Source organism: Pteropus medius, unplaced genomic scaffold (genome assembly GCF_902729225.1).
Source record: "Pteropus medius unplaced genomic scaffold, Ma_sr-lr_union100, whole genome shotgun sequence".
Classification (NCBI taxonomy): Eukaryota; Metazoa; Chordata; class Mammalia; order Chiroptera; family Pteropodidae; genus Pteropus; species Pteropus medius.
The window spans coordinates 458,820-530,908 of NW_024350325.1; positions in this window are offsets into that span (position 1 = coordinate 458,820).

Sequence of the window (72,089 nt, forward strand, 5' to 3'; positions counted from 1 at the left end):
CATCGTATCTTTCTTAAATATAAAAGGGAGAGGTTGCACTACATAATCTTTATAATTAATTTCACCTCCTTAGAGTTTTAAGTTTTTTGGATTAGAAAAAAGAAATATTTTTTATACTTAAAAAATATGCATGTTACGTGTTTGTTGTACTTTAACAAAATATGCAAAATAAAAGGTTTTCTACCGTTTTGGTAAATTGTGTGATGTCAATTCTTTAACAAAAAGCATTTCTAACAATTTAAGCCTCTAACAACCATGATCCAGAGCCCAAAAGGAACCTTGAGGTGCTCCATTCTGAGCACGTGGCACTTTGGTGTGGTCATTCTGTCATGCCTACCCTGACATGGCTGTGCTCACTCAAGGGTTGTTTGGACAGTGCATTTTCTGATGGTGTACATAATTTGATATTCATACTGATTTCACGGTCAAAAATAATACATCATTAAACTTTTCATTAGAAAATATCACCGATTTCTGACTCTCGGGAACCTCAGCTACAACCCTTCCCTGAGAGATACTCTATTCTATAGAATCAAAATACCTATGGCTAGAAGCATATCTGACAAATAGTGGACACTAAATTGGTAACTTTTAAAGGTTTGAATGGGAGATGATTAGAATCTTACATTTAATACTAACTTCCCACACCCACTCTTGAAGGCAGGACTTTTTTCTTTTTTTAAAAAAAATATGGTGTCTCTAGTGCTTAGAAACAGATCTATGCCCTAGAGGATGGATTAATAAAGTAATTATTGCAGTTGTTAAAGTGAATGACCAAGGCTGTTCAATCTAACATAAGCATTTATTAAATACACACAAAATGTTATCGTATGACGTAGGTATGCATTTTAAGTAAAACATGTAAATATGTATAATACAAAGGATAAAAGCAATTGAGGAATTGGGCAAAAGGGAAGTATGCATATGAAAATTTTAAAACTTATAGTGTTTAAGATGGCCCCAATGCCCTCACCTCTTGGTAAGCTAGATCTGGTGATCTCCTTCTACTGAACAGAATATACCATAGTGATGGGATATCAATTCTGAGGTTAAGTTACAAAATGACAGAGACTCACGTCTTGTTCCCTCTCTTTTGCTTTCTCACTTGCTTATTCAATCTGCCATACTGTGAGTTGCCCTATAGAAAGACCTCCTGGGCAAGGAACTAAGGAAGGCCTCTAACCAACAACTCAAAGCTGAGGACTTCAGTCCAACGACTTGTGAAGTGCCAGATCCTGTCAGCAACTACATGACTAAGGTTGGAAGCAGATCCCCCTTTTGTCAAGTCTTTTCTTGAAAATACAGACCTGACCAAAATTTGATCACAAACTTATGAGAGATCTTGGGGGAGAGGCACCCAGCTAAGATGCACCCACAGAGACTGTGAGATCATGGATGTTTGTTGCTTTTAGCCTTAATGTTTGGGTGATTTGTTATTCAGCAATAGGAAACTAAAACATTCGGGAATAAAATAAATATGCAATTTCTAGAAGGAAGCCAAGATCTTGTCTCTAAGTTAATGGAGAGCCAAAGCAAAGACGGATCCCTTCATTTACAAGAAATATAATGTCCAGACAAGAGATGTTTCCCATTATTTCTCTTAAGGTGATCCCTGCTGATGGACCAAGTGATGTCTTTAATATCCTCACCTCAATAAATAAATAGTGCAATCCATAGGCTTACTCTCAATATACAATGTCTCTCAGTGTACATCAATGGCAGAGTGCTGATGCTTTATTTGTGTTTTTACAAAAGGCCATGAAAACACTGTAAACACATTATTCTGATGATCGGTTTTGACCTTAGGATAAAATTTATAATATGCAGATATATGGATGAATGAATTCTAGCTCTATCTTTAATAAGAATGGAAAGAGTATAAACTTCCAGTTTGCAATCAATGACAAGAACCAAAAAGTTAAGATATTTTGTGTTACAATGTAAAACGAAGTCCATAAAGTTAAAAAAAAAATCAATAGAGGATAAAATAGATATCCTTTTACTAAAATTTAGTACATTATTTGATGCTTTAGTAGTACCAATGTAGAGCAACAACCACATTAAGAAGTAATTTTTGAAAGTGGGAAAAGCTGGGTCATCTCGTCTTGCCGCAGTTGTTCCAGTCAATGGTGATAGTTATGACGTATCATTTTGTCTGTGAATACAACTGACCTTGCATGGTACTGAAGTTTCCCTTTCCCCATGGTTTCTGTTACAACTGCTCATTTCATCTTGAACTGAAAGGCATCTATGCAATGCGTTCAAAAATAAATAGCACCTCTTTACCTCTACTCACTAGTAGTGCACATATGTATCTTCGGAAGGATGATTTTTGCTTTCTTTAAATAGAAGTAACCTTAAAGTAGGAACCCTTATTTCATGTGCTATTAATAACAAGGTGATATTTTTCAATTAAAAAGTTATATTAAGTCATCTCTCTTTTCCTTTTAATCCTCTTTAATTTTCTGCAAATATAATTTTTTTCTGTCATATCTATCTCCTTGATACATGTGATCTGGAGTACTTCAAAAACAAACTTTCTGTTTATGTAGCCTATTAGCAGAACAAAACCTCATTTTCTGCTCTGCCTTCCCCTAATATGACCAAAGGGAACATGAAATCGTGGGGATTTATGGAAGGAAACTTGTCAGTCTTTTCTTATTTACTAGGACTGTGAGATATAAATTGAATTTAGGGCCCTCTCTTCAAGAAGAAGTTGTTTGTTATCAAATAAGTTCAAGTTAGTGAATCAGACATGGATAAGGTGTTCCTATTACAATCTTGTTAGGTATGTTAGAGTGCTCTGAGTTCTAGAATAATGGTTTGCTTTCTTGCACAAACTTGGCTTTCCTTTCTGACTAACTCATTTGAACATCTTTGGTCTACTGGATAGTAAATGACTTTTCATATAAAACAGAATAGTCTGAAGAAAACTAAACTACTTATTGCAGCCATTTTAACAGGCACAGTGGATTATCACTTGATTGCCTCAGCTATTGTGATCATTATTGATTGAAAATAGAGTCTGCAAGAACCAATTAATAATATTTTGGTGCTCTGGGGCTTATTGAACACATGTGGACTTATTCAGTGGTAACTGTGGCACTCTGATATTCAAGGAATAATCAAAACTGAAAAGAAAAATGAAAAGATAATGAAAACTATTTTAAAATATGAATGTGGCATATGTTAATATAAACCAGTCATCCAAATTCCTTAGTTGACTTGTTCAATATTTAGATAATGATTCCAGTCAAATATGGAAATGGTGAGCCCATCTGATATTACTTAAAACGTGTTGAAGAACATTGACATATGTGTAATAAAAGATTATCCAAAATAATTAAAATTCAGCTGCAATTACAGAATGAACATATTGCCTCCTATATCTCAGCACTGTTATGTTTCTTTTTTTCATAGGACTTATTTATTTAGTGACTAATCTGGGATGTTCAGTAATTTACAGTGGGGCTGCTCATCATTAGTGTGAATTAACAAAATGGTTCAGTTGTCCTTAGTAATTAATTTGAGTAGGAAATGAGGAAAAGACGACACACTTTGAGGGCTGCTCAATACTACTTTCATCTTTCTTTAATGTCTGTTAGCTAAATATGGAATTTTAATTTCCTCCCTAATTATCTAGGAGTCTTTGCTAAATGGGCGTATCTCCCAGGCACAATTGCTTATTTTCTCTCTATTTATTTCCACCTCAATTTTTTTGAAATGTGTTATTTATAAACTTGCACAGCAGTTCACAAGCATTTCTATGGAAGAAAGGAAAAACTAACCAATATTAAATAGCAGCTGAGGTTATTAAGCATTTCACTGGGCATCTGGAGTGATGCTGTCTCATTTGGTCCTCCCAATAGCCCTTTAAAACCGAATATGAGGGACTGTGTTTTGCAAAGAGAAAACAGGCTTGTTAATGCTACTTCCTCAGCATCCCATATCTAGGTGGGCAAAGTGAGATTCAAACTTTGGTATAGTTCTAGAGTCCACAGTCATTGTGACAAAGTAGCACATTCTTTTATTTATCTTGACTTGGCTTAGATTTGATCATCTCATCATCTCATCATCTCATTTCCTCTCAGTTGCCACTTGGAATGTGATGCTTAATAGTTTTCTTACCTTTATCTTGTCATGGAAGAGCAGAGATATTCAAGCTCATATGCTTCTATCTCCCCTGGAGTCTATGAAAACTAGTTTTGGAGTAATCAAAATTCTTCCTATGTTCATATTAATGAGCATGTTTCAGCCTAAGTTGAATATCTGAAATTTGAGTTAAAACTGTTTCTACAGTGTATATTTGCAATACAAATGATTCTAACAAGCTAGGTAAAGACTTGTCATTTTAGTCAAAATCTACATTGCCAACATAATAACAATGCTGATGGTAATAATGACAACTATATTTTGTTGATTGTGAAGTATATTCTGGGCTTTCATTCACACAGAAACATTGCCTGGTAGGTTATGATTATCTAAGGTTTTCAAATGAGAAAAATGTGGTATGGCATGGTTAAGAAATTCACCCCCGTCTTACAACTAGCACGTAGCAGTGTTAACCTAATATTTTTATACTTGCTCATCATTGGTTAATATAGTTAATATAGTATTCTTGGTATTAGTTAATATAGTATTTTATATCTAGTATTGTATTTATTGTGTTAAGATTTTTTTCTAAGCATTATAATATTATAATAGTGACTGCAAAAATGATTTTTAAATCAGCAACAATTCTCAGTCTTGCTATTCACACAATGGGAAAACGGACCCTTATGCTTTGTAATGTATTTTTTTCTCACGTGGATTCCACTATAAACCTTGAAAGAGTTATCTCTGGATTCTCAGACAAGTATTGTTCAAAAAATGCTTTTCTGAGTACTGCTGTGTCCTCCACAAATCCTACAGACTAAAATGTATGGTGACACTCAAGTGGATAACCAGTAATGAGGAGAATAACATGAACTTAGCATAAAACAAATGAAAATGCAATCTGCTTTGTGGTTATATTATTAATTTCTCTATGATCAACAGTCACATATGAAGATCTATCTATAATTTTCAGAGGAAGACTCTGATTAAGCCCAAGTATTAATGATGGCAAGTCTGCAAATAGCTTAAGTTTACCCCAAATTGCCAATTACCATTCAAAAATCTTGAAAAAAAATCACCAGAGGACTTATTTAATATGGCTAAAAATACTATTTTAGGTACAAAAGATACTCTTATCTAGTGGTCCTCTAAAACTCCAATTGCCCAATGCTAATTTATACATATATTTATATGTTTTATCATCTCTGTATATTAAATACATTATTAAACATAAACAAAGATAGGAAGTCAAAATTATGAAGTAAAATATAATCTTCCTGCACTCCTAATAGATTGTTTTAAGACCTCTCTCCCCTTGAATTTTTCAATTCCAACATGGAAACCATTGTTTAATCTAAACTTTTGCCTTCACAAATTCATTCATACAGCTTAAATATAAAAGCTATAACTTGGTATTTTTAGTCCCAATCTCACCATGTTAGGTAAATTGTGGGTTTTCCCTGAGAAAATAACAAGTAAAAAATAAGTCTCTCATTTTACAAATTCTCCAACCTGTAATATAAACTTGATTGGAGCAAAAATGTTCCTACTAATACTATTCAACATTCATACAACTTCCGTTGAATGTGTATTGTTCATTCTTCAAAGTTGATCCAGTCAGAAGTTGGGGGGAAAAAAAGCATTTGAATGGCATTTGTTTGCCAATTCATATTTACTACTTCTAAATCAAATTATTTTATCTTCTGCTGCCAGAATAAAAGGGGAGAGATAAATACAGGAAGCAAGGAAACTACAAAAATAGGAGGAAAAGAACAGAGAAAGAGAGAGAAATAAGAACAGACGAGGACATTGTGAAGGTGAGGACTCGAGCAGGGCAAAGTGGAAGCCAGTTAGGCTACCAAAGACCCAGGAAGCCCCTTCCCTTTCACGACAACCCTCAATGAGCTGGTGGCCTGTTCTCAGCTGAGTGGGGAAGCTGGTTGCATCCACTGCCTAAAGTGCTATTGAAATCTATCTCCTGAAGGATTCTGGAACATGTCTGTATTCGAAGGGCCTCGTAACTATGACAATTACAAATGTTCCTTGCAAGACATTGAGAGATGGTGGAAATATGTAGAAATACAAAGTTTTGTGATTTGTGTAATGCAGAATGTATGCCTATTGATTTTTCTTTCTTTCTTTTTTTCCTAAGAAGATGTCCCTTTAATACATTATGGCTGCAAAACTGGAAAATGCAGCTTGTTTTGTTTTGTTTTGTTTTGTTTTGTTCTGAATTGATTTGATTTTCCCAAAGGAGAAATAATTCATGGATTCCACTGGGGATGGATAGTTGTCACGCCAGGTGTGACGTTTCTACTAGTTATCTGGGCCTTAAGACTATTGACATCTCTGACACGAGTGATATAAACATTCCAAGGAAAATTTACTCTTTTCTTACCTTGAAGTTTCAGAGGGACAAAAATTACCAAGTGACAGGATTTGCAATAAAAATCTTCATTACGTTTTTAAGATAACTTTTTATTTTTCTTAGATGAAAATAAAGCTCATGAAAATAATTCACATGTCGACAATAGGCACTTTTTTATCATCATAATTATCACATAGCTATTTTTTGAGGCAAATTGATTTATCTTTCTAACATCTATCATCTATCTATCAACTATCTAATTATCTATCATCTCTATATCTCTCTATGTCTATATTTGTTATTCTTCCTTATTTTTTAATGATCTAAAAAAACCCCACAATAGTCACTTTTTGTTTTTAAATGCAGTTTTTAATACAACTTTTTAATACTACTTTTATATATGTGGTTTATAGTATACGAAAATCATCTTTTGCTAGCTATTTTTAAATGTCTGTTTCTTGATGCTAATTAAAATTTAAATGAGAAAATAAATGAAAAAGTTGAGAATAGTTATCTTAAGACAAGTATTTACAGCTCTTTAAATCATTATCTACATGATGAATTGCACAGAAAGGAGCAGCAGCTACTGAATGTAAATTAACAGGTTTCTGCAATAGTTATATTTTATAATTCCCCTTTGACACCTAATTCCTAGTGTGAAATAACTTTTGCCTCTTTATTAGCTAACTTGAATATCTTGTGGTCTATATGAAGCAAATTCTCTCAGGAGTTTATAAATCCAGAAAGTATTCTTAGTGCTTTGAAACCTCTTTGGAGTGATGTGTGGTTATTTCATCTAGGACTACACTCTTTCAAGGGAAATTATTACCAAGTTAACTGTTCTATGAGTGCCAGAGAGAGACTGAAAGCTAAATCAGTGAAGTGACAAGAAACTTGGAATAAGTGATATTATTTTTATCTTAAGTCTTCTTAAATAATTTTTAGAACAATCTTGGAAAAATCATTTAACATCCTTTCCCATTTATGAAATAGAGTAAGACTGTACTTAATTTACAGCACAAGAATTGTTTTTTTTTTTTAATTTTTATTTTTCAATTAGAGTTGACATTCAATATTACTTTATATTAGTTTCAGGTGTATGGCATAGTGGTTAGACATTTCTATGCAGCACAAGAATTTTGTGAGACCCAAAATTACTGATAATATAAATTAGGATGAAAATAGAAACTTACACCTTAAAATGTTAGACTTTGTTAAAAACTAAGGAGAAAATTAATTTTTTAGCTTTCTCCCTTTTGTTTGTGTTACATGGGGATTTGTGGTTACAAAAGAATCATAAACTTTTATGACTGGAAATGCCTTAGAAATAATCTACTTTACAAATGAGGAAATTAAAATCAAAATAAATAAAATGGCATACTTGAGTCCATATAGATAGTTGAAATGTACTCTATAAAAGGTTTTTGTCTTCCTGAATTTATCCTCTTTAGCATTCAAATAAGATTGAAAATCATAATCATGCATCATCATGGCTTTTTTGAGCAAATGCCATGCCAACCTTATGATCTGAAGTTTGGCATGGCAGAAGCTTCCATGTTCTTATGTGATGATGTTTTCCTGGCAGTAATCGGTTGGTCTAGGGGTTCTGATAATGATAATGATGCTGATGATGATACAAAAATAGGCATCACTTGTTTAGTGCTTACCACAAACTGTACACTTTTTGAAACCCCTAAAATACATAAGTTTGTTTAGTCCTTACAATGCTTTCAGACAGCTGCTATATTATCTACATTTTCCAAATGGAGAGACTGAAATAGAGAGGTTAAGTATTTTATCAAAGAACGCACATCTAGTAAAGGGCAGAGCTGTATGTAATTCACTGTGGCTCCAGAGTTTGTGTACTGTATGAAAGCACTAAGTTAAGGCAGCCACAGTACAAACTCCTTAGAGGACAGGCCTTAAAGCAGTATTGAGAAAAAATATGTAATTTTCTGATGTGCTTAGCACTTTATTATTTTTTCTTGCTTTCACTCATTTAAGCAGTATTCACAAACACCACCTCTGTCCCAGACTCTAGGATCAGGGGCTACAAGAAAAGAATAAAGAATAAACACAGAACCCATTCCAACAGAACTTACATTCTTGTTGAGAGAAACGGAAAATAAAAATATGAATAGACAAGTAAGTATACAATAGTTATAAGTGCTCTGATGGAAAGTGTGGTATGCAGTGCCAGGGAGGAGACACAGAGGCTGAAGCTTGAATAGTGAGACAAGCCAGCCATGCGCAGATCTAGAACAGAAGTGTTCTTGGCTCATTAAACAGCTATGGCAAAGGAACAGTGGTAGAAAAGCACTTGTTACCTTGAGGAATGGGAAACAGGACTATAACTGTGGATAAATGACCTAGTCGAGGGGAAAGAGGATTAGGGGGATGAGGATGGCAAAATAGGCTGGGCCAATAAATTTGGATTTTATTGTGATTGAAAGTCACTGGAGGGTTTGAAGTAGAAATCAGTGTGACTTGATTTATTTCTAACACAGAGATAGGCAAACATTTTCTGTAAAGGGCTACAGAGTAGACATTTTAGACTTTGTGAATTCTATTCTACAGACTTCATCACGACTACTCAGCTCTGCAGCTGTGGTTTGAGCGTAGCCACAGGTGATATGTATGCAGATGGGTATGGCTGTGTTCCAGTAAAACTTTATGCACAAAGTAGTATGCTGACCCCTCTTCTAAAAAATCATCCTGGCTGCTATGTAGGTTTGATAAAGATCTGATAATTAAAAAGAATCAGAATCCTCTATGTTCAGGCAGGCATATTCTCAGTGTGGGATTATGTTTGAAGAAATGCCAATCCCACTTCAAAACATACTTATGAATCTTTGCAGAAGTGCCTCAAAAATGCCAAGAAAGAGTTCCACTCATAACAAACGAACCCTCCTAAGATCCTTGTTTATCATTGTTTTTCACATATCTCACATATAGAGCTGTCACCTAGATGTTTCCTTCTCTCTCCAAACTCATCCAGACTCACCAAATCTGGCCCACACTAACTGATCTTTTCTCTCACTAATTCTTCAGAATCTATTGCTTCCTTTTATGCCAACCGTGTTCATTGACTCTACTATTTTTAAATTTATCCATAATCCCCAACATGTCTAATTTACATTGACTATAAATCTATTAGTCCCTTGCAAACAACCTTAAATTTCTTGCCAGTCTTTGCCAACATTTTTAATACCAGCAAAACCCCAAACATGGTTAAACGCAGCTATTTGTGTACTAAAAGTTGCTAGAGAATGATACACATACTGGTTTCCTGAGCTCGGTCTAAATCCATGCCCATAAATCTCACCTGACAATCTTCATGTCCCTAATCCTAGCACTTTTCCCTGTACAGTTTGCTGTTCATACTTTGAAACAACAATTTTATGCCTTTTCATCTCTCTGATACCTCCAATATCCCCTCACAGTTTAATACTTCATCTAATGACATTATCACATATTTTATTGAGAAAATAGAAGTTCTCAGAAGGGAACTTTCTGTTTTTTTTTTCCCCCCCACTGTGAAATCCACCTAAACACTTCTATCTCTGTCCACACACTCTACTTCTCTTCCCTCCTTTGATAGTGGATAAAAGGCTCCAGCTCCCATCAAAGGCAATTCCTTCACTGGTGTTCTGGATCTCATCCTTCCTAGAATTTTAAGCAGCAAATAATGCTCCCAATCTTTTGCATTTCATTTTCATATTCTCTTCTGAATTATTATCATCTGCTTGCTTTACTATTTCATGGCTTAAGAAAACTCTCCTTTGAGCCCACTGACCCATAGCTCACTAGGCTACTGTCTTATTTCTTCCATTGTCTATTCCACATTTACTTATAATCATGCTATTTGGGATTTCATTAACATCAATCTACAGAAACTATTCTTGTCCAGGTAAGCAATGACCTTCACATTGTATAATCCAATGGTCACTTTTCTGACATTGTCAAACATTCTCGCTAAGAAGCATTTGACATCATTCATCACTCTCTTCTTGAAAGGTTCTCTATGATATCAGATTTTTATGGTTTCCTTTTCTTGTTTCACTGACACCTTTGTTCTTTCATATCTAAATTGTTGTCTTTTCTTTCTGTGCTTGACACCTTAATATCTGACTTTAGTGCTCTATTCCACATCACCACCATCACAGCATGGAATGCAAAACTTTCTAGTTGGTGTTCCTGTTTCCAATTTTGCCTCAATAGTCATTTAAAAAGATAATATAGCAAGATTTTTTAGTACCCTAAAGCAGATCACATTTTATTTCTGCTCAAAGTCTTTCAATGGCTTCTATTACCCTTAGATTCAAATGAAATCCTTCATCATAACCTACAAAGTCTTCACCTCTATTGCTCTCTCTCTCTCCCACTATATTCTAGCTAATAGGTATTGACTATTTCATATTATTGTGTTTATCACCTTCTTGTCTTGGCAAGTATGGTGATAAGACAATGATCTTCAGATAACTCAATCTAAAATAGTTTTTTTCTAGGTAAATTTTAACAGTATTACTCTTTGTTACTTTTCTAGTAACCTTTGATTACGTCTGAATCATTTTGTTTATACATGTGCACAAGAGTGGTACCTCATCTATTTAGTTTCACCATTGTATCTCAGCACCTAGCACGAAGTAGGGACTCAAAAAATATTTGTTCAATATATGATCCCTATTACTTCCTTGATTCTCCAAAGCTGAATCTCTTGTCTTTGTCTTTAACCTGCACAATAAAGGCCCAGGAATTGATCTGGCAGAAACAGACTTCTCCACTGCAGGCAGAATGTAGGAATAGTCCATGAGTATATTAATATTTTATTCCAATAATTAATAATAAAGCCATTTTTACTGAGTTTTCTGATGTCTTTTATTTTCTTTATGTATCATGTAATTTGCCCTTCCAACCACCTTGGAATGTATATTATTATAACGGAAAACTTTTTGTCTTTGCCTGTTATCCCCTCCTTAAGGGAGCACCCCTTCCTTATCTGCAGTAATTTTGCTGCAACCTTGTGGTCAAGTAGAATTGATCTTGCCTTCCTGGATCAAAAGATGGGCCCGTGACCTGAACATCAGAGTTCTCTTTCTTCTTGGAAACCAGCATTGATTGGTTCAGGACTGGTAACATGATTGAAGCATGATTAATCATTCATCTCGAGTAGGAAACTTGCTGTATTTTCTATTTTTCTCTGGTCCAAAATTATGTAGAACACTACAACTCATAGTATCCCTCCCTGCCCTCCCAAAAAAGAAGAAGAAAAAATAAATAAACTAGCAACTTTCCCACCATGTGTTTAAGCCCTGACCTCTGACTTGGAATGAAGCCAACGTGAGAACACAGTCCTGAGTGATGAAAAGAGAAAGAGAAAGAGCCATTGTTTGAACACATGGATACTGCTTGAATAAGTTAGTTAGCAATTACATCTTTAGCACTTTTCAACAACCGAAAATAATAAATTCTTTTTTGTACTTATACTAATTTAAATTGCATTTCTGAAACTTGTATCATATAAAGTAACCAATTCAATTATTTTTCTCATTTTACAATGTGAGAAAATGAAGTTCAGAAAAATTAAGAAACTTTCTAGAAAGGAAATATTTGAGTAAGCCTTTCTTACTTCAGATCCTGTGCTCTTACTTATTATACTATATTTCATTATATCAATATACTTAGGAAATCTTCATTAGTCAATGTAATCACACTCTGAAATTTCATCTTCATGAAATACTTTTTTGAAAATTTGATTCTAATGGCAAATAGAATCAGTCAAGTAGGGACTAGCATTTCAATTGTTTTGATGAATTTTGAGATATTTTCCACTTTATATAAAATGTTTTACTAGATTTTTTTTTTCCCTTTGCTGTATATCCAAGTTTCCACACAGGAAAAAACATTACATTAACATAATTCTTTAAATTTTATATTTGTTTGTTATTCTCATTTTCTCAAAATCCATTGTTTAATCACTGGAATGAAGGTCAACTAAATGATGGAATTTAAAGAAATTGGAAATTATGTAGAATTATATGAACATCAAGAGTAGGGTTCATAAAATTGAAAAATCAATACTCACAATTGAAGTAAATGTGCAAAATTGATTACTTTTCTAAAAAAGTATACTATTTTTTAGGTAAAGCAAATGTAAAATATTATCCTCTCTTCTATTGGTTACATTCCAAATTACATAGAATAAACATGAAAGACTTATAGGTAAAAAAAATGAAAGGTACTTAAATTCTCATTTCACAAGATTAATAATTATTCCAGAATGCACAAATAAGCAAAATCAACATTAGCTGGTGCAGGAATGAGAATGCACAGACTAAAATATTCTTTGACTTAAAGGAAAGTTTACTAAAATTCAAAGGTCATAAATACTGAATTTCACCACATTAGGAGCCCCATCATATCTCATTTTGCTTTTTGTAAATGAATATACTGTCTGCTTAGTTAATCAAATCAGAAAACATGGCCATCTTAGGATCCTTCCTTTCTGCTTCACTTTCTCTTTCACTACAATTTCAACTTGGCTTTCTCCTATCTTATTGATTTTTTTTTTTTTAGCTATTTTGAAGTATAACTCACAATTTTTTAAACTTTTAAAAATGTACTATGTAATGATTTGATAAACATATATATTATGAAAGGATTTCCCCCATTGAATTATTTAACACACCCATTACCTCACATGCGTACCCCCTCCTCTTTATTTTGTGGTGAGAACATTTAAATTCTCTCTCAACAAATTTCAATTATACCATATATGCTATCAACCAAAGTTTTCATTTATATATTAGATACTCAGACCTTATTCAACTGAAAGTTTATATCTTTTTACCAACTTGTCCCTATTTCCCCCACTCCTTACTGGTTCTTAATGTGATTAACTAACCACTGCCCTAGTTCAGCATCTCTTGCTTGCTCCATTGTAGTCTCATTTTCTTATTAGACTTTAATAAACTCTACCTATTAATCCAGCTGATAAGTGATTGTTTAAAAACATGGAATTGACAATGTCACTTTCATGTTTAATGCTTTTGAAATCCCTATTACCTGAAAGATAAAGTTCAAAAATAAGGTCATTCAAGAAGTATCTATTTGTTAGTCACCTTACTTAGAGATGAGATACAATGTGGAATAAGATATGAGCCTTCCCTTAAAAGAATGTGAATATGGATATGTAACTGGGGAGGTGGAAAGTCACTTATAAACAGATCATTCCAATATAACATGGAAAGTGTGATTTCATAAGGAACCCAGAGTGTAATGCAGCTCAGTGGAAGTAGACTTTGCCTAGCCTAGATTTTCAGGAAGTTTTCTTGGAGACGCGATACCTTAGATGAGGCCTAATAAGTCATCCAGGCTCAGAAGGAAGGGAAGCAAAGATGAATATCCAGGCAGATATAGGAACAGTAAAAAAAGTATCAAAGAATATAGCATAGTTTCTCAACTGCTGCAAACAATTCAGTATTATAAAAACATAAAATATGAGGTAGGAAGTAAAGTTTCAGAAGGATGGAGAAGAAATAGAGATGACATATGAAGATCACATATACCACACAGTCATTTCACAACTATTGATTGAAGGCTTAATTTATTCCAGGCACTCCGCTGAGGATACAGAGAGAAACTATAAAAAAAGAGCTCTCCCAGCTCTCTTGGAGCTCACTATCTACAAGGTAAGAATCAAATACGTAAAATCTGTGTAAGTACTGAGTGCTATGAAGGAAAACACAAATGACTGATATAGAAAGTGAGAGAATGGATATACTTGAGATGTGCTGTCCTTTCTGAGCAGATCTCATTTAAATATGAGAAGAAACTAACGCATGCAAAGTTGGAGAAAAGAGTTCCATTGCAAAGGCCCTGAGGTAGGAAAGAGCTTGGTTTCTTTGAAGAACTGAAAGCAAGTAAGCAAGGTGGCAGAGTAGCTAAAAGTGAGATTGATGAGATAAGGAGGAACCTCCCTTGCAAGATCTTGAAGGTCTAGGTAAATTATATGGATTTTAAGTCCATTGAAAAACCTTTAGATTGTATTAAACAAGCAAGTATATACCACAATGTGGAATTTGGTGTTATCTCTTGAGTAATTGGAAACCAAAAATAGGTTTTAATTAGAGAAATTTATAGCTATATTTAAGATAGTTCACTCTAGTGTAGGGATCCCTAACCCTCAGGCCATGGACTGATACTGGTCCGTGGCCTGTTAGGAACTGGGCTGTATAGCCGGAGGTGGGCGGGCAAGTGAGCAAAGCTTCATCTATATTTGCAGCTACTCCCCAGCACTCGCAGCACCGCCTCAGCTCCACCTCAGATCATCAGGGATTAGATTCTCATAGGAGCACTGGTCCTTGGTGTGAAAAGGTTGGAGACTACTGCTCTAGTGGTTGGATGAAGAGCAGAGAAAAATGTGAAATAAGACTTGGGGCAAAGATATTGATTGGAAGGATATTGCAGTTAGCAAGCAACGTGTGATGAGGCTGGTATTTGTATAGCGTAAAGAATAAAATTAAAAATTTTTAGGGATAAAATCACCAGAATTTTGTCATTAATTTTCTGAGGGAGAGCATAATAAGGAAGATAAAGCAGTCTAGCATAATGACAGGTTTTGTTATGACATGACAAATAGTGTTGCCATGAGCTGATATTAGAGAATATGTGCAAAAGAACACGGCTGGAGGAAATCATATTATTTCTTGAATTTTTGGAGTTTGAAATATTATGTTATATCCAAGTAGATGTGTATAAATGGAAGTTTGGTGGAGAAATCTAAATCTCAGAGAAGACCAAGTCAGAAAGACAGATTTCAGAGTCATCTGTCTGTCTGTCTGCTCTGCTTTTTCTTTCTTTCTTTCTTTCTTTCTTTCTTTCTTTCTTTTCTTTCTTTCTTTCTTTCTTTCTTTCTTTCTTTCTTTCTTTCTTTCTTTCTTTCTTTCTTTCTCTATCTTTCTATCTATCTATCTATCTATCTATCTATCTATCTATCTATCATTATCTATCTATCCATCTAGCTACCTTCTATCTACCATATATCTATCTACCTACCTACCTACCTATCTACCTACTTACCTATCATCTATCATCTATCTACCATTAGTTCAAACCATGAGTAAATGTCAAATTACTTATAGAAAGTGTATAAAATGAGAAGATAAATAGAACCAGGACTGACTCCTGAAGAATGTCAACATTAAATAGTAGATAGAGGAATATTCTACTTTTGAAACTGAAAATAAATGATAAAAAAGGTAAGTAAATTTGAATGATACTAAAGTAGTAGAAAGTATAAAGGACATTTGTGACACTAACAAACACAACACAAGACCCCACTGAGGTAAGAATGTAAAAGTATCCCTTAGAATTGGCAACAACAGGTTCAGTGATGATGTGTGTCCGAGCAGAGAAGGTGGAATGGTGGAACAGAATCTCAATTGCAGTGAATTTAGGAATAAAGAGAGGAGAAGAAGCAATTAAATTAAACATAGATTAATCTTCATGAGGTGAAGGGTAGGAAAGAGAGAGTATGATGATTGGTGAGGGTCACCCAAATGTTTTAATTTTTTTTTAACTTTACAAGATATTGGCTGTTTAAACACTAATGAGAAAACACAAGGAGAAAAAGAAAGATTAATGATAAAGGAGATAACTCATTAAGCATGATCCCAGAGAAGAAGCAAAAGGTTGGGAACAAGATTCTTGGGGAGAATGACAAAGAACATTGATCTGGAAGTAGAAATTAATCAGAGAGTAGCATTGAAGAGTCAGCAGTCCAAACTCCTCAACATGGCAGCTAACAACGTTCACACTCCCCTGAGTTACCTTAAGGTTTCACTTTCCACCACTCTGTTCTCTGCAGATTTTTGTCTTTCCTTATCTGCACAATCTGCTTTAACCACCAGAGAATGAAGTCTTTAGGAAACACCACATACTTCTCTGCTTCCGTTATGCTATGTTCTTTACCTTGTTTCCCCGTAACTGCCCTCACACCTATTTATACACTTACCTAGCTTTGCCTAATATCCATCCCTCTCCCAACCAAAAGTCACATGGAGAAATATCCTGATCATCCTTCAGTTATTATAAAAATGCTCCCTCAAATTGCTCATCTAGATGCACATTCTCATAGACTTGTAGACTGTTCTCTCTGATGTCTGTACACCTTGCTAAAATGGAATTTTCTTGAGGCCAAGAGGCATACTTTCTTTATCTTTCAACTTTTGTGTCCAGTACCATACCTGGAACATAGTGCTCTATGTTTTGTTGAATGACTGAGTGAATTTCTGCAGCATCCATGTTAACAGTGGAAACCTTGATGTTTCCTCTTAAAATTATTCTTCTAACTGTTTAGACTTATCCTATAGCTTGGAAACTTGAAAAGAAATCTTAATATTCAGATCCCTTTGGGATTCTACTTGATGGATATTCTTCTTTTGCATCTTCTCAGATTACTTCATGATATTGAGTTGAATAACAGGCATGTATGGGTAATTAATGAAATATGCAAATAGTTGGGTCATATTTCAGTAACAAATCAGAATGATTATTGTGTTTAATGTGTTTTGTTGTATATCTTTCTTCAAATGACTTTTACTTCAAAAACTAATTGTATACCTCACTGTTCCATTCACTTATCAAACATTTATTGACAGGCATACAGGTATCAGTAAGAATAGACCTTCCTTGTCATACATTAGATCTTCAGACTTCATTCTTTTTATAGCTAAAAGTTTATACCCTTTTCCAACCTCTTATTATTTTCCCTATTCTCTTGCCCCTGGAAACCAGTTTTCTACTCTCTGTTTCTATGACTTTGAGTTCTTGTTTTTTGTTTTTTTGTTTTTTAGATTCCACATATAAATGATATTATGTAGTATTTGTCTTTCTCTATCTGGCTTATTAATTTTACTTACCATAATGTCCTCATGATCCATCCATGTTGTCACAGATGTCGGGATTTCATTCTTTCTCATGGCTGAATAATATTCCATTATATAGATGTACCACATCTTTCTCTATTTATGTGTTGATGGATACATAACGACTATAATTATAATGTCATGTAATTAAAATTTGCTAAGAGAATGGGACTTAAATGTTCTCACCAAAAAATAAAAAATAAAAAGATAAATATGTGAGGTGATGGATAAGATAATTAACTGGATGAGGGAATCCTTTTGCAATATATACATATATCAAATCATCATGGTGTATTCTTTAAATATCTTATAATTTTATTTGTCAATTATATTTCAATAAAGCTGAAAAAAAGATCTGAAAAAAACAGACCCTTTTTTAAGAAGCATGTTGCCCAGTGGACAACACTGGGAAATAATGTTTAAGTTGTTTAATTTATTAGAACTTCTGCCTACAGGGCAAAGGATTCCAGCTCTATATCGTTGCCCTGGAGATTCTTTGTTGGGGAGATTACCCAGGTGGGTGGGAGTCCTTGTCTGGAGTTTTCTGATTTCCCCTTTAGTTGTTGCAAAGAAGACATGGGAAACTTGGGCTGTGGCAGGATACCCGGGAGGGGAGCTGGTGCCTCCATCTGTCCTACAATACTCTGTAGTCCTGCAAGGGAAGAGGTGAGGTTCCTGCCCTTCTATCCACTAATTTCTTTGTTCAACAAGTGGATAGAACACTAGCCTGATTGACTCAGATTTAGGACACACCTGATTGGCCACATTTACTTATTGAATAAGTGTGTCTCATTAGGTTCCTACTCTGTGGAGCTTGCTGGATAAAAAAGCCAGCACATAGCTATCTTTTTTCTTTTTTTTTTTTTTCTTCACATGTGAACACTGGCTGCTTTAGTTTCTTGTGGCCATCTGGTGAGAGAAGAATAGATTCTACTTGAATTTAGTTTAAGCCACCTGCTCAGTTCACTTTACCAAGTAAACTGGGCTTTGTGGTTTAGCGTAGTTAACAATAAAACGGCATCTTGACTTCTCTTTCATTTGTACCACTTTGGTATCCCATTTGAGAAGGAATAGCCAGGCCATGACAAGATTCAGGTGTCCATTAGAACTCTGAGCAAAATAAAATCTTATTGCCCTTGAAAGCTTTAAATGCTCTCTTTAAAGCTTTACATGCTCCCCTGCCAATAGGAAGTAATAAAAAGATATTTGGTTATAGTTCTATGTACATTGGTATAATTATATTGGTATCGGCATAACTAGAAAATAAACAGACCGTTTTTCATCTGTAAAATTGTCTCATGTTACATGTGACTGATTTGATCACAATTAGCAATTTATATAGGATTCTTCTCCCCTCCCCACTGCAACAGACAATAACAAACAGTCCATTTGAACTGCATGGAGAGCAGGCCATGGTCATAGATTATTCTCACACTTGTCATAAGACAGAAATACTTGCCTGAAAGCCTTTTAAGGCATTAAAAAAATAAGAATCAATTTTTCTCTTCTGGGAAAAACTAGTAAAAACTGGAGTAATTATTTTATCACATAAAACAAAAGCTCTTGAAGAGCTATTGTTAGACTTTAGGGATAATTATCAAGGGAAATGTTAAGTTTCTGTCACTAAAGACTTGTAGGAATTATCTTAGACAGAGTTCTTTCTGAAATAAACAGCCTTACTTTATGAAATTCTGTGTTTCCTTCCAATAGCAAATTACTATGTCATATTAATATTTTTATGATTATATTCAATACTATATATTCTGTTGAACAAATATAATCTAAAAAACCTGTTTTTTTCTCAAATATATACAGTAATGGGAATCTGTAATCTATGTACTCTTTCTTCAGTACAGTTAACGATGGCTCCATTCCCCGAAGTGCTCAGTAAACCAACTGTTTCATTATGTGATGTCTTGATTAGCAAAACTGCTAACTTCATAAAATGTGAAGGTTTACATATAAATGGATGGAAACTATGGATTCTAGATGTTTAAATTTCTTTAAATAAATTAAGAAAAGTCCTCACAGCTCTATGCATTTTCTGAAGAAATGTGTGTGTGTGTGTGTGTGTGTGTGTGTGTGTGTGCGTGAGTTTGAGGGGACAGGAAGATGATAGTCACTAACTTCCACAAGCTATTTCATTATTTCAGAAAATAAGAAGTCAGTTCAATTCTACAATACAAATATATAAAACAGACTTCAGTTTTATCTTTGTTTTCTTGGAAAAGAACATACCTGCCTTAGTTTGTCCTTTAATCTTTGAAGTACTTATTTTCAGATAGTTAACACATTTTATGATTGTGTAGTAGCTTTGCAAATTTGCAGGTGGTTGTTAAAAATTGTGCATTCCATTTCAATTCCAAACCTCAAATAATATGTAATTTCTTGGGTTATTATTATTCAGAAACTTAACATTTTCCAAAGACTTGCTGCTTTACAACTCTGTGAAACTTAATATCATGATAAAACATTTTTAATGTTAGATAAGAATATAAGTAGCTTTAATATAACCTTTTGCCCTATGAACCTCTGTTGATTTTAATGAAATCCTTTGGTGTACCTATCAAAGATTGACTTGATTTTTTCTACATTCTCTTTAGCAAAAAAATGAAACACTAGAGTATATAACTTTTCATACTTAATGTGATATTGCCCAAATATAAAATTTTAAACTTCAAATATTATATTACAACAATCACTATGGCTGATAGTAAATATAGATAATTCATTTGCATGCATATATATGTATACATGTGATAAAGTTATAAATTTATAAAATGATATGAAAAATATGGAGATTCTTTGTGCCAGTCTAATGAGTAGGCATACAGACAATTGATAAGATATTATCTTTCCTAACATAATAAAAATCCAAAAATTTACTCAAATTCAGATGAAATATTTAGAATGTTGAAAAAATGGCCATTTATGTTTTTATACTTGTACACTATCCAATTCAAGATTAGAAGCAAAAATTATAAGCTACCAAGAAATTGCTATTTTGGGTCATGAAGTCAAACCCCAAATTGTAGACTGTCTTTATCCTGATCATCATCCTCTATTTACTCACTAAATTACTTCCAGAAGCCAAATCATTCTTCAGTAGTAAACTAGGGACTTAAGATACACACATTGTTTAAAATCCCTGAAAGAATCTCATGTCTTATGTTGAGAATGTTTTACATGGTGGACATCGGAAGCAAACCCTCAGAGATCCCTCACTGCTCCGTTTTGCTCCAGATCCTCTCCAGACATCCTGCATCTGTTGACTCAACTTGAGGAGCTGTCATGATGCCATGCCTCATGGATATGATACACCCAACAGTATAGTTTCTCTAGTTTTTCACCCTGCAACGCTGAGAGAATCTTATTCATCTTATTCGTATAGCCTCAACATTGTGCTTTGCACCAAAACCTGGGTGTAGTAACAAGGCTATATCTTGATAAGCTTTTCTGAGTCATGATCATAAACCAGTTCTGCAGCCTGTGTCTCTAAAAATAAAGAACAAGATAACATATCTTCCAAAGAGGAAATATGCTGTGTATGCTGCAGAGTTTTTGTCAGTGTACACTTTTAGATGACTACACGATGTTGTGTATAAGGATTAAAATAAGAAATATTTGTTTAATCACCGGATTCCAGATGTTTGTATATTTGCTGTCATTTAGTCTTCTCTAAAAGTGGGATTTTTAAAAAGGAAGATAGTTCTTAGGTAGCAACTTCATTTTTCTACATTATTTTTCTCCATACATTAAAGTTTTATGTGTTTTGGAATAGAGGTATGTGCAGGGGTCTACAAAGATTTTGATAGTGGTATCACATGATAACATATTTTAGCTTTTAAATATTATGTTTTACTTTGATTGAGAAATTACAGTCTGGCATTTTTATGGTCTCTGCTTTTCTTCCTGTTTCCTTCAACCTTCCATTCTCCCTCAACCTGGGACCTCTCCAAAGTATAGTAAATTGACATTAAAGATTTTATTTGGTTCAAAGAATTCCTTCCTTCCCCGTCCCCTCTCTCTTTAGTTATTTTAATGTTCACAGGAGTGGAAAACACATTCTCTTACTGTATAAGAAATTCAAATTTTCAAATGTGCTTGGGAAATAAATTGAACTTTTAAGGGTTAAATGAGGTTTAATTTGACCATTTAACATGTGTGAAAATGAAGAGTGCTAATTAATTCTATTCAGATGTGTGTGTGTGTGTGTGTGTGTGTGTGTGTGAAACATGTTATTTTAGTATCCAATATAAGACTATTTGCTGTTTTTTTATGTGTTTGTGTGTGTGTTTTTTCTTGCACATCAGGGGGGTGGTTTCAATAGCTTTTTTGAACCAATCAGTAACAGGCCACAACAGACAAATAAATCTTTTGTCTCCCTCATCTGAATCTGCCCCATTCGCAGCTCTCCCTCAGATCCCATCAACACGAAAAACAAAACACAGCCAACACTGGATCAAAACATACAGAATTGTTCCTGTATCAGAGAGAGCCATTCCGGTACCCAGTCTGATCCCTCTGACTTCTCACTTCTCTGGATCCATGCTAACATTCTCTAGTAATAAAAGGCAGTTTTCATTATGTTCTTATCAGTGATGCCTGCAGAGTTAAGAGAGGAGAAAGAGAACTGCATTTTGTCTGCCTCCTAAGCAATGCAGTCTTGGAATAAGTCCGCAGGTTACCAAGAGCCTGAGTTCTACACCTTGTTTTACCCGCCTCAAAAAATGCTTTCTTTATGTAGCTTAACTGCTTGGCCCTCAGGGCAGCCAGCTGTTGCACACTGGTTGAGCAAAGGTCATGAAAGGGTGAGTGGAGCATAGGGAAGCCTTTTAATACATTTTATATACCTCAGATCAGCAATGAGAGCTACAACAAATATATCAATTTGAATATCTACCCCCCGGGGCTATATTTCTGTTATGAGTTTTCTGGTAAGAGCAGGGATCCAAAAAAAACCTAGACTGTTCGATTAAACACACCTGACTGAAAAAATGCATAAGTATTTTGCAGATTTTGTTAGACAAAAAGAAAAATTGACCTTGGTTCCACGTATGTCATCAAAAGAGTAAAAAAAAAATTTAAACAACAGAAAAAAATTTAAAGGGAAAGAAATGCCATTTATAAAGACCATCTGCCATTAACTTTATTTTTGTAGAGCGTGTATCTTCTTATTTTGAAATCATTCAGTCAAAGCTGCCATATTTATATGTAAAATTTTTTTAACATGGCCACTTTATAAAAAGCTTAATAATATTCTGATACTTCAATAAAATCTTCAAATTTTAATATGTCCCCCATATTTTACCTGCGTTATTTTATGCACTCCTCATTTTACATGAGAAAAAACTAGCTCAGAGAGGTTTCAGCATTTGATCCTGATCACAGTGTTAGTAAATAGTAGGACTGGGGAGCTTCTATTCCTATCACTGAGGCACTTTTGTATGTTGGGAAGTTATTGATAAATTAAACTGTTCTTTTTTCTTCTTTTATATAACATTGCCATGGTGACCACAAACAAAGAAAAACGTATGGACTCAGACTGATTTCTTCTAAGACTTTCTGCTTGGACTTGATCATGAACTCTGAGCTATCTTCACACTAAGACTGAGTGAGCCCCAAGAAGCTCATGAAATTGAAAGGACTATAAAGTGTTATATCAGAAAGGGAGCAAGAAATCCTAAAAGCATTTATTAGCTGCTTTTTGAAGAGGAATCCAGTCCTTGTCTGACTCTGCCAGCATCTGCAGCCTCACATGCCCACAGAGGTTGATTAGCACTCGAATTTGGCTCAGCCTTGCTACTCGGTTAGAAGCAAACTGTAAGAGAGACACGAACTGTAAGAAATATGACTCCCTACAACAAGATGGTAAAGGTAAAAGGAGGGAAGTACTCTAGGCAGCTCGTGATTTTCGAATGAGAAAGTGCCCACATGTAGTAACTTCTTTAAAAATAGGAGCGTAAGGGTATACAACCATATGAGAAAAATAACACAACACAAAACAAAACTTAAGAATCCTTAAATTCAATTCAAATTTACCCACTACCCATTGCCATGTTGAATTGGTAATGGAGTTGAAATTAAAAGTCATTACTTGTGTTTTGTGCATTTTTAGTTCACCAAACATCAGTGACTCTCTGGGTTGAACCATTAATCCCTCTGTCTCAAATTCTTGAATTAGAAAAATTCTTGTATTTCTGTGTTTTTTTTTTTTTAGTACTATGTAGCCATACTAGAAATAGTAAAAGACAACATGAAAGAAAATGAAAATAATTACAAGTACAAATGTATCTTCAAGAGAAATTCCAAAGAGTAGAAGCAACAGAGAAATTTCCATTGTGTTCACATGTGCGCATAATATTCTAATTAAACTTATTAAAACTGACATATACGATTTTTAAGAAGAATAATACAGAAATGCCAATGTGAATGGTTAAAAATGAACTTGTTCTCTAGGAAAACCACACTTACTTGAGAGGTAAATGTTATAATGCAAGCAGCAAGACTTATGATCTAAGCCACAGGATCTGTTAGCTCTGTCTCTTTCTAAATGGCTTGGAGCAAGTCATAAACTTCTTTGAGCCTTGTTCACAATATACATTAAAAAGGGGGAAATAATACGTGTGAGCGTATAGACTAAGGCACGACTTATGTGTAGTTCTATGGTTATTGCTTATCAGTAGATATTCAAAGTCCCATATTGCAATAACCAGAAAAATCTAAAGAAAGTAAATCACCAGTGTCATGGTTAGCAGCATTTTTAAACAACTAATTACAGCATTCTTGCACCATGATGATGCAAGTTCTTGCTTCATTCTTATAGCTCAGAGAAAGAAGTTGAGTGTTATTCTTGGCATATCCTTGGAGGTGTTACCCAAAAGTCACTGAGTGGAAAGTGCTCTAAGGAAACTGCCCACCTTTACTCCATACCCCTTTGTCAGCAAAACAGCAGATGCCTACGGCTCTGTCATATTCACATTCTCTCCGCCCACACCCACTTCACCTGTGTGGTCACTGGAACAGGCTTTGCTTCCTGGGCCATCTGAGATTCCCTGACACATTATTTACTTCACTGTCTTGTATAATAATAGCTCCTTTTCCACAATCCAGACTCTAGATATTTTCCAGGAGCTACTCAGCTTAGCTCCTACTGCAGTGCATATTCTAAATGAAAATGTAATTTCAGTGCAAATATTAGACATTCTTGTAGTGTGTGTGTGTATGTGTGTGTGTGTGTGTGTGTGTGTGTAGCAGATTAGAAATGCAAGACATTAACGGTCGTATTTTTTTAAAAAGCAACTAAAATAAGAAAACAATATTAACAACTGGTTAGCATTATGAACTAGACCTACAGAGGGAATTCTAATTTAATGGGCTACCAGCTCCACCTTAGAGCCCTGGAAATAATGCTTCTGAATGTGCCACTCTGCCCATCTGATTGAGCTTGATGGGTAGCTGCTGACTCAACCCTACACTGGTTACTCATGGGTAGAGGAGTGTTAATCATTGCCTGTAATTGACACAGTATCCTGGAGAAAATAACAAAGGTAACAGCTCTCATCTGAGAAAGATAGACATTTAGAGATGTAAGTGCCACACTCAAGGATATGGGCGTTCCACGGGCACAAATTGTGCAGAAGTGTAGACCCTCCCATCTAATTCCATCAGGAAGGCACCTGTAACAGAATCACCCAGCCAGTGAATGTAACTGCTGATGCTCTAATGCTGAAGGGACATTATTGAGCATCAAATCTTTCACAGGTAAGAAATGTGAGGCTTGAAGAGACTGAAGTCATTTGCTTAGTTTAACAGAGACAGTAAAAATTTAATGGAGGAGCAAAAAAAAAAAAAAGTTCTGAATTTTTACTTTAAAGAGAGTTATTTCTTAAAAATTTTAATTCATTTTCTTATTTTGTTGACGTTAAAATATATTCATCCTTTCCTTCTGTTTCATTGGAATTTGCAACATATATAAAATTCTCTCTTCTGTATCTTGTAGATACTGAAATAGAGTGTACCTTCTCCACTTTCAGAGGATGGCTGGTTCTATCCTTGCCATTCTTAACTTTTTAGCTTTCTTCAAAAAATGACAAATTAGGGAACAAAAGGAACTCCTTCTGCATGACAGCAGCATTTTTGGGAGGCCGAACATATATCTCTGACTCAAGGCTGTTATTATGAGAAAAACAGGGAAGGAAGGAAGGTTTTAACTTTCCACTGTTGAAGACAGTTTTGTCAGGACAAGAGACAGACACACAGAACGTGCACAGACTCGCACTTCTATTCAGCGATGAGTAAAGTAAAGGTTTCCCCCATGTTGTCTTCAAAACATTGCCTGGAATACAAAATGACATGATGTTTCTGGAATACAATTCTGTTTGAAAAGCCAAGAAAAGATGATAAATTTTTAATGCATATTTGGGCATCTTCAAGCTCTTCATCTACAATGAGAATGGAGGTGTTTTCGAAAAGCTGTATATAAAGGAAAAAGCAATCTAGTTAAAATTCCATTATGTTTTTCTTTGGCCCGCATTGGATAATTGAAGATGTTTCCAAAACGGAAACAGACCATTGCTTTGTGTGTGGGGAAAAGGTATTCATGAGACTGCAGAGAAACAGAGAGAAAAAGAAGAGTATTGCCACTCTCTAGTTAAGACGTAAGTCACTTTCACCTACAAAGTTTCTGCTGCCTGAGTCTTCTTCATAAAATCAATCTTTTTCTTTCTCTACCACCAGAGACACCTTCCTAAATTGATCTGATCTTGTTACTATCTCAAAATCCTTTCGTGCTTCTTCATAATAAAAAAATTCAAAATCAGTCTTAGTCTTTCTTTGATTGCCAAGTCGCTTCGCTCCAATGTTTCACTTAAAAATAATTTTAAAATTTCTTTAAGGGGGTTTGCCACAAGTTTTCTCTTTTGTTTGAACTGTTCTAACCATTCTTTTCAAAGTTCTTTTCATCTTTTAAGATCTAATTCAGCTTCTAGATCTTCCAACAGTAAAAATTCTCCAATTTTCTTGCATGAAATTAATATGCCCATCCGGTTAGGACCAGCTGCATGAGTGTGTGACCTACGAAGTTATAGCAGGCCCCATGATCAGAAATGACCCGTGCTTGGTTTTCTGCTCTGTTGTTGTCATCTTGAAGTTTGAACAAGAAACTCCGCATTCTCATTCTACACCGGACCTGCAAATTATACGTCTCAGTCTTCCTCTTAAAGTTAACAATTTCATATTTCTGCTCTAACAATGATCATCCGCACTGCTGTTTTAAAGATATTTTTTTGTGCACATCTACCCCTACTAGAGAGAAAGCTCTAGGAATCATAGATCTCATTTGTTGGGTTTTCACAAGAATCTGAAAGAGCAGTTTGCACAGAGTAAAGGTGTTGATGTGAAGGTAAGAATACTCCTCAGAGTTCTTCAGGAAACTGAATAAAACCAATATCTACTGAGAATAATAGTAAAAAACAAACAAAAAAATATTTGTGCATTGAATATGCACCAATTATGGTGCTTTGTACTGGACAAATCTAATCTAATTCTTGCAACGTGAGGAACAGGTACAAGGACAACTTTGTTTTACAGATAAGAAGACTTGGACTTAGAGGGAAAGGTGTCAGAGGTCACAAAGAAAGTGGCAGAGTCAAGCCTGGGTCATATAAAATCAATGACTCTATGTTCATAACTCTTAGAAAATTGAAATTTTCAAGCAAGAAAATACCTAAGTATATTCTTACTGTAACCAAGGCTAAGAGCAACAAAATAGGCCTCTCTAGCAGTCCCAATGCCAAGTTTGTAAAATCTGCCTACATGCACCCAGACTTTTAAGTTATCAATCCACTTTCAAAAAAGAATTTTTTTTTTTTGGTTTATGTAAACGTTTTGCTAAGTCGGCCTGTTGCACCTCCCAAGACATTCCTTCAAAAACCATACTATCTTTGTATTTAAAGTTATTTTTTAGTCATAATATTTTATAGGTAAGAGAAGAAGTGTTTCAGACCAATAAAGACAGAAAATCTATGGAGAAAGGAATACATGGAATCAGCTGAGCAAGCAAATCTAGTGGGAAATCAAACACATGCCAGCTCGCCGTGACAGGGTTATCTATGGATCCATAAGGAAGGCCACGGTCTTCTACTCCCTTCCAGGCACCTACAAACACCCCCCATTCAGGAAGACTGACCACTAAGGATTGGTGTAAAAGGAAATTTTACTGAGTTGGGTCCATTAGTAGTTTTTATTCATTTTTTATTAAAATTATGTTTCATATAATGAACAAAGCAGGCTTTCTGTTTTACTGCTTAATCCAAACAGATGCCATGAATGAGATGTATATAATGCTTTGAATATCTTTTACTTTAAGAATTTGCATTAAACACATCGGAATATCTTCAAACTTAACATATGTATGCCATGGCCTTGAATATGGATCATTTTCTTTAACACGTGAGAGATTTTTTTTTGGATAAAAACATCTATGGGTCTGTCTTTCATATTTTTAAGCTAATTAAATGTACAGAAGCGTGAGTCTTTTTACAACTATTATCCATCTTAATAGTTTTCAGTAAAATATTCAATTGTTTTTCCCTTAGAGAGACTGTTATTACCACATTTCTTGAGCTTTCTGGAGCTTTGAGTTTTTCCACATTATTTTTTTAATTCTTAAACGAATTGCTTCTCCTCCTCCCATCCCCCCAAAAACCTAATATGAAGAAATATTAGGTTTGTTTTTTTACTTGGAGAAAAAAGTATACTAACACTGCATATACACACTTTTGCAATGTTGCTCTAAGCTATTTAGATGTCTACTTATTCTCAACCCATGAAAATCAAAGTTCCCTTTGACTTGTAAATAACTCCAAGTACAAACTAACTTCATACGTCATGTTCCTGTTGGTCCTTGTTGAGTAGCTTTTAAACCTTAACTTTTGAAACTTAAAACCATGTATATAATGATGGATAATGTCTAACACCAAGACATGATTCTTATATTACATAAATGTTGGTTTTGTTTGGAATAGGGAATTTAAAAGAAGCATCCAATCATTTTCTTACTCAAGTCTTGCGTTAGATGGTTTATAGTTTTTTTCTGTCTAACCAATCATTTTGGCAATAAAGACTTTTTTTACTACAAAATAAAATTTACCTGCACTCCTACCTGAGATATTAACAGTTCACAAAGCACACAGAAAAGACTACCATATAAAGAACAGCTATAAATGTTGTATATGTTTTTATTAATGTTGAACTAGTTGTAATATAATTTATATCTATATTTTAAGATGACAATAAGAAGTTTGAGATATAGTTTCCAACCAGACCTTGAGTAACTCATTTTCCACCTTGCTAATGCATTATTCAAAAGAAATCTGTTGTAGCAAATGACAATTAAAACCTGGGATTCTTTAGACCTGGAAATGAAAAAAACAGACAAACTGTGTTTGTTGTAAGAACAATTCAGATAAAGAGAGAAGAGAACATACATTGTATTCAATATCTACCTAATATTCTAGGTCTTGCAGATGTTAAACTTCACAGAACGGAAGTGTAGGGATTTCTAGTTCTTTTCGTAGACAGAGTAACTGAGGCTGAAATTAAGTTACTTGCCCAAGACAGGACAGTAAATCTGGTTTATCTAATTCTAAACTTAAGTTTTTTTCACCACACATTGGCAAGAATCATTTTGATCTTAAAATTGCTTCAGATTTTTTTACCATATTAATCTTTACTTTTTTAAATAAATAAGAAATCTGATAGTCTGTATGTATTAATTTCTACATGGCAGATAAGGTTTTATTTATTTACCTATGAATTACTTAATGGCAAAATTTGTAATAAGTATTTGGACATAATGAGGGATAACTCCTTTTAGTTTTCCCTGAAAACATTCAGAAAACAACTTCTCTTTCATTTCTACATTCTTTGTGTATAGGTGATATTTAAATTTAAGTTATCAGTGGATCATGATGGGAATCAGTTTGTGCCACAAGACAAAATAAATCGTTCATATTAGAAGAAAGGTTAATAGTCACTTTCACTAGCCTCAGCTTTTCATTAGGTTTATTGTCACCCTTGAAATAGCACCTGCACGATCAATTCAAAATATCGGAGCATAACATACATTCTACAGGGAACCCATAAAAGAAAGCAGAGGAGGCAATAGCTCTACTGTTAGGAAAAAACACAATTTTGATCGTGCGTGGAAACCATCAAATTAAACAAGGTGGTTGGTATTGACTCATTCTACCAGCTTCTCCTAACATTCTGGCTGAAGTTTAATCTCCTGCTAACTTCCTGGAGTGAGGCCTTTACTCCTGTGGCATCTGTGCTAGTGGTACAGAATTGAACAGGTGCCATCTTCAGGGGAAGCTTATAATTGGTTTCTTCAAATGTGCAAAATAATGCTTATAGGAAAGTGCTTCATAAAAGCTTATAATTTAAAAAGATTCAAGAGGAATGAGGTTTGATAAAATTCCTTTTTATATTTTTTTCTATGATCCCACCTTGGTTTTTAGTCTTATGTCAAAGACTTATTCTCATCTGTTTCCTTATCTATTTTATTTGCACACACTTCTGTATTAGCCACACTCAAGGTGTTTTCATTGTGTGCCACCTGGATGGTCTGTAGCACACTGCTTCCGCTACACCCAAGATGAGGGATGATAGATTTCTCTCTGTGAGAAAGAAGATTGGAGGCATAGAAGATGACATTGAAAAGGTCAATCTTATCAGAGCGGGTTGGAGAAGGTGGTCAACTTACCACTGACAGACACTAGGTGTACTCTGTAAATCCAGGAGATAGTATCATTGCACAGATGCCAAGAAATAACTCATTCTGACACCACAGGGTAGGACAGAATCTGGGAGTCGTCATTTTACCACGTGTTTAGTGTCAAGAAGTTATGTTTTTAAGTGGATAAGGCTATCATAGTTCCACAGTATCTAGAGCAGCAGACATAAATGAATGAATAAATGAGAAAGAGAAATGAGTTCCATAGATAAACACAGACTACTACAGAGAGCACTGAGGGATAATATTCTATCATTACGAAGAAAGCTCAGCAAAGCCTGAGCAACCAAGTAAGCTGACATGTTCTCATTGCCTACCATGTGCTTGGCACCATACCAGGTACTTTGCATATAGATTTATTTAAATACCAACAACCATCTTACTAAGTATCTTCTTGTAGCCAACTGAAGATAACAATCCCGGTGATTCTCACCTCCTGGTATTTGTGCCTTTGTGTCTCCTCTCACAGTGAATAGGGCTGACCCGTGTAACTAGTAGATATTATAGAAATGATGAGTGTGACTTCCAAGGCTAGATTATAAAAGCCGCATGGCTTCTGCCTTGAGGGAAGCTAGGTGCCATGTTTATTAGGACACTCAGGCAGTTCTATGAAAAGAACCACATATGGAAGAACTGATGCCTCTTGTCAACAACCTGCACTAATGCGCTAAGCAGGTGAGTGAGTCACCCAGGAGGCAATCCTTCAGCCCCCAATTAAGCCTTCAGATGACAGCAGGTCTAGCCATTTCCTGGCTGCAGCCTCATGAGAAACCTTGACTAGTAGACTCTGGTTCTAGTAACCCAGCTAAATCACTCCCAGATTCCTGACCCAGAAAAATCATGTGAAATAATACATTTTTACTGTTTTATTTTTTATTGTTTAAGCCACTAAATTTTGGTGTAACTTATTACACAGCAGTAGATAAATAATAAAATTTTTATTATCCTTGTTTTACAGAAGATGAAATTAAAGCTATGAGAGGCAAAGGGACAAAATACTAATACTTCCCTTTATTGAGCAGCTGCCAGTAAAGACTTAGACTAAGAGACTGGCTAATGCATGACATAGGAGCCCAGGAAGAGAGCAGCCAGTAGCGGCTGAAGCGGCAGTGTTCGTTTGTTCATTCACTCAATAAATAATTTTAGAGAATCTGCTATGTTCCAGGCACTTCTAAGCCATGAGGATGCAGCGGTGACCAACACAGATAAAATTTCCTGCCTTCTTAGAGCTTACATTCTAGTGATGGATGATTGATCATTTAAATACTTACACACACACACACACACACACACACACACGGTAAATTATAAAATGTAACAGAAGTTGAAAAAGAAGCAGGTATAAGAAAGAGCAAGACCATGGGAAAGACAACTTGCTATTGTCTCTTTCCTGCACAACGCATTCTTTAATGAAGTCTTTCACCTGAGGTTGCCTGAATGCATAGCTCTGCCCTGAAACATAAAACATGTTAGACAAAGATTATTTTCCTCTTTTGTACATTGAGATGTTCCATGTGCCTAGAGCTAAGTCTGGCACATAATAAGTGTTCAGTAAATATTTATTGCAGTAACTTACATTCTCAGAACATTAGAATTTTTAGTGAATTTAGCTGCCTAAAAAATTCAGCATGCTTCAGCTGTTTTAGGGTGACCATATTATTTAGACAGAGTGAATTCTGCCAGTGTAACTCCTTTTCCATTACCGATAGAATGAAACTCACTTTGAAATAAATATGATATTTTCTCAACAGCCATGCTAGAAATTAATTTGAATATATAAGATACTACGTTCTAAAATTAATGTACTAAACATGCAGTAAGATTCCTAGAATATTCCTAGAATCAATATATGAGGTAACATTATAAGATTCAGAAACAGATGTCCACGAGCCAAAGAAGAAATCAGCCTTGTCAGCCACACATACATAAATATAGATATCATTAGTCTGGTTAGTTCTACCAAGGATGTATGGAAGCTACAAAAAGAACACATCCAACGCAATACTGAGATGATTAGAGGCTTATTACTTCATGATCACAGCTACTCTGAGGACATCTTAGATTCTCAAAAAAAAACCAAAACTGCATTTATAAAAGAAAGAAATTAAGCACTGATTATTTGTTGAGCAAAGAGATTTAACACATTATAAGATAGTAATACTCAAGAGAACTTCAAATATCACAGTTCAATCCCTATGCCCTCAAAGCGAAGCCCAGTGAGGTGAAATGACTGTCTCCAGCCACACTCGCATGAAGTAGTGCTCATGCCCGGGCTTGAGATGAACACTTTTAAGGCTCTTTCTTTTACACATAGTGTTTCTCTGAATAGTCAAGATAGTGTCACATATTATGACTCATGGGAGTTTTCTGGTTAATCCCCTTGGGACTGTAATTTAGGTGGTACAGAAAGCAGTATTGCATAGCAATTTAGAACTTGGGTTCCAGAATTTAATGATCAAGTCTCAATACTCTATCATTGGCCAGGAAAAATTAATTGGAGAATTTGTGTAAATTACATGATCTTTCTAAATCTCTGTTTATTTATCTGCAATATACAGATAAAAATAGCACATATGGGGTTTGTAAGGATTAAACAAGACATTATAAGTCAAGTGTTAAGATAGCTTCTTAGTACACATAAAACTCTTTGCATTATAAATTATTATTGTCATAATCAAGTTTCTCAATATGAATAAGATTAACAAAATAGATATTGACTATACTTATTGTGGTGGTCATTTCATAATATATACAAATATTGAATTATTATGCTGTATATCTGAAACTAATATAGTATTATATGTCAATTATATCTCAATTAAAAACAATTCCCAATATTGTTAGAATGTTCTGAAATCTTAGAGATAAAGTGCTCACATGAATTTTTAATGGAACAAAGATACGAAGGACACTTTAAATCCAATTGTTGGCACCAGGGGTTTATGATGGTGTAACAAGACAGATAAGAATGGGAACATGGGCTTTCTGAGGTCTTTGGCTTCTTTTCAAAGCCACTCCAAATAATATGAATAAACATAATGTGATTACTAGACAAATTCGGCATCAAAGTATGTTCCTACATCCCCTTTCCTATCAGTCTGCCATTTCTAACCCCCTTCTAGGTAGAAATTTAGACCTACAGCCCTGAGAAAGGAGGCCAGGAAAAGTGACCAAGTGTCTCCTTGGTGATATTTTATGGTTCAAACCAGTCTTTGTATTTATGGGGAATAGAGACCCAGTTTCTGAGTTCAGGGTCAGGAGTGCATGAGTTTAGTTCCCAGAAAGAGAAGTAAGAAACCTCCAAGCCCAGAAGAGTCCATCATTTCCCACTGCACAGAGGCCGATGGAGGGATGAGATTCTCAGAATGTAAACGTGAAGTTGGATATGAACCAGCATGCATGGCGTATGCCCATATTTAGAGGGAGATAGGGTACTCAGACTTTGAAATGCAGGTTTAACCACACCTGCTTATCAGAATTAGGCATTGGGATTAGAATGGCTCCAGTCCAGGGAACAATGTGGGAGTAGATTTAGCAACAACTAAAAGTGGCACCCCTGGAAATAAGGATGAAAAAGCTTTCCTTCCCTCAGACAAGATGAATTCAGAAACTTGATTAGATATGTGGGTAAATGGGTTTGTGTTTGCGCAAATGTAAGAGTACATCTTTGTTTTTTGGAAGAGAGGTTGCCGGCCAACCCTTCATTAGAAAAACTAAGTTGATGTAAGGCAAAAACCAGGGCACTTGGGTTGAAAGGCTTATGTTTGTTCTTGTACTTAGTCATGACTTGCTTTATAAAAGCTATTTATATCTTCATACATTAATTATAAAAGTGAGATTCATTTGTATACCATATGTCATATATGTACTCAAATATGCATTATTTATAGACCTTTAAATATGTCTACATCTATGAGTGAGCAAAAATGTTTGATTACTAAATAGTTGCATTTCTAATTGTATTAGAATGGGGTATATCAGTATGAGTGTGTGGTTGTCAGAACAATGGCCTCTAAAAAATGTCCACTGTTCTAATCTCTGCAACTTCTGCATATGTGAAATTGCACAGAAAATGGGGACTAAGGTTACAGATGAAATTAAATTTGAGTTTACTGATTTTAAGATTGAAAGACTACTTGGGTCTAATGTGATCACCAAGTTCCTTAAGTGCAGAAGACAAAGACAGAAGGGTCAGCGTCAGAGTGATAGGATTTGAAGAAGATTTGCCTGGCCATTGCTGTCTTTGAAGATGGAAGGCAGCTATGTGCCAAGGAATAAGGGCAGCTTCTGGAAGCTGGAAAAAGAAAAAAAGAAGATTCCCCCCTAAAACCTCCAGGAAAGAAAAAAATCCTGATACCTTAACTTTAGCCCAGAGACCCACTTCAGACTTCTGATCTCTAGAAGTTAATAAATTCATATTGTATAAACCACTAAGTTTGTGGTAATTGTTTACAGCAGCAATAGAAAACCAACGCAATGTTATATGCATTTTTAAATTTTATAACATAATTTCAAAATGAAAAATTCAGGAGACACTTTAGCTCATAGTCTGAGAAGTTGTGCCTTGAAGTCAGATCACAGCAACAGCCCTTTTCACTCCATTTAACATCATAATAAATAATACTTATCTTGTGCATAGTCTTTGACACCTTGCAAAGCTGCACACCATGCCATATATTTCCCAAACAGAACATTTAGAGCAATCGTTTCCATTTAAATGCTACTTTCTACCACCATTTGTTTCTTTTTTTTTTCTTTCTTTAATGCATTTTAATTAAAGGTAAGATGAGAATAAAAAAAGAGATAGAGGAAATAAGGCAGCTGTAATGTGTGGGTGTAAAATATTGCAGACTGAAGCCTTATGCTCATTTTGAAGGTAGAAAAACAGTGATTATAGATATATCTCTAAATGAAATTCTACATAAATCCTAGCTTTGAATCTGAGACTTTATGGAAGTAAAACAGGACATGGGCATTTTTTGTTTTGTTTTGTTTTGATGTTTAATTAATTCTAATGATGGAAAATGATGTCATAAGTGCTCATTCAACAGAGAGACATCTTATTTAAAAAAAATAAATAATTGCACAAGTAATGGTTAGGTAAATGCTTTCAGTTATTAATAGCAGTGACAATTTTGAACATAATATTTTAATGTACCACATTACTTGCCCTCGCCGAGCAGTAAGAAAAATGGCAAAATCAAACGGTTAATGTGAGAATTTAAAATTATACAAAGGAGAATCAATTCAATAATGGCTTCCTTCAGGGACTCTCTCCTGTATTTTGACATTAGCAAAAGCAAAACAATTCTACCTCAAAAACAATCTACTGTAAAATATCTCTGAATTATCCACTGCTTTAGGTGTATGTTGGTGTCTTCTAGTTATCAGGAGTGATCATAAAACCTGTCAGACACATTACCAGTGAAATGGAGAAGTCAATAGCGAAACTAGAATAAATAATATTTTGTTTCCTACATCATTAGGCTAACAGAAAAAAGAAGACTATTTGTGAGAATTGCAATAACTGCTGGTGTATTATTGTCATTTGTTATTAATAGTAATAATTTTCTTGCCATATAACTAGTATATAGCCTTGTATTTTAAAATACTATAAGTCCTACTGCTCCCTATCTACCCTATATACAATTCTACTATTTTTTGATATTCTATTTCTCTTTCCATTGTAAATTCTACATCTTTTCAATATCTTTATGAAAATTTATATCCTATTGAATAGAGCTGAGGGAGTTATTTTCTTAATTTATACAATAAATATGTATACATATGAAGCTGAAGCAAACATATCCACTTCGGTTTAATTATTTAGCAGTCAATAAGGGAAATAATATGTGAACTTAATACAAAGACTGAAACATTATAGAGAGAGAAACTTGAATTTCAGTCTCGCTCTACTCCTCTCTAGTTGTATGGTCTACGGCAAGTTACTTAATGCACTTGAAACTCAGTTTTTTCTTTGTCACAACGCTGAAATCATTGCTTGCTTCATAGGAATGTTGTATTATGTATGTCCATCTAAATAAGGTACAATACATTGCCTACCCAAAGAATCTTACCCCTGACCTGCCACTAAATTTCTAATTTGGTCCAGATACTTTGATCCTAGGGTAAGTGGACCCAGCGCCTGTACTAAAGGTATGTTCTAGAAGTAGGCATGACCTCCACTGGACAAGAAGCTATAAGGAGAAGACTGTTAAGGCCTCCCAATAAGGAGGAAAGGGGACAAGGAGACTTTTTCTTTTGTGCTGTCACCTGCTTCCTGCTTTTGCACACTGTTGCATGAAAACATAGTGCTTAAGTTCACTTCCACCCACACATCTAGTGACTGAGAAGGCAAGGTCAGGAGAGTTCCCAGCAACTGCTTATTGCCAGAATTAAATCTGGTGAGGAGAAGCCCCTCTCATTTAGAAGGTTCTGGTATTTTCAGCTGAACTCCGCACCTGGTAGGGATTCACAAATTGTTAATGCATCATACATGGTTAATATTGTTTTAATATGGTATAAAATATGTCACAAGAGGTACTGATAATATGTTTTGATAAATCCCCACATGAAATAGAGAATTCCAATTGAGAAAATCTTAAAAGACTTCATCGAAAAGATTAATCTCATTGGACTCTGATAGGTTTCAGCCTTTGAACCTGGAGAAGTTAGAAAGGTATGTGACAGAATTCCATTTAGAGGGAGCAGAGTCTTTCCTGCAGGTGCTAGTGATGCTTCAAACCTTTGTGTAACTAGGAGAAGAAAGAAGGAGATATGTGAACATTTGGAGTTTCTCATGCAAGCTTGAGACTGCAGGCTTGCCTTCTCTCCCAAAACTCCTCCAAGTATATTATCATTGGTTTATCTAGGGACTTCAACCAAATAAAGCATAAGTTTAGTTTAGCTTTACTTTTTGTTTTTTTTTTTTTATTTATTTTTTTAATTTAGCTTTACTTTGAATAATTTTGATAAATGATTTTAATAGTTTTAGAACATATGTAGTTTTGCTTCTGCTAAATTGATAAAACACATATATTGGTTAGGGCTTATTTTTTGTCAGTCAAGGTATTTAGAGTATTCTGGTTTGTGCCAATGTGCACATCCAGCTTTGAAAAATTCTTGATTCTTAGGGCTTACACAACTTGATTTCGATACCATCAGTAAGCAACACATGGTGTAAATGTAACAGAGGGAAGTGAGCAAAGAACAAATGGGATATGCACAGTCCCATCGCTGATTATTCCACAGCATAGGCTGGCCATGGCTGCTGTCATACATCCTGGCCTAGGCTCTGGCACAGAGTGTCTTCCATGGCTGATAGGCTGACATTATAAGCCAGAGCACCTCCCCACATCATGTTACAGGCTAGCGTAAAATTGACTAGGGCACATCTATTTTCTCTAAGTAACAAGAGACATATCAAAGGGTCTTCAGACCTAGCAATAGAGCTATAGTGTATAATCATGTTAGTTTTTGATTTTCTTATATTCTCCGGCTGAATAAAACCAGAAATAGAAAAAATGGGACTTGCTCACTGTTGCATAGTATCTCATCAATGTGTCATCTATTTTAGAACATTTCAAGTCTTTTTCAACCTTTTAAAAAATGTTTACATTTGTAGGTTTTTCCAATGAATATTTTTAGAATTTTCCTATTTTTTGTGGAAGTCTATTTTTGAAAAACACATCTTTGATTACCTTGAATAATTAGAAGTAAAAATAATGTTGAAAAGACATTACAGACTACTTAAGAATAGACAAGACTGTGGTAGTTATTAAATATTATTATGTTAGGTAGTATTATGATTTTGTTAAGTGGTGTTATGAGGTGATAATATATGCCATGTTCTTTTGCAAATGAGTAATTTGCTCAGAGTTACATGTTAATAAGAGATAAAGTTAAGATATAACTTGGTTCTGCCATTTTCTATGTATCATGCAATTCTACCGTAGCTCAGTGTTCACTACATTGGGTGGAGGTAGAGACCTTAAGAGCAGAGAAAGAAAAAAAAAAGGACTACAGCTTGAATTTAAACACATATCTGATTTTTAATCAAAGGGAGTCATAAAAAGGTGAAGTACAGAGGAATCATTTGATAGTTGTAAAAATAATGGATAATTTTTGTTTGTTTTTCTTAAGGCCATGCATTTTAGATACTTAGTAAAAAAGAAGTTTAATGATACATTGGCATGAAAACAGAAAATGTTCCCAATCTAATATGTTTACTTTTAAACAGAAAACACATGCAATGTTTCTCTGTTGCACATCTACTGTGATCCAGGCTCATCGTTACACATGAGGACAAAGATGTAGTGCTTGCCTTCACTTGAATATATTATGCCTCTATGTTGTAAAGTATAATTTTTCACAATGTTTTGAAATAGGTATTAATTTAAGACCAGAAAATATATCTTTGAGATCAATTCTCACTTTGTAACACTGACAATTAAGGCATGAGATAATTAATGACTTTAGAAGAATAATCGATGTTTGATTTAAGAGGAATTTCAAATAAAGACTATTTTAGGCTTTAAAAATTACCATTTAAATTTTTAAAAATTAGATGAATAGGACATTTAAAAACTGCCATTTTTCCTTTTAGTTTTAAATTGTATTATTTTTGTATGTCATCAATCAAAAATCAATTTTAATTGATCTCAAATATTTGCCATAAATTTAAGAGCATTCTATAAAATGGAAGTCATCAGTTTTTTAATGGCATTGCTTTAGTGATGCAGTGCACAGCTAAATTGTATTCACCCATGATTTACTACATAAGTTTGTTAACTTAAATGAGTAGTAAGTTCTTTCTTGTTAATATAAATGGAACAAATTAGTTCTAAATAGAAGGGGAAATGGAATTAGAGGAAGTAACACAGATATCTTAAGTATCAGGGCTGTTTTTAAATGCTTTGTTTCTTCTCTCTAATTAAGTGAAAACTCCTTTCTACAACTGAATAAAAATAGCTGTACCGGAATAATTAAATTAATTTCCCTCAGTATATATGTTTTGTTGGTAATACATAAATGTTACCTTATAATATATACAATTAGAGAGTGATATGAAAGTCTTTAGAACAAGCAGAATTTTATGATTTAATTTCTTTCCTCACCCGCATCAGATTTATAACAACGTGAAACTAGAATTTCAGATTACTCTTTTTTACACTGTGCCTTTCCCAAGATTATATTTCTCTTCTGTTTTTTTCATTCCATGAACTTTTTAAACATCAAAATATACACATCCCTTATAATAAAAAAAAATAAAGCTCTTTAATTTAGAAAACAATTATTTTATTATTAAAACTTCAGAATGAGAGAGAATCCTTACCCTTTTTAATGTGTAAACACATTATTCATTGAGAATGACTTGTTAGAGAAAATTAAGTCCACCATCCTCTGGGATTAACCACAGTATTATGCTGGATGGGTTATGGATAAGCTCAGAGGACCTGGTATGTGAGTGCTGGAGTTTAGGCCCTTGGTCTGGTGCTTTTTATATGTTTTACCGCGGACAAAAGAGATACTCCACAGCTTTTCTCCTCAGCTTCCTCTTCTATAAATGGTTATAAAAATAGTAGCTACTTTATAGGTTTGATGTGAGGATTCAATGCATTGATCCATACAAAGCCCTTAGAACAATGCCTGATACACTGTAAGCACTCTAATTAGGTATTATTATGAGTCATCTAGTAGGGAACACTCTAGAAAAATTAAATTTAAATAAAAGGAATTATAAAAATATTAAAAATAACTCAAAACACCCAGTACCCCTTTCCCTAGGCCCTTCTCTGTGTGAGATTGCACTGTTTCAGGCTAGTGGGCAATTGAGCGCTTGTGCTGTGGACAGAGAAGGATGATGCTGTGGACAGAGACGGATGATGCTGCCGTGAGCATCTTCACTCACAGATAATTTAGAGAAAAGGGAATGCAAATGGCCAATTAGCAATGAAAAGTTTTCAACCTTATTTATAATCAAGGGATTGAAAATAAAGTAAGTGTAAGATGTGATTCACTTATCAAATTAGTGAAATTATCAAATAAAGGCTGACATCCAAGACTTCAAGGGTCAGAAGCACATTTTTATACATTGCTGAGGGTAGCAGAAATTAGTCAAACATTTTGAAAGCAATTTAGCAATATACAGAGAAAACATTTACATGTTCATGACCTTTGAGTTAGTAACTCTGTTTTGGGGGAGTTATGCTAAGGAAATAAAAAGACATTTATGGCAGCAATATTTATAATACTAAAATTTGAAATAATCTAAATTTCTAATAAGAGGTGATTAGTTTAATAAATTAGAGTACAACCACATGATGGATATGGTATAACCATTACGGCGATATTCACAGGTAGTTTGTAATGATTCAAATTAGACAGGGAGTACTACTTAACCACTAGTGATTTAGTTTACTTTAGGTGCAGAGATCTTCACATGTGTGGCCTCCCAAGCTTACTCTCTGCCCCTTTACTCATACTGTCCCTGGCATGACTGGTAAATTTGAAATGGAAAACTTGACTTGATTGCTCTGTCCTTTTTTTTCTTTGGAAATGTTAGCTGTTTGCAGGGAGCTTCTGCTTTGTGTTTCTCCCCAGAGACTGAATCTTTCTCTAGAGGCACGTTCTTTCCAGCCACATGAGAATGCCTGTTCCATCCAGCGCTGCCCAAGATAGGGTCTAAGTCTGCCTACTTCTGAGATTCAGTTAGAACGATTATTTGGCTGTTACACTAAGCCACTCACGGGAGCTTAGCTTTTATCAGTAAAAGTGATATATTGACTTCCCATCTCCTAGTCTCGTTTTATCACTTTTTCAAAAAAAAAAAAAAAATGAGAAAGAAAAGTGCTATATTTTAGAACAATCTACTCTAACATTTGAAACTGCCCATTAATAAAAACTACTCCAAAATGCAGAGTCATTTTAAATCAACAAACATTTACTATCTCGCCGTTGCTGTGGGTCAGGCATCCGGTCATGGCTGAGCCAACTGCCACTGTCCTAAGGTCTCTCACAAGACTGCAATTCATTGTAGGCCAAGGATGTGGTTTCATCTGATGGTTTGATGGAGGAGAATTCATTTCCAAGATCATTCATATTGTTATAATTCAGTTTCTTGCTGGCTGTTGGCTGGATGATCCTTCAGATCTTTGGCACCTGAGCCTCTTTCTAGGATAGCTCAGAACACGAAAGCTGGTTTCCTTCAGAGGAAGCAAGAGAGTAAGACTGGGTGTGTAAGACAGAAGCTACAGTCTCTTTGAAACCAGTTCTCAGAAGAACATCTATATCACTTTTGCCACATTTTGTCCTCTCGCAGTGAGTCACCAGATCCAATCCATACTGAAGGGGGGAATGACTGCACTGCATGGTTCACTGAGGGGCAGAAAGCCTATGGATGACAGAAATAAAGATTTCCAGTTGATGAGAGGGCAACAGTGTTGAATGAAGTGGAGAGGTCAGGTGAGTTGAGGAGTGAAAATGATCATTGGTGTTTAGTGAAAAGGGTATTAATAAACAGACGGACAGCCTTTACTGATTGGTGTGGATTGACAAGTTAATGGAAAAGGCAGAGGAAACAGAGATCACATATATAAGTACATTTTAAAGGTATTTAATTGTAAAAGAGAAAGAAAAAATAATAGGTTGGTAGCTGAAGAGAAGAGTGAAGCCAAAGAAGGATTTTCGATGACTTTTATTTTTTAATGGGAGAAACTACAACTGTTGATGTTATAATGATTTTGATCTCTATAGAGGAAGGAGGTGGGCCAAAAATCGGGGGCATTAGGAAAATAGTGGCCTTGTGTCTGAAAAGGAGGTTGGGGAAAGAGTCCACAGAAATCAAGAGGAGGCTGAGCTTCCTTTAAGTTAAGGTCCTGTTGAAAATCCTACTCTTGTAGCTCTCCTTTCTTTCAAAGAAGCAAAGAGAACATTAAAAATGTTTAAAAATGTAGATGCTTGGAATATGGGAGCCATGAAATGCAAACATCACACCTAAAGATATTTTCATTACTCATCTCACTTTTTAAACACTTTTATATGAATTTATAATTTTTATCTCTACAACAGCCTGGTGAGGCTGCCAGGACATACACCAATCATTCACGTGACTTATCTATGGCAACACAATGTCAGTCTTGCTATTTATAAAGTATCGAGAGAGCCAGATCTCTTGACTGTCATGCCAGTGCATTTTTTTTGAACCTCATTACATCTCTCTAGTCTCCCAAATCCATTAAGTACAATTATAAAGTTTATAGCTTGAAAATACAAGTTGAAGACAGTGAAGGAAAGACCGGAGAAGAAGGTTTGGCTCGTTGACATCTTGAGATCCAGTTAAATGTTTTCTTTGCTCTCATCTGAAGGAAATTACTTTAAATACATATACAAAATAGGCTCATGAAACCTACATACAATGTTTTCCACATGAATTGAAGCATATTGTAAATAACTGTCTACTTTTTATTTTTTTCCAAGGTCTGCCTTCTCAGAACAGTTCATGTAAAACAAGCCTGAGAGACAGAAGCTCCTGGTGAGCCAATTCCCTCAGGCTCTGAATAAACCTCTTAGCCCCCTTGTGCATCTTTTTTATTAATATAAATAACACAGAGTTTAGACAGCCTTTGTGGTTTCATAAAATTATATATTTATTCCACTAGATTTGTGTGTATGTGTGTGGGAATATTCTGAAGAAAAAAGAAAAAAAGCTGAGCTATAAGAAGGTAAGTAAATAACATGAATAAAAGTAAATCAATAATATTAACACTTACCGGGTACCTACTACTTCCTCTTTTCAACAGTTTGAGACAATCTTATTATTTTATTTTTAATGCTTAATCAAGAACACAGCATAAATCTTGTTATCAAACAAATACCATGGCTGGTCTAGGAATGTAGACTGGGATTTTCTTGGAAGCACAGGTATTGTAGAATACAGCCAACTATTTGGAGACAGGCTATAGCTTTTTCCAACACATGATAAGGATCCTAGAAAACAAATGAACTATTTTCAGTCCATTGTTTTGCCCTAAGACACATTCAAAAGTGCAATCAATTCTTTCCCACCCTCTTCTCCAGATATATTGAATTATGCCGTGTTCACTTTTAACTCCTGGCATCGGTGAATCCTGTTTCTACTCCTTAGAATCCTCTTCATCCCTTCTCTCACCTCCAAACCCCATCTTGACCTCCCTTAGTCTGGCTAGTTCTAATTCACCCATCAGGTCTTTTTCTGGAAGGTTTTCTCTGGTCACCTCTTATCCCAACCCCAAGGCTGCATGAAAAGTTTCTGATGCCTTTCTACAGCACTCTGTCTCCATACCACTCCTCAGCCAGATGCCAAAGGGCTAGAAGCTTCTTGAAGACAAAAATTATATCTTGGTCACTGTTGAATGTTTGTAGCCTAGCACAGTGCAGGTACATTTAGCATCTGAATTTAGAATTGTTGTTGGGCCTTGGTTCATTGTTAGCTTCTTTTTACACTAATTCTGTTTCCCTTTAAGATGAAGTAGTATCTACTTTGCAAAGCACTGTAAAAAATGTTCTTTGAGTGGCGATTTGTCATTGTTTCATGGGAAAATTAGTTTACTTTAGGTCAGTGGTTCTCAACCAAGACATGGGCCATTTGGCCATGCCTGGAGACATTTTTGATTGTATAATCGGAGGCTACTAGTATCTAGTGAGTGAAGGCCACTCATTAAATATCCTACAATGCAGAGGACAACTTGACCACAAGAACAATTATCTGACCCGAGATGTTAATATTGTCGAGACTGAGAAACTCTGCTTTAAGACTGTTCTCAGTCTTTTTATGTGAGCCCATCATTTCTTCCTTGCCAAAACTCACCAACTCTTTGTAGCATGCACTGTCCTTATTTCACAATGCACCTACCCGCCTTGCTAGGTTAACATATCAAGTGTGGTTGGCAATGGGATTTAGTGCCTAAGAATAATCTTTTCAAAACTTTGAACTGAGGCTGTAGAATCAGCTATTTATTATGGATGGAGTAATTGCTAAACTCTAATATTCTAAAATAATCACATACAAAATGTTCTGGAAACTTATTGAAATGAATTGATTATTCTTAAAGGTTAAATTACTTTATTTCTTTTTGGTTACTCTGGATAATGTAGCAAACAGAAATAGCAGAAGTAATGAGATATGGTTCATTCTTTGCTATGCCATTTGTAGGGCTAGGATTTACTTCTGAATGCTGCTGCTATGTTAAATTTTACAAACAAGCCTGAAAATATGTGTTCAAACTTCTCAAAGCACGTGTAAATATATTTTATTTGAACTCAAGTCATGTAAGTAGTTTAGCTAAACCTCATGCACTTGAGGATAGGCTACTCTGTAGCAGATATGTTTGAATCCTGTCAAAATGATTCGGCTCCTAATCATCTTGCAGTGATTTTACAGTTATTCTTGAATTTTTTGCACCTCATTCTATGAATTGTATAGAATTTCTATTTTACAGAAGGCAACATTCTGCCGCTGAGGGTTAGTTATTCCATTACAATCTCCTCCTTAAGGTTCATGTGATATCATTTTTCTTTCCTATTGATTCTTTCTTCTTCTACAACAAAATATCTTAAAAGGGGATGCCCAGTAGTTCAAACCAGGTTGAGTGTTTACTTGATGCCCAAACTACTGCTCTTTGGTTAATTCCACCAAAGAACTTTAGTATCTGAGTGTATTTATTGCAATTAATCTAACTTAAGCTACTGGCCATATTGGTCAAAACAGCAGCTTTTTTAACCAGTGCATACAGAAGAATAAATGAAATATAAGTCTTGGAATCTGGATTCCATGTCCTATTTTCACACTTATAATTAATTGCTTTCAGCTATAAATCATGGAAAATGGGATTGATTTGATTCGGCAGCTCATCCTTGTATGTGAAGGAACTGATTCTATCTCTTTGCTTTCTATGGTGTTAGATTTTTCCTTAAACTGCTTCCATGGTAGCAAACTGTTGCGGTTCCAGGCTTTTATCTGTACAGCACACAGACCAGAAAAGAAAGTGTTTTGTTTTGGAGCTTTAGAGGAGTAAGAAAGTTCTTTTCCAGAAATCTCAGAAAAACTTTCCTTGTGTCCCCTTGGACCTAAAATGTGTCATGTGCCCTTTTTTTTAAAAAAAAAAAATATAATGTCTTACCAGGATAATGTCAAAACTGATTGACTTGGGCCCAGGTAACAGAATAAATTTTAAGAACAAGAGGTTGGTGTTACCCTGATTGATTGACCAGTCAGTTTTTACCCCTGGAAGTGGGCGTGTACAATTTTATCAATGTTCTATTACAAATGCATATTTTGTGTATTTATGTAATGAACTAGAATCTGAATTCGTAAGATCAGGGCCTCTGATTTATTTCTTTCCATATTTCCAGATGATAGCATATTTTCTTTCACATCATAGGCACTCAAAATGTTTGTTCAATGTGAATAAAATAGCAACTTTCCAATATAAGCTGCTGTTAGGCTTGTTCCCTTTCATCAATCCCAGGATCAGTCACTTAGCATCGACTTTATACCAGGTACATGGCAATCCTGGTGGTAACGAGGTGGACAATGACCCACTCCCTGCTCTTAAGGAACTTAAAGTCTTGTAAGGAGACAAAGATAAGCATATAAACAATTTCAATAAAATGCAACAGCATTGAGGCAGAGTGCTGCAGAGGTCACAGTCAAGTCACTTACTGGACTTTTTTGAAGACGAGAAAGCATTAGAGAGGAAGTCACATCTAAATTGAGATCTGACACTCTTATGGGAGTTCTCAAGGAGAAGAGGGGCTGAAGGAGAGGCAGGAAGAAGAATGGCTTACTTTGGAGAGAGATATGACAAGTCTTGTTATGATGCCTGTAATTTACTCTACAAAACCTCACTGGAGACAGTATGATATTATCTTTGTTAGATTGGAGTGGTTAGTTGCTCTAATCAGAAACATACACCTCAAGAGTATTCAGCTAGTGTATAATGAAGGAGATAATTCTGCAGAAGCAGCTTCTATAAGTATTTCAGCTTTGTTATCTCACGTCAACACCAGAGGGTCTTGTTACTTAGCATTATTTACCTTAGAAATGAATTTTAATGGACGAATATAGTGGATGTTAGATATAAGCTTGTACTATTGAAATTAGCGTTGTTTAGGAAATGTGGATTGGTGGAAATATTTTGGAGACATTCTCACCTTCGACATTTCCATTCTTGTAAGAATATGGTGAAAGTATGATGTCGCTCATAATCTGATCCCTTAGGGATGGAGCATGATGCCTGACCCATTAATGATTCTGTGTCCATTGCTATCTAAGAGGATATTTGCTATAGGACGAACTGGATATGACCTGTAACATGTGTTCTCATTGCCACATTAACATTTTGTGAGTGGTGTTAGTAACATCAAGCAGGATGGAAAACTGGGACTTTATATTAACTTAAATGACATATAGTAAGGCTCGTTTTGGACAATAATCATTATTAATTTTAAAAAGCCCTGTGTGTGTGTGTGTGTGTGTGTGTGTGTGTGTGTGTGTGCAATTGAATTAGGACATTTTCAAGGAGCCCAGAGTCAAGGAAGAACATAGCATAATTAGATATACCATCAATTCCAAATGGGAAGAACATAACATTTGTGGTCAGGAGAAAATGGTAATGGCATGGAATGGAAACCAAAGATAGAAGTTATTAAAAGGATAAGTGGTAGAAAGTGTGAAATGCTGCAGAAAAGTTTGATAACATAAAGATGGAAATATGTACATTAGATTTAGCAACATGAGGATCACTGATGATGTGGGTAAGTGGAGGTCAGGGAGCTAACTAGATAAATAGTGCATAGATAACCATTGCCATTTGCCTGGAACTTATCTAAGTGTTTTAACTGTATCAACTCCTTTATTAAGATAAGTAAGATTACAATTCCTAGTTGCCAGATGAAGAAACAGAGGCACAGAGGGATTGAGATACTTGTCTGAGGTCACAGAAGTAGTGAGTAATAGACACTGGATCTCAACCTTAGCGGTTTGGCTACAGAGCTACCTACCATAGGAGAAGCAGTGGGTGGAGAGGTGTCTTCTAGAAAGGCTGGCTCAGTTCTAAGGGAGAGAAAGAGAGTATAACAGTTGGAGAACTACAGGCAGCCAAGAGACATTTTTTTTCTCATTAGAGAAATTTGAGAATGTTTACACATTAATGAGAAAAAACTAGTATATGTACAGGAAAGAAAAGAGGTAGGTGAGCAAAATTTTCTCAGGAGGCAGAAGGGAGTGAAATCCAAGTGAAAGGAGAAAACATTGTAACAAGAAGGGAAGAAGAAAGGGTTCCAATGGAAGACTGTGGGAAAGTTGCAGTGTAGGAGGTGTGGCAGGATGCTGAGAGAATTTTTGGCTGATACATTTATTTTCTTTATGAAATATGAGGAGATTGTAAAAGGGACTGGAATAAGAGTTTTGAGGAGAATGAAGTTTTGAAAAGTAAGTCTCCTATAGAATGGAGTGAAAGATGGATAATGGAACTAAGAAGAATTTTTTGGTAGAAATGAAGACTCAGGTGGCCTGGAGAACAGAATAGTGCTAGTGATGTGCTGCTAAATTGGCTCTTTGTGTGTGTGTGTGCGTGGGGGGGGAATCAAATGCCCTAAGTTGTGGCATTTGCCAATTTTGGTGGTGTAAACACTCCTGACATGGCTACTGTTAATGGTCTAACAAATGGCTCACAAAATTCCTGCTTATATAATCGTTAGCTCTCAGGAAAAGGATAAACTGCTCTAGCGCATCACTCTATTGCATCTGTTTGTTGGTGTGATTTCCTCCCCACCAAACTTCCCCTTATGTAAGGAAACATAAGGAAAGATCTTAGGTTGGTCCAAGGTTGTAATGTGGTCTTGATGAGTGGTAAAAAAGGAAAAAAGACAAAAAAGATAAGAACATTGCTGGGGGGAGTGTTTGATGTGATGTGGTCATATGGGATCTAGACTCGATAGAGATCTCAGAGGTAAGGAGAGATTAGGTCTTGAGGAAATCAAAGAATAAATGTACTGGGAATAAAGGATATTAACCAGGATGCTTATGGGGGTGGGGAAGATTACTTCTTTAAGGAATGAAAGATTTTTTAGGTGATTAAGATCAAGTAAGAAAAAAAACCCCTTCAAGTTTCCTAGTGATATTGCCACCTAGTAAAGCAACGTTATTAGACAGCTTATTTTATGTACTAGAGTAATGAACACCTGAGGATGAGAGAAATGTGAATGGAATGCACAGTTTCATGTTTTATACCCAAGAGGCTTACAGGTGGCTATCTCCTTGATTGCTATGATAGCCAAGGCCCATGGACTAGGACTCTGAGGGAATGTATGGTCTCACACTTATCTGAGAAAGCTCAAACTCCCTAGCAGAGAATAAGCCTCCTATAGTCTGAAATAACTTGTTTTTTTTTTTCTGTCTAATTCCTCACTCTTTCCTCCTCCATCCAACTTTCTGCTACCATCCACTCTCACAACTTCCAGACAGGCACATTCTGTATTCTTTAGCACCTCTACACTCTTACACATGGGATTTCCTTCTGGTGTATATGCAAAATGCCTTTCTTTCACCACTTATAATCTTTTGCCACCTGGCAAATATGGACTTACTCTTCTTACCTTCTTTCTTTTTAAAGAAATTTTCTCTTTCTATCAGGGTTAGTTGCCCTTCATTGCTATAGTATAACATTCTGTGCAACATAATTAGCAATATTTCTCACATTGCATTCTACTTTTTATGCATTTATTTCTCTTTAATATTAGACTGTCACCTCCTTGAAGACAAGAACTGTGTTTTATTTATCCTGATATCCCATTACTTAATGCCAGATATATGCATTCAATACCTTTTTTGTTTTGTTTAGTTTTGTTTAATGGATGAGGTCCAGGTTGCCTATAGCTACCATCGAAAGACCAAAATCATTCTAAAAAAAAGATAGATAGACAATATATATATTTCCAATGTTACCCTCTAATTATGTTAACAATAAGCTTAACATGAGACTACAGAAGGAATTTTAAGGGCAGATTATATCAATATGGCCAAGGGCAAGGTAAGCGACACATGCAGCTATTTTCTATTCTATAATACAAGGGAGAATTTCTAACTGAAAATGACACTTTTCTACTGAGCCAAGAGTAAACTTCAAAATCTCTTTCAGCAAAGCTTTACAAACTGTCACGGTAATAGTCTGGAGTTGGTATGTGGGATGAAACTTATATGCCATCTTCAACTGAATGTTCCTCTTCACAGTATGCTGGCCCTCATGGTAAAGAACATCCATTTCCTTTGCCTTTGGTTCACTAACATTGTCCTAATGAATATGATTCATTTCACTAACAAGTAAAAAGGAACAGATTGAATTTGTGCCCAAGCTTCAATTATAAATAATTTTATCTTTCCTTAGGAATATTTTTTTGATTTTTTGAAAACATTGAAACTGTTCCATGTCTTAATAAAAAATATAGAAAGGAGTTCTAAATCTTGAGTAATTTGATTTTGCTTAAATATTACTGTGGTTCATTTTATAATACAGTTTATTGCCGGATTTTAAACAGTCTATCTATTACAAAATAAATGTTTTGTGTCCTGTAATAGTTCTTTGTGTCTAGATGGTCAATAACTAAGAGAAGATAAATGTTTTTAAGTTAATCATTATTTTTAATTCTTTTCTTTTAATCAAGTGGTCATGATTAAATAGAAAATCTGAATTGACCTATTACTAGTAAGAAGATCGAATCAAAAACCTCCCAAGAAACACAATTTCAGAACCAAATTCATTGGTGAATTCTACCAAACATTCAAAGAAGAATGAATACCCATCCTTCTCAAACTCTTCCAAAAACTAGAAAGAGAAGAAAACTCTTTCAAACTCATTTTATGAGGCCTGCATTACCTTGATACCAAAAACCAAAGATATACAAGAAAAGAAAATTATAGGCTAATATCCCTGATGAAATAGATGTGAAAATCCTCAAAATATTAGCAAACCAAATTCAAAAATAGATTGAAGGAATCATACACCATGATCAAGTGGGATTTATTCCAAGTATGCAAGGATTGTTCAATATCTGCAATGTAAAATGAAGAGTAAAAATCATACAATTATCTTGATGGATGCAGAACAAGCATTTGACAAATTTTAACATCCATTAAAATTTAACGAATTTGAAGGCTCTCAACAAAATATATATAAAGGGAACTTACCTCAATATAATAGAGACCATGAATGATAAATCCTCAGCTAACATACTCAATGGTGCAAAGCTGAAAGTATTTCTTCTGAGATTAAAAACAAGTGGGGTTGTCCACTCATGCCACTTTTATTCAACATAATATTGGAAGTTCTAGCCAGGGCAATTAGACAAAAAAAAAAAAAAAAGTAAAAGGTATCATAGTTAGAAAAAATAAAACTGTCACTACTTGTAGATGAAATTGTATTATATAGAGAAAACCCTAAAGACTTGATTAAAGAAATGTTAGAACTAATAAACAAATTCAGTAAAGTTGCAGGACAGAAGAAAATCCATGCACAAAAATCAGTTTCATATCTATACACTAATGACAAACTGTCAGAAAGAGAAATTTAAAAAATTCCATTTATAATTGTATCAAAAGATGAAATATTTATAAATAAATTTAACCAAGGAGATGAAAGACCTGTATTTTGAAAACTAAGACATTAACAAAAGAAATTAAAGGCATAAATAAATGAACAGATGTTCTATGCTCATGGATTGAAAGAATCAATATTGTTAAAATGTCCATATTATCCAAAGCAATCTACAGGCTAAATGCAATCCTTATCACAATTCCAATAGCATTTTTCAGAGAAATAGAACAAATAATCCTAAAATTTATATGGAACCATAAAAATCCTGAGTTGCCAAAGTAATTGTGATAAAGAACAACAAAGTTGGAGATATCACGATTCCTGATTTTAAACCATACTAAAAACTGTATTTAAAACAGTATGGTATCGACATAAAAAAAGACACATAAATCAATGGAACTAAATAGAGAACTCAAAAATAAAGCCATATATATATACCCAATTAATTTATGATAAAGGAGCCAAGAATATGCAATGGATAAAAGACAGTCTCTTCAACAAACAATTTGGGGAAAATTGGTTAGCCACATGCAAAAGAATAAAAACTTGACCACTATCTTACACCATACACAAAAATTAACTCAAAATGAATTAAAGGCTTAAACGTAAAATCTAAATAAAACTCCTAGAAGGAAATATGTGCAGTAAGCTTGTAGAAACAGGTTTGGCGATGATTTTTTGAATCCGACAGCAAAAGCACAAGCAACAAAAGCAAAATAAATAAGTGTGGCTACATCATAATAAAAAGATTATTTATAACAAAGGAAAGCATCAACTAAATGAAAAGACAACCTACGGAATGGAAGAAAATATTTGCAAATCATATATCTAGTAAGGGACTAAGATCCAAAATATATGAAGAATTCATAAAACTCAATGGTTAAAAAAAAAAAAAAAACCAAACCCAAACAATCCAATTAAAAAATGAGTGGAAAATGTAAATAGACACTTTTCAAAAATAAGTAAATGAATGAATGAATGAATGAATGAATGAATAAATAAAAGACATACAGATGGCCAAAAGGTACATGAAAATTGCTCAATATCACTAATCAGGAGGTAAATGTAAATCGAAACCACAATAAGATATCACCTCACATTTGTTAGAATGTCTATTATCCAAAAGATAAGAAATAAGCGTTAGAGAGGATGTGGAGAAAAGGAGACCCTTGTGCACTGTTGGTGAGAATGTTTTCCACTATGGTAAATCGTATGAAGAGTCCTCAAAAAATTAAAAATAGAACAATCAGGTAGTCCAACAATTCCACTTTTGGGTATTTATCTAAAGAAAATGAAAACACCAACTTGAGAAAATATATGCACCCCCATGTTCAATGTAGAATTATTTATAACAGCCAAGATATAAAAACAACATAAGTGTGTCCATTGATGGGTGAATGGATAAAGAAAATGTGATGTGATATATGATACATATAGGTATAGATAAATAATGGAATATTATTCAGCCACAAAAAAGAATGAATTCTTGCCGGTGGGACAACACGAGTGGATCTGGAGGGCATTATGATGTGAAATAAGTCAGACAGAGATAGAAAAATACTGTAAGAGCTCTCTTATATTTGGAATCTAAAGAAAACACAACAGCAACAAAGTCATAGATACAGAGAACAGATTGGTGATTGCCAGAGACAGGGGAATGGTAGGTGGGAGAAATGGGTGAAGAGGGTCAAATCGTCAGAAAAAATATTAAGTTGCCTTCCTGATTTAAAAAAAAAAAATCAAATGTTTATTTTTTTCTTTGTTTATTGTGTTAGGAAATCAGTTTTCTCTTTCGTCCTGAATACTCGTGCACTTTAGTTCTTGGATGTTCTCTTTTATCATTTCTTTGATAATTTCATTTCTTTATATTTTTCTGCTTTCTTTTATGTTTGCCGATCCTGATGCTTTAAACTTTTGTTTTAGATTTCTTCACATTTGCTTTTTAACCTTCAATTAAGTCATTTACTTCAGATGTCATATTTAAATAGTCTTTATTCTTCATTTCTTATCTATAATTTTATTTTATGAATGTACTATATTTTAAAATTTGTCTTTGAATGCTAATTCAAATTTTTAGTTATTTTTTAATTATCTTCTTTTTTCTTTAAATTAGTTCTCTTCACCCCAGTACTAGCTTTTCTTTCATGCTGATTTTAAAAGATTGTTTTACTTTATTTATCGAGTCTCTTCATACAGCTCTGAATAGGTAAAATTTCATTCCAAAAAAATAAACAACTCTGGATATTTTTTTACAGGAAGTAAATAAGCACAGGGAATCAGAAGTTTACAAAATCATTGGAAGCTGGAGCTGCATTTTTGGTCCAGGAAGTTGTTCCTGGTCTTCAGGAAATCAGCTAATGTAGGAACCAGAGCAGTGTGACTCACAAGAAAACCCTTGCTTGGCGTTAGCAAATGTCCTCCGCTGTCTGCTGAAACTCCTGCCTCCTGCTAATGCAAGAGTGCGAATGGTTTCTAGTTCTCTTATGCCTTCTAGATCTTGTTTAGGTGTCTCCTACGGAGTCACTCTAGGAAATGTAGCTTCCAGGTTTCTAGTCTAGGCAAAAGGAGTAGAAACGTTGCTGAGACACTAACAGGCAATTCTGCTAATTAATTCATTCACAGTCGAATAGATGTGCAGGAATCTGGTGTGAATTTCATCATTTGCTGCTCTATAACTTTTTTTCTGGCTTGGTCTCCCATTTGACTAAAAAATAGGATGTGGAGGTATGTGAAGGGAGGCACGGCATGCTGATCAGTAGGTCCTCTTTCTAGTGAGTGGACAAGGAGCTGGATGTTAGACTGCAAATCCTCCAAATTGCAGAACAAAGAAAGATGTATTCTAGAGTGTCAACATCCGTGTAGTGAGCGTCAGCTTTCCCAGACATTCACTTCAATTTCTTTTGAGAAGAACTTGTGGGAGTTGTCGCTGAGGTAACATTAGCTTTTATTTGTTTTTCATATTGAATAAGGATTAAAGGGTATAAATGCTGATTTGATTAACCTCTTTGTCTATTCAGCTGTACATCAACAGTAGCTGCTGATCAGAGCCCAGCACTCTTTCTGGGCTTCGTAGATGGACAGGCCTTTACCTGTTCCCTAGCCTCTCAGCAGCACAGCAGCAGAGCAGGCTGGGCATTCACCTGCCCCTTCGGAAATATGCTGAGATCATTCATCATTGCTGACCCTCACCTGCCATCATTATTTTTCATAGTTCAGGTATATTCCTTATTGTATTTCTGGGCTTTTATTTTATTGACGCCCTAGTGTGACAGAGAACAAATGCAAATGTCTAAACTACCATTTAACTTAGAAAGTTTTGCCTGCTTTCGAAGGTATATTTAGGTCCCTGATATGGGCCTCAATCTGATCTTCATAACCTGATTTTCCACAACTATATGATGCAGGTGCAAAATCCTATTTCTCCAACTGAGCCTGAACTGTCTTCTGAGCTGAGATGTTCATTTCAGACTCAGTTTCTTTGTAACTCTGGAGAACACTTCTTCCTCTTTCTTAATCTGTGTATATGAATAATCCATCAAGGAAAAATGAATTATTTCCTTTATCAAGGTGAATCCAGCTAATTGTGACTTTCTCCCTTCTTTAAACTATAATTGAACTATTATTACATGATACAGACAAAAAAAGTGGCATTAAATACACTTTTTATTATGTAATTATTCATATGGTCTAATTAATTAACTAATGCTCTATTTGATTCCAGATATTATTTAAGCCGCGTCACATATATCTTCACTGTAATTAGGTTTAATCTGCTAAAATTAGTGTCTCTTTAGGACATAGCATGGTGCTGGAATTATGATAAAATATCAATACACACATATATAATTTATTGATTACATAAAATTTACACTGCAACTAACTCCACTGTTTTTTACATATATTTTCTTTTAAATTATCTTACTCATCTTTTGTTTTGTTTTGTTTTTTTGAATCTTCCAGAGGAAATAGCTGGAGAAGTCAAAAAAATCAGAAGAGATTTTAAAAAAGTAGAAACAGAGTTTGAAAAGATATTGATAATTGATACCCAGCTAGTCCCTCTCCTATTATTTATTATTTTCATGAGCTGTGCTTATTTTTACTTGTGCCGCAATGAGCATTAGCATTCTTCTATGGGTAGGTTAGTGACAGATAATTAAGTGAGCATTCTTATAATATTTAGGCAATCTCTCATAGCTTGTTCTCTTAAATTAACATAAGTTTAATTAGCTTTACAGTTTGGACTTATGTATTTTTTTTTTATAACAAAAAACTGTCTGCTGAAAAATAGTGAAGTGAAACTCTTTTCATTCTGATCACTGGGAAAAGAGATGGGAACTGTATGTCCACTATCAGAGAATATTTTTCTGGCCAGTCACCCTAGGACATCGCTGTGGGTTTTAAACAGACTTGCTGCATTATTAAAGTCAAACTCTATCGCAAGAGAGTGCAGCACTACAATAATCTCTAGGAAATCCTTCTTCCTGCTTTTGGCTGGAGGCACCCCATTGTTGAAACTATTATTTTGTTAGTCAGAAGCTCCCTGGACAGCTAGCAGTTTTCCCCTATGGTGTTTGAGCACTGACCCTGAGCAATTTTTGTGACATGCCATCTAAGAATCATTAAAGGCATACTTTGATCATTTTTTCTTATCAAATGTTCATATTGAAACTAAAAGCTACAAATTATGAGTGACAGCAAAGGGAAATTTAAATAGGGCCAATATTTACCTCTTTTCCCTCTGTTTTAATAATTTACTTTTCACTAACAGAGGTGTTATATTGCATGAATTTTTTTAGTCTTCCTTTCCTCTCTTCAGAGTGTAGGTTCAAATTTCATATAAAAATTAATGTATACCTTGAATTAACATGCCCTAATGATAAAACATTAATTATAAATTTTTATATATAATTTTTAAAACATGTAATGCTACTGTACAAATTATGGATATTTTATCTCAATATCCACCTAGCATTTACTTATAAAATGAATGAAAACAGACTATATGTAACATTCACATGTTACTATTTTCTGTATGATGAAATTTAAAATTATGTCTGAATGTTTGCAGAAAGCTAGCTAAATTCCTAATTGAAATGAACACTCTCAGTAATGTAACTAAGGATTATCACACTATGTCACTCAGGCTGGGTATATGATAAAAAGCATGCAAATGATTGAAATAAGCAGAAAAACCAATGGAAAATATAGCTACTATGTGTATATAAACTCAAATGAGAATTTAGTAAACTAGAACTGAAGAAATAAAAACAATATGATGTAAGACATTTAGATAGTATTTTATGCAAAAACATTTAGATCTTTTATTTTCCCTTTTCTTTTGGCCTTTGTTGTAGTGAGCCCTAAACTCTATTCATTTGAATACATAAATGGGACACAGCCATATTCTTCTTAAAGATCTATTTTTTAACTTTAAATTCTAACATTTAATGCTATAGACCAGCACTGTCCAGTAGAATTTTCTACAATGATAGCCATCCTCTGTATCTGCACTGTCTAATTAGGTAATGATTAGCTACATGTGGTTATCGAACACCAGAAATATAGCTAGTGTGACTGAGGAACTGAATTTTCATTTTTATTTAGTTTTTATTCATTTAAGTTTAATAGTCATATGTGGTTAATGGCCACCATATTAGTGGAGCTTTTGACTATTCAGTATATCAATTTGACAGTTTTTAAGATTAGTCGAAGTGTAAGATATTTCTTAATTATGCAAGGATGATTTTTGAAAAAAGTATTAAGTACTTTTTATCATACATGGATTGAATTAATTTTAAAGTACTTTTGAAGTAGAAAAGCATATGTAAATTATATATAAGTAAATTATATATATCAGAAAGAGTTCATAAGACTTGGTTATATAATGTTATTATACAAAAACTAAAAATGTTGTTATAAAGTAACACGGCTAAAAAACATGTTGTCAGTGAATACTGGAGCATATCTAGCAATGAAATGCAAAAAAATTAATTTTAAAATAAGTCCTACCATACATGCAATACCAAAAAGCACAGGTGGTACTACATTTCAATAAATCTTGGTAACTAAAAAGTAAGGTGATATAAAGTAAATTTCATTGGATTCTTCTTAAGATAACCATAATTCATCAAGATAACCTACCAAAAAGCGGCAGTAAGTATACATAAAATAGTCATTTTGAAGAAAATTCGATGTTGTGCTCTGGCATTCAGAAAAGTAAATATATCATTCATAATTATTATGTATCTACTAATGGATAAACGAGTAATAACTATGACTTTTAATTATGGTAGTTACCTATTTTAATTTAAAATGTTAAATAACACAAATTTTATCTCTGATCAGCTTTCGTGAAATTAGATTTGTTGTTTAGTTTTAAGAAAGTAAAATAACCAGTTAGCTCTGAGATTCCTATCTTTGCTGTGAATGTGTATGATGCTTCTTGCTCTCAGTAGGAGCACCGTGCCCTCCCCACATTTCATCTTGGAGGCTGACCGTTCCTTTATTAATACTTGTACCTTAAACACATATTAATTTTGGGAAAAATAGACCTTATTCAGTGGCAAATATATTAATTAATGGATTTTTCACACATGTCTAATACCTTGATCAAGATTCAAACATGGCTCTAGGTTTGTATGTGTCTCTGTGTGTACATGTATGAGAGGTGCATTTGGGAAAAGGGAGGTCAAAATTTTTCATTACTGGAGTCATGAGTTAATGATGCAGGTCTGAATTTAGTTGCAGATATTATTATAATAATGAGCAAAATCCAAGACATTATGATAGGTCTCTGTGTCCAAATTTCTCTTTTTATAAGAACATCAATAATATCAAATTTCCCTCTTCTTATAAGGATACCACCCTAACCAGTATGACCTCAACTTGATTATATCTGCAAAGACCCTATTTGCACATGAGGTTGCATTCACAGGTTTTGGGGAGTTAAGACCTGAAAATATCTTTTTTTTGGAGGGACACAATTTAACCCACAACAACATCTAAAGACACACTCTATTTCTACGCAAAGAGTCAGAAATCTCAAATAAAGTAATGCTATAGTCCTGATATCTAGACAGAGAAGAAAAAAAAAATGAAAAGACAATGTGAATACATTTTGTGCCTTCTTGATACATACATAGGCATTCACTAACATCATTGTATATGCTAGAAATATGAAGTAAAACAAAAAGAAAACTCTACTTTTAAATAAAATCAACTCATTTGCCCGGAAAGGCATGATGGAGATCGTAACAGGAGAAAGCAGCCTGAAGAAACTGAGAGCATCCACAAGGTTACCTTTACCTTGTACTCCCCACAAGCCCATGTCTGCCCTCAGCCTTGAATTCACAGAGACTGGGATCTTGGTATTTCAGAATTGCTAGGCCTCATGTGTGCACTCTCAAGTAAGTGTGGTTCAGAATTGAATGTAGCAGTGCAGCATCCTTGTGAATTTGCAGTGATACACCTCGCAGCCAAGCAGACCAGAACTCATAGTAGTTGTTCAGATAGTCTCACCTTACAGTAAGCTCCATGGCAGCCAGCCAAAATATCAGAGTCATATGTTGTAAACATTTAAGGACATGAGATTTTGCCAGTCAGGCGCATCTATCTCCACAGTAAGTAGGTATTTGTTAAGTGGTCTAGATACTTGTGTCAACCTGGCCTATGTTTAGAAAATTCAATGATTTAGACAAAATAACCACATAGAATATAATTTCTGAATTAAAAACATGTTTTCTCAATATTTTCTGAAATTATGTCTATGGTTGAGATAGAGTAAGTTGGTTTTTGGGGCAGGGAGAAGGAATTATATCGAACTCTTTGACAGGAAGACAAAGATCTTAGCACATCCATCTTTATTCTCCACAGTTTATGTACATGTAATTTTTCCTCCCAATGGTTGCCAGAGACAAGGATCCCTGAAGCAAAGTAGAATAATACATACGATATGTGTGTGTGTGTGTGTGTGTGTGTGTGTGTGTGTGTGTGTACTTGGACAATTCTCATTATTAGTGGATTTAATTTTTATGAATTCACCTACTTGCTAACATGTATTTGTGACTCTGAAATCAATACTGTGGTGCTTTTACGGTCATTTGTGGAACAAGGCAACACTGCTTTCTCATTTCTGCTTTTATATTGTAAGTAAGTACCCTTTTGGTGGTCTATTTAGTGCCTTTTTGTTTTTTTTTTTACATTTTATTTTTGTTGGCAGTTTTGCAATTTAAAAAGGCCCACGAGCATATTGCTGAAGTATTGTCTAGTATTTTTAAGTGCAAATTTGTATTATCTTATAGAGAAAATCCTTATGTTAGATAAATTTCCTTCAGGTATGAGTTACAGTACTGTTTTGATGGCTGTGGGCTCAATATTAATAAACCAACAATACACATTAATTAGGGAATCTTCAAAAAGGAACGCATGTAAAACAAAGTTATATATTGATCATCTGACAAAAATGTGAACAGAAGCTCCCAGAAGACAAAGCTTTTATTTTCCCTAGAGCAGTGGTTCAGTATACCTTAATTTAGTGTTCACAGTGACTGTATAGAACATAACGACCATGAATAATGACAATCAATGAGATATATATCCACATACAAAAGAATAAAGTTGAATACTTTTCTTACACAATATACAGAAATTAATCAAAATGGGTCAAAATCTAAACAGAAGATCTAAAACTGTGAAAACAATTGGAAGAAAATTTAGTTGGATGTGACACTGAAAGCACAGGCAATAAAAGAAATAATAGATAATTGGATTACATCAAAATTTAAGACTTCTGTGCATCAAAGAACACAATAATCGGAGTGTAAAGGCAATCCAATGAATGAGAGAATATATTGGCAAAACATGTATGTAATAAGGGATTAATATTCAGAACATATAAAGAACTCTTAAAACTCAATAACTGAAAATAAAAAAATCTGATTAAAAATGGGCAAAGAACTCAAACAGACATTTTTTCCAAAGAAGATATACAAATGACCAAAAAGCACATGAAAAGATGCTAACTTCACTAACCCTTAGAAGACTGGAATTTAAAAGCACAATGATTTACCACTGCACCCTTATTAGAGCATGAAGGCTACTACCAAAAAACAAACAAATAAACAAACAAATAAGTATAGGTGAGAGTACAGAGAAATTTGGACACTTGTGCACTGCTGGTGAGAATGTAAAATGGTTTAGCTCCTGTGGAAAAAAAATTAAACAGAATTACCATATGACCCAGCACTTCCACATCTGCACTTCTGGGTATAGGTCCAAAAGAACTGAAAAAAGAATTTCAAAGAGATACCAGTACACCCCTGTTCATAGCAGCATTATGCATAATGGACAAAGGGTGGAACCAATCCAAATGTCCATCAATGGATAAATGGATAAAATGCGGCATAAAATACAATGGAATATTATTCGACCTTAAAGAGAAAGAAAATTCTGACACATGCTACAACATGGCTAAATTGAAGATAATATACTAAATGAAATAAACTTGTCACACATACACAAAAAACAAATATTGTGTGGTTTCACTTATATGAAGTCCATAGAGTAGTCAAATTCAGAGACAGAAAGTAGAATGGTGGTTTCCGGGGGTTGTGGGGAGGGAGAAACTGAGAGTTATTGTATAATGGGTACAGAGTTTTAGTTTTACAAGGTAGAAAGAGTTCTGGAGATGTATAGTGTGAGTGAAATATGATTGTACTTAATACTATTTAACTGTACACTTGCCAATGGTTAAGATGGAAAATTTTATGTTATGAGGATTTTGCCACAATTAAAAAAATGCATGCCTTAATATAGTGGAATTTAACATTATAATATAATCTTCTCCTGTCATTTTAACCAATAATACCACCCAGTTTCAGCGCCATGTAACTGATAAAAGCATGAGAAAAAAAAAAAACAGAAAAATTTATAAAATCTAATGTTTCATGTAAATATTTTCTGGACCCAATCAAGTTATTTTAAAGAGAAAGATACACTTAAGAAATGACACTGGGTTACCTCATTCCTAAAACACTGGGTTCTGAGAATAAGGTTTAATGTTTCAGGAAAGTTTATGCATTTGAGAAAAAAAATTCCTGCTATACTCTACCATTCAGAGAATTTTAAGAGAGATAATACACTACCTCCTTCAAAATACACATGTAAAATACTCATGCACAATTAAGAACAGTTGTAAAATTTTTGAAACTGAAGAGACAAAACGTGAATGTCTTAATGCTTTATTTGTACAGTTCATATGTCTATGACCTTAATTTATATTTACTTTTGCAAATGACTTAAAAAAACATTTTGTATGCTCTTTATTTTATATATTGCAATTATATTTGGCATGCAAAGCAGCCCAGTCCTGGTATGGGACTGTTATTCAGGTGCTGATATTTGGAAATCTTATCTGTTAACATGATTGTCCCTTTGGTCCACTGGTTACTATTCTACTCAGCCATGAAACACTGGTGATGGTGAAGGGATGACCTCTGAGGTCTTAGTTAAGAGTGGCATGGTGTATGGAATGCTTTAGTTTCTTCAGCTGATTGCAGGTGAAGTGCCTCTGGGAAGACTTTTCTCAGGTTACAGAGTAAGCTTTAGTATTTTGGGGAGTGATCTGAAATGTGGAAGAAGAAAGCAAGCCAGAGCTTCTACGTCTGTATATATTCTAAAGTACTATTTCACAACTTCAATATGAGACCCTGGGGACACTTTTTCATTCAAGGATAGCCTAGTAGAAAGAACAGGGGCTTTGATGACAGACAGCTTGAGGTTCGAGTTTGCCTTTTTTGTTTCAGAACTTTGTGACCTTAGTTCAGTTAATTAACCTCACTGACCTTCAGGTTCTTTATCTTTAAGTTGGAAATAACAAGACCTCTACTTCTGAGATTATGGTGTAAATTAAAGGAGATGATGTATGAAAAGTTGGCGAAGTGCTTGACATGTGGTGTGTGCTCAAGAAATGACAACTGATGCCATTGTTTCAATTTTCTTCCTATTGAGATCCAGAAGGATCTCTAGGGAAGACAAGACGTTCTTTTAGAGTTCAAAAAGACTCTTCACCCTTTAGAGATGAGAGAAACACACACACACACACACACACACACTTACACATACCAAGCACACCTGCTTTGGGCTCTTCTTGTAGCAGTAAGCAACAGAACAGAGATTTGATTGACTTGAAGCTTTTAATTACAATCTGATTATTTTGAAACATGCCAAAAACAAGATGGAAAAATTCAGAGATCACTCTCTGAAAATGGGTTCGTCTCAGGGATTAAATCCAAATTCCTGGAGGGCTGACCCAAGGTTGTTTTATCATTTATTCTTTCTCCACAACACTCCTATGTCTAGTCAAATATACCCTGTTAATTGAATGGAATTGAGTTCCTGGGAAACACAAGATTGAGTTACTTGTGTTTTTGCTACTAGAACTGCATGGAGATATAAACTCACTGCTTTACATGAAATCTGCTAGAGAGATTTAAAATTTATCAACCCTCTTAGCTTTGCTGCTTTTAAGAGCACACACACACAAAAAATGGCCTGTCTTGGGGAAACCTTGCATATTACAATTCAGTTTTTTACATGGCAGGAGCTCATTCACAGTGAAATTTATTTCACATTACATTTGGGGCATGCATGAGATTTAAAAGCAATGCTTTTTCTCTAAACTACTCACTACAAAAGATATATCACATATACTCAGGCTATTTAAAACTCAGCAAGGGGAATATCAACAGATTTTTCTGTGCTCTCTGATCAACTGGGGAAATAAAATCTTTGTTATGAAAAGCAACGAATTGAAACAATTCTCATGCATTAAAGCCTAGGGGTACCTGTTATATTTGGTTAGAATTTTTGGCAGCTTCAAATATAGAAGCAGTGTTTATATATCTATATATGTATATGAATGTTATTTTTGCTCTTATGAATGGTTTTCTGACTTAAATACCTTCAGTACTTTTAAGAATACTTATGAAAGAACACAATACCATTAGTAATTTTTCTGGCTTGGATTACTTATGTATTAAACAAGAACCCTTCAGTTTTAAGTAACAGAAATCAAATTAATGTTATTTTTCTTAGAAAAGAAATGTATAGGTTCTCCAACTGGGACATTCAAGGGATATTCAAGCTTCAGGTGAAGTATGATCTGATTCAAAATTATCATCAAAAATGCCTTTTCTCCTAGGAACCTTTGTGAACTGCTGGCAGGAATATAAATTAGTACAGCTACTATGGAAAAAAGTATAAAGTTTCTTCAAAAAATAAAAAATAGAACTGCCATATGATCTAGTAATCTCACTTCTGGATCTATATCTAAAGGAAATAAAACAGGATCTTGAAGAGAAGTCTGCACATCTATGTTCACTGCAGCATTATTCACAAAGCCAAGATATGGAAACAACCTAAATGTCCATCAATAGATGAGTGGATAAAGATTTGGTATATATATACAATGGAACATTCTTCAGTCCTGAGAAATAATGAAATCCTGCCATTTGCGACAACATGGATGGACCTTGAGAGCATTATGCTAAGTGAAATAAGTCACACAGAGAAGGACAAATACTGAATGGTATTACTTGTATGTAGAAAATAAAATAAAGTCAAACTCATATAAACAGTTAGTAAAATAGTGTTTTCTAGGGGTTAGGTGGTGGGGGAAATAGGGCGAGGTTGTTAAAAGGGTATAAACTTGCAGTTATAGGATGACTAAGGTCTAAGGATCTAATGTATGATATGGTGACTATAGTTCTAACACTGTATTGTACGATTAAAGTTTGCTAATAAAGTCAAACTTAAATGAACTCGCATAATGAGATGAGAATGTGTTAATTAATGCTATGGGGGATCTTTTCACAATGTATACATATATCGAATAATCACAATGTAAACTTTAAATATCTTACCATTTTATTTGTCAATTATATCTCAAAAACTGAAGAAAAAACATGTTTTCCTCCCCTCTATTATTGATTCTACTCTGAGGAAGAAAACCAATAAGAGATTGGTAGATAGATAGATAGATAGATAGATAGATAGATAGATATAGATAGATAGATAGAGATAGATAGATAGATATAGATAGATAGATAGATGATAGATAGATAGATAGATAGATGATAGATAGAGATAGATAGATAGATAGATAGATAGATAGATAGATAGATAGATAGATAGATGGACAAACGATAGACAGACAGATGATAGTTAGATACACCGAGAATTCTACAAGATAGACCAGCCAACTGGAAACCCAGGGAGGAGTTGATGTTGCAGTTTAAGCCTGGAGGTAGCGTGGAGACAAAATTCCTTCCTTCCTTCCTTTTAATTTTAAGGTCTTCAACTGATTGGGTGAGGCCCACTCACATTACAGAGGGTAATCTACTTAAAATCTAGTGAGTTAATTGTTAACCACATCCTAAAAATATTTTCACAGCAACATCTAGACTGGTTCTTGACCAAAAAATGAGTACCATGGCCTAGCCAAGTTGACACATAAAATTAACCACCATGTTATCCTTCTCAAGAAGTTTATCCTTTGTAATCATAGAGATGGTGACAGGTAGCTCTAAGTCTACATTGTCCTTATAGTTCAGCAATCCCAGAGAAAGAGAATTCTTCTTTACAGATGGTTTATCACAGATCCTGAGTTGATTTGGTTCACGTATCTGAATTAAGAACTCGAGCCAGGGACTGAAGTTTACTGCTTGAGTAGAAAGCCATCACTTCTCCACTATTGCTGCAGAGTGGAGTGATCAGTCAGCACTATCATGATGTGGGAAATGTTTACCTTATTGAAAAGGGCCTAGTCCCACATGAGTGACATGGGAAAGCATGTTGGCCAGAAGAAAAATTACCTCTCACTTTCTTTTTGTGCAAAATGGGGCATCCAAGTCAATCTAACCCACTGTCTATTTTTTTTGTAGTCCATGAGCTAAGGTTAGGATTTATATTTTTAAATAATTAGAAAAAAAATCAAAAGAAGAATATTTCTCGGCATGAGGAAATTACATGAAGTTTAAATTTCAATATACATAAATAAGATTTTATTGCAACATGGTTGAGTCCACTCATTAAGTGTTCTCTATGGCTGCTTTCATGCTACAAGGATAGAGGTGAGTGGTTGTGACAGAGACAGTGTGACTTGAAAAGCCTAAAATATTTACTATAATAAATATTCTTCTATAGAAAAAAGTTGCTGGCTTCTGTGTTACAGCGTTGCAATGGTAGTAGAATTTAGAACATTAACTTTTTAAATTAATTTTGTGAGTATTTGGTTTTACACGTTTGTTTATTTATTCTAAATCTAGTCCCCCATAGAAAGTATAAAATATCTCACTAATGGAGAAAGTTATAAATTGAAATGTTAAATTGTCTTTACATTCCCATCCTCAAGTCCTTTCTAGATGTAATAATTTTAACCATGTGTTAAAAATTTTATTTCTTTTGGAGGTTATGGCCCTAATTCAGTTTCTTTTGTTTCCTGATTGATCAACATTAAATACCAACTATATGGTATGAAGATAGGGAATTTAGTTCATTGAAGGTACCTCCTCTTCTTTCTCTCTTACAATCTCTTATAGAATATTTTTAAAATTTAGTTGTATTTATAGCATCGTATTTTTTGACCAGGAATAGCATCTCGTCATCTTGCTCCATAAAAAGAGGACTTTGTGCTCCTGTGTCTCCCTCCAACTCAGCTTCTTCTCTTTGTAGTCTACCTTTTGCTCTTATTATTTTAACGTTTTGAAGATTAATGACATTTACACTCTGTTCTGTAAAATTAATTTACATTTTTTATCTCTAGGTTGAATTAATTTCTATCTTATTCAGGAGTTAGAGAGCCCATTTTATCTGAAGATGTATATCTTTTTTCAATTGTTACCTTGATTATTTTTCCCTCTATTTTTATTTTTTCTCTATAATTTCTATTAGATGAGTCTTCTATTAGATCATATTTTAAGTTTTAAAATTTCTTTATGTTTTTTTCTTCTTTTCTGGAGCATTTCCTTTACTTTGATTTTTATTGACTTTTATGCCATTCTTTTTAAACTTTAACTATTATGGTTTTCATTTTCATAAATGTTTTCTTATTTATTTGCTCCTTTCCCACAGAAGCCAATTAATATCTTATCTCTTTGCCAGAATCTCCTTTTTTTTCTTCTTGAATCTCTTTGAGGTTACTAATTACATTATTTTAATCTTCTCTTCTTTCCCCTCAGTTAGCTTCATTTCTTGCAGTGTGAGTTGTTCCATCCATCTGTCTTGGTTCTTTCCCTTTGTATTACTGCTATCTCCTAAACATCTGCTATCTTTTGGTTGTCCCTTCAAATCTCTAAGGCCAAGTTCAAGGCCTTCAAATATTTTGGAAATCATTCTCATCTGTCCAGTAAGGAGTAATAGATGTTTAAATGAATTGGTGTCCAGATTAATATAGATTGTTTTCCTCTGCTCTTCTTGCCTCTTCCCCAAATGAGAGGCTGGCCAATATATCTGTGCATTCTTACTGGACTTGTGTCCTGCCAAGTTTCCCTGAGTGATGCAGACAGGCCATACCTCTCAATACAAGGAATATTCCAGTGGGCTGATTCTCACTCTGGAAGTTCTAAACTCCCAGACAAAACACTTGGTTTAGTTGGCAGACAAAACCACTGCTACGTGAATGGAGTTGGGCAGACAGATAAGTTATTTTGTATAACCAACCACTAAGCTATTCTGCAGATTTTTCTTCAGTCTATTCCCTTTTCACATTCCAGTTCTGTGGCCCTACTCACACTTGAGGGCTCTCTTGTGAAAACAGCTCCTTTCTGCACTTTAGCTTTCTCCAGCATTTTCTGAGATGTAGCTCTCTCTGTTCTAACTTCTCCACTAATGTAACCGTAATAATAGAAAATATTAATTGAGGGCTTACAATGTTGCAGGCACTATTCAAAGCAGTTTATCTGGATCATTTTATTTAATTCTTATAACAATCCTAGGAAGCAGGCTGTACTCTTATTCATTTTGTACAGATGCAGAAACTGCGGTATGAAGAGGTTAAGTAACTTGTGTAAAGTCACACAGCTTGTGATGGCAGACCCAGATTCCAATTTTCAGAAATCTGAGTATAATTTTCCAAAAATAGGATTTTTTTTCCCACTTCTCAAAAATATGAAACATGAAACAAGGATTACATCTACCGGCATGAAGTTTTTAAATACACCTATTCATTTAAGCATCCATTACCCTTCACTGGACAGGTGAGAATGATTCTTAGGACATATGAGCCCCTTCCCTCAGTTTTGGAACTAATTAGCTGAGATTCAAACTCAGGTCTTTCTAGCCTAAATGCACCTTCTATTTTAGGTATAGAATCCTATGTTCTAAGATCATATATAGAAAAGACTTCCCTTGCTTTCAAAATTAATACTTCTGGATATTTACATTAAAAATTATGATGTGGTGAAGCATAAAACCATATATAGTATTTGGAACATGTATTTACCAAACTTTGGTCAAGTCATTTAGCCTTTCTGAGTTTCAGTTTATTATATAAAAAAAAATTGGAATAAAACCTACATCGCGATTTTGTGATGATTAAATAAGATAAAGTTGGTTTATTTTATTATGTTTAATTCTCTACAAGATTCTGGATAAATAAGACATTCTGGTGCCATAAAAGCCACTGCTCAGAGGTACCACTCCCCCCAACCCCCCACATAGTATAAATGAGAATATCTCTTGAGTTGAACACCGAATGTCTTTTAGGATACAAACATCCATTGACTAAAAGGTTAAAGATTATTTTTCATAATCTCATCAGCAAATTATTGTTATTTCATGAACATGTAACTGACATAGGATCTCTGAATGGAATTTTTATAATGAAAAAGGGGAAGAGGGCAATTGGGAGTCTAGGGTCCTGGTGATGAGGAAAGTAGATTTTCTTGGAACTGTCATTGGGGTGTTTTGTGCTGAGTGAGAGAGAGAGAGAAGATTTCACAGAGGAAGCTGGGCAATGCCAGGAAGGAGCTCTGCCTATATTGCATTCGTCTACGGTTCAGGTGGTGACCTGCACCACTCAGATCTGTGGCACGCTGCCCTTGGCTCCCCTCTTTGTACAGCAGTCAGCACCTGATTGGAATGGCGGGACCTCACGGAAGGGGGCTGCTCTCTTTCGATCACGTACTGGCTGTAAACTGGTTCAGAGGCCTGCTGTCCACACTCTTCACTTGAGTCAGTGTTTTCCTGTCTCCTCTCTTTTCCTGTGTCACTTAGAGGAAGAAAGAGGAAGAAAGGAAGAAAATGGAGTCACAGAGAAGAGAATTCACACTAACACTTGTTCCTGGAGAAAAATAGAAATAATCTCCTGCTGTCCCAGGTGGGCTTCCTCCAGAACACCTGCCTTCCATGCCCAGTCTCTCTCCCCAACTGCACGTAAGACCATGTGGATTTCTCTTCTCCTACAAAGGAAGAAAAGTGTAAACGATATACATCCACGTTGCTGTTTTATGTTGTAAAAAATAGCAGATAATTTGCTAAAAATTTCCTGACGCGATCTTCTCAGCCCAATAGTCTTTGTGTGTAGGTAGTGTTTATCTGAGAGTAGGACTATCTTCTAGGAATTCAATTTTAAGTTTTTTTAAGTGGAGCATTCTTGCCGAACTGTTGTGAGTCCCCCATCCTACCATGCATGTAGGTTAGGATGAAACAGAGTTACATGATTCTTCCCTTGGTAAACAAACTATAAATAAATATCTGAAGCTTTGGAGTTTATTAGCAAGTAATATTACTGCTTCTGTGTGGAAACAGTTTTTTGTTTTTTGTTTTTTGTTTTTTTATGAAAATAAGTAGAAGAGCATGGAGGAAATCAGACAAAATATTCTTGTGGCCATTTTACCTTTCCTATCTTAAGAAACTCTAATAATTAAATTGACATAAGACAGATTAACATGAGAAAAACAAAAAAATTAAGTTCACACATACAGGAGCTCCATAAAAATACGAGACCAAGTGGCAAGTGGGGCAGTTGAGACTTATATGCCATCCTGAGCTAAGGGATGAGTTAGGGGCTTAGGGTATCAAAGGGGGAGGGGTGATTCATAAGGATGGTAAAAACAGATGTTTGGTAATTAGATGTTTGCCCTGCGATACAGAGAGGTCATTCAGAAAAAAGTTCTCTCATAACAGCTTTCCTTCTGAGCCAGGTCCCCTATCTAAATTCTTTTAGGTAGGGGAAGGGAAGCAAAAAATTTCCTTGGTTGGCTGGATTTTGATTGCCTTCAGTTCAAAATAATCCACATCCCTAAATTGTACATTTTCGGGTGGCATATTTTGCTTCTCTCCAATATCATTTAAAAGCCATAGTACGTATAGAGCTTATTGAACAAAACTAGAACAATTTCCTAAACAAAATAACTAGTCAAAGAAATTTTTTAATTTATCCATTAGAGTACTAACTATTTGAATACTGTTTAAATAAAAATGATATTAGATTAATATATTCTAATATATATAGAAAATGAGGAAACTAAAATATGTTTATTGTCCTTCTAAAAGAAATTATTGCTTTTTTCTTATATTTATATTTGTATTATAAACCTGTAATAGCATATGCTATAATTTTAATTCTATAACTATATTATTTTATTTTTAGTAAAAGCTGTCCTTTAAAGGGTTTCACTCAAAGAACAGGTAAAATCTTTTGGTAAAATGAGTATAATTTAAATACATTACTTTAAAAATGATTTGGAGAAGATATATACTGCATCAAATATCACTTTTATTATTAAAACATCAATATATATATATGATCAGTTGTTGCACCTACAGATAAGATATTTCTGTTATGAGATATGAAATATACACTAAAAATCAAACACTGAACATGTTAAATCGTGTTAAGTAACAGTCTTTCGGCCATTTCCAAAAGAGATTTCATATATCACTTAAATTTATATTTTCCAAATGAAAAAAATTATTAAAGAACATAATCAGGGCTACTGAAGAACTCATGTTCTTTATCTGTTTTCAAAGCAAGACCAAACCAGGTGAAGAGGAAGGAGCTATAGATCAGGGATGTATTGCTTATTCTTTTTCTCAAGAAATCTAGTGAAGAGTGTATATTAATTACTTTCAATCAAAATAAATATTTGACCAATAAAGAAAATATTATTAAAAAAAGATTACAATGTACTTTAACATATATGCTCATTACTGTTATACAAATTACCGAGTAATTTTTTGTAGTGTTGAGATGTGTAGAATGATTGTATTTAGCAAATATAACTACTTTTTGAACTTTTTAAAAAGCAAAATTGCTCTGAAAATATCAGTGTGACTAGAGATTTATCTGAAGTTAATATAAGAGACAAAGTAATTATTGATAAAAGTGGAAATGAGGAATGATTTGTCATATATACACAGAAAGAAGTTAAAGGCTATCCAAAGGAATTTGTAAGTGACGAGAATTTTAACTTATTAGCAGAACAATAAAATGGCTTTCCACTCCATAGCCTGGAAAGCCCTACTTATACAGATGTATCTCCTATTCTCCCATGGTAATTCAGCCCATCCCTTATCAGCCTCATAATCATGGTAATTTGGAGTTGCCTCTTTAGTCAGTCTCTTATTTCTCCATTCTACTTTTCCCAACAATTTTTCACCTGCTTTTAACTTTCTAAGCTATGGCTAAGACCCACTTCTTAAGGAAGCCTCTTGATGATTGAGAATGGACCTCTTAGTCCTGTGGACACAGGTGTTTAGTCTGCACATAACATTTAGAACTTGAAAGTAAAACTTCATTTTGAATATAGACATTAGATGGTATACTTCTAAAATCATTGGTTATTATTTCACCTTATTATTGCCTTCCTCAAAACCTTCTTGTAATATTGCCTATGGAGTTTAAGTAACACAAAGAAATATCTCTAATTATTGTATAGTTGTCACACCAAAATTTTATCTAATGGAATTCACTTTTTTCACCAAGTGATTTGATTTTAACAGAATTTGGTTTACTCACATAATATAAATTCACACTCAAAATTAGAAAACTTGCCTACAAAGAACACTCTTTAGCTCATCCCTTTTTTTCAAAAGTGCTATCATGGGTCTAAAGAGAAGGTAACTGCTATTTGTCTCTGTCTACATGCCTTTCTCTCTCGCATCGCCTCTGTGACATTGAGGCCATGGGAATAGCAAATCATAGGAACCTTGTTGGCAGTGGGAAGGGAAGGGATGCCTGATAAGAGGTAGCACCCAAAGCACTCATTTCTCATGCACTATTTGTGTTGTGGTTGTTTTGGCTGAAGTGTACCTCAGGAGAGAAGCCAGATTTAATGTGATTAGAACATTTCGTTTGTCTTATTTCTAGAACCACAGTGGTTTCACTTGGAGGAGATCTCTAGGCCAACTTCCCATTTTAAAGAGAAGGAAATTCTCTTCATCATGGAACGAAGTAAATGGTTCTGGACAGGTCAGGGCCATAGTCCAGACCTGCTGACCTTTCCCATATGTCGCGCTGCTATTGATCCTCCACATATGACTCTGCTATGTTGGTGGAGCTTCAGGCCCAATAACTTGTCTGTCCTGAAAATAGCCAGGTTAGATATGCTGAAACTCTATTTCAAGTTCAATTTGGCAAGTCTCGAAGACATAAACTGAAATAGTTCTATTAAACAAGGCTCAAACTCTCTATCCATCACATTTGAAGCTTTTTCATTAGGGCTACTACTAAACTTTCTTTATTCAGGAAACCTAATCAGCAATAAAGAACCTGACTAATCAGTGGAATATGAATTTTACTGCTGTGTGGAGACATGGCTTTATTGTGCTGTCAGGGTAAATGAGATCTAATTGGGGAATAAGTGACTTATAATCCTTGCTGCATCATTCCTGCTGTCCATTAAGGTGTCAAGCCAAAGACTGCTTCCTTTTAGACCTGATCTGATTTTTAAACTGTTCTTGGATTTCTTATTTCCCTTATAACCTATATCTGACATAAATCTAATGCATCTAGCACACATTTGGGCTCCCTAACAGTTCTTGAGAAATTCCTTTTTATTTTATTTTTCTTTTTTGGCTGAAGGTTGTGAAAAAATAGGGTGAGAGGAGACACTTAGAAAGAGTATTTTAGATTGCCAATTCAAATTGCTAGGCTGGGTCCACCCATGTGGAAGGAATGGGGACGTGAATCAATAATTCAATTTAAAAAATGTAATCCTGCTTCAGTTATGTGACTATTTTAGGTAGATTGGATCTCGCATGTAGGTGATGAC